General features: G+C 40.3%; 3 protein-coding genes and 1 long non-coding RNA gene across 5 annotated transcripts in view; 2 read left to right on the top strand and 2 right to left on the bottom strand.

Annotated features, from left to right (window-relative positions):
• The window catches only part of ela3l (elastase 3 like), a 3,051-nt gene extending 340 nt beyond the window's left edge, over nucleotides 1-2,711 (bottom strand). Inside the window, exons 1-7 of the mRNA XM_061037992.1 lie at nucleotides 2,559-2,711; nucleotides 2,243-2,331; nucleotides 1,937-2,034; nucleotides 1,444-1,572; nucleotides 965-1,101; nucleotides 459-604; nucleotides 1-103 (exon numbers count right to left, since the gene is read on the bottom strand). The exon at nucleotides 1-103 is cut by the window's left edge and continues 50 nt beyond it. Of these exons, the coding sequence (XP_060893975.1) occupies nucleotides 1-103; nucleotides 459-604; nucleotides 965-1,101; nucleotides 1,444-1,572; nucleotides 1,937-2,034; nucleotides 2,243-2,331; nucleotides 2,559-2,598 (742 nt within the window). The 5' untranslated portion in view covers nucleotides 2,599-2,711. The remainder of the gene's footprint in view (nucleotides 104-458; nucleotides 605-964; nucleotides 1,102-1,443; nucleotides 1,573-1,936; nucleotides 2,035-2,242; nucleotides 2,332-2,558) is intronic.
• Nucleotides 2,712-6,619: 3,908 nt separating this feature from the next.
• bco2l (beta-carotene 15, 15-dioxygenase 2, like) lies at nucleotides 6,620-15,119 on the top strand. Its single transcript, XM_061037991.1, has 12 exons — nucleotides 6,620-6,727; nucleotides 8,718-8,895; nucleotides 9,309-9,520; nucleotides 9,621-9,736; nucleotides 9,881-9,983; nucleotides 10,067-10,210; nucleotides 11,660-11,820; nucleotides 12,233-12,403; nucleotides 12,841-12,978; nucleotides 13,762-13,944; nucleotides 14,118-14,228; nucleotides 14,529-15,119. Exons 1-12 carry the CDS (start codon nucleotides 6,694-6,696, stop codon nucleotides 14,643-14,645), a joined length of 1,668 nt encoding a protein of 555 aa, XP_060893974.1. The 5' UTR covers nucleotides 6,620-6,693; the 3' UTR covers nucleotides 14,646-15,119.
• Nucleotides 15,120-18,668: 3,549 nt separating this feature from the next.
• LOC132974145 (GDNF family receptor alpha-2-like) lies at nucleotides 18,669-63,365 on the top strand. 2 transcript variants are annotated; one of them, XM_061037990.1, is made up of 8 exons: nucleotides 18,669-19,322; nucleotides 20,546-20,902; nucleotides 32,189-32,275; nucleotides 41,930-42,308; nucleotides 53,389-53,501; nucleotides 54,415-54,555; nucleotides 57,482-57,624; nucleotides 62,127-63,365. In XM_061037990.1, the coding sequence occupies exons 1-8, from the start codon at nucleotides 19,271-19,273 to the stop codon at nucleotides 62,262-62,264; spliced, it is 1,410 nt and encodes a 469-aa protein (XP_060893973.1). In that variant the 5' UTR covers nucleotides 18,669-19,270; the 3' UTR covers nucleotides 62,265-63,365. The 2 variants fall into 2 exon arrangements, with proteins under 2 accessions (XP_060893973.1, XP_060893972.1); XM_061037989.1 differs by having other exon boundaries at nucleotides 32,189-32,284.
• On the bottom strand, nucleotides 31,131-32,157 carry LOC132974146 (uncharacterized). The gene is made up of 2 exons (XR_009673099.1): nucleotides 32,049-32,157; nucleotides 31,131-31,458 (listed from the first exon to the last, which is right to left on the bottom strand). It is a non-coding gene; the product is annotated as an uncharacterized LOC132974146 (long non-coding RNA).
• Nucleotides 63,366-72,089: the final 8,724 nt, after the last annotated feature.

The following is a 72,089-nucleotide window of genomic DNA, read 5'->3' as shown; positions in this document are numbered from 1 at the left end:
TTTTCACAAAGTTGCAGCCGAGGCCAGAGACAAAGCTGGCAATGCCATGGACCTCCCAGGCTCCCTCTGTGTTCTTGCAGTTCAGAGGGCCGCCAGAGTCACCCTGGACACAGAGAGAGAGGAGGAGGGATTATTATGTTTTATTCATTTAGTGGAGATACTGGTAGACTGGCAGGGTACAACTTTGAGAATGACAATCAGGATCATTATTTTGCGAAGTATAATGAGCAGCTAAATAACACAGGAGTGTTGGCGTCTGACTCATTGGGCATTTTTATTTGAATGCACCTACTAGATTAAATTTCAAACTTTATCTATTTTTTCTATTCAAATAGTAGGTGCAGACCCATTGTTGCCAAAGCAAGTTGTATAGGATTTACTAAGTATGTAAGTTGTTTTTTTTTTCAGAGAAAACACTTATCTCATCATGTACAAACAAACACAAAGTAGAAACTTACATTGCATCCACCCACGATTCCATCCCCGCCGGCACACACCATGGTGGTCCTGAGAGCGACGCCCCACCAGTCAGGCTTGGAGCAGGTGGCGTGGTCAGCCACAGGCATCAAGGCCTGCTGCAGCTTATCAGCTATGGGGCCTCCGGCTAAAACACACAGGCAGAGTCCATTACCATCACGCGGATACACAAGCAGTCTGTCAAATCTGCTCCACAGATTTCCCTCCAGCGCCAAATTCAAAGTCCAGCTCAAAATTTTCAATTTAGGAGTAATCCTCCCCTTTGAAAAAAGTTTTAGCTGAAATCTCATGCATGAGATTTCATCCCAACTACGGAGGTTCCTCTGGGTTAACCCCAATCACACTCTATCACACACAGCTGGTTCTAACACAACAAACCAGCTGAAAACCCGAAAGGAGAGAATCATGTTGACTTTTCAAAGAAGCCAATCTCAAGGGGGAAAAAAGAAAATAAACACATCCCAGCATTCTACAAAGACTGACTTACTGTAGAGCCTGCCCCAACCGGTGATGTAGCAGGGGTAGAGGTTGGACAGCAGAGTGCCAGCAGCAGGGATACATGCCAGCTGCACCTGGTCACTCAAAGTCACAGGCTCTGACAGCTTGATCATGGCAATATCATTACTGCAAGACAAGCACGAAGAGAGAGAATGAGACTGAAGGGGAGACTGACAAGCAATTTAAAACCTTCTTTCAGAGCCAAAAAGGGGATAGAGTTAGAGCTAGATAATTAGAACAAGTGGAGTCTGTATTTTTGCAATTTTATCTAACTGTATTTTTATTGACTGTGGAGAAATGCAAGATCTATAAAGATACAGAATTAGTGGCAAACGTAAGTGAACAAATAGAAGAATGCATCTTTTAGCTCACCTTTTCACCTTAAACCAGAACAGCTGACATTATGATGATGTACTGTATGTTTCAACTCACACTTCACTTTCTACTGTAAGCTGGAGCTGGTCTTACCCGAAGGCCACAAAGATGGGGTTCCATTTCTCATGCACGATAATCTTCTCAGGCAGGATAGCCTTGGAGCCAGCCTCCTCCTCCACCAGGTTGTGTTTGCCCACAAACACCCTGTAGGAGAGCTTGGAGCTGTGGGGGAGAGTAGATTGATCAGGCCCATATCAAACCAAATAGAAAATTCAGTGCACAGTGAAATGTTTTGATTAGTTCAAATTAAAGTTAAAATGTGACAGAAAGATGGGGTTTTTGAAGTGTGCAGAGGGTCCAAATAACCTTGGGTGTATTTTTTTTTGACTGATTTTTTCTGTTTCATGACTGGACCAATCCTTTTTTTAAAGGTGGTAACGTATTATTTAGTGTCCTAAATTAGACAAATTATTATGGTGTTGCATTAGTACATTCTGCAGTAATACGTGTGTGTGTGACATGTAGATTTTTGCAATGGTGGTTGTGTTTTTCTGTTTATCCATTTATTTTCCTCTGCTGCCCGTACTTGATGCAGTGAGCAGCGGTCATGACCCAATTGGCAGCAATCAGAGATCCCCCACAAGTATGCCTCCATTCACCATCCCTCTCATACTGCAGAGAGATCTGGTCACAAACAAGAGGAGCATAATACAAATAAGATTAAATAAAAGAATGTTCTAGATTTGTAGACGGATTGCGCAGTTTATTAATTTAATTGAAAAGCAACCCTTTAATTACAGAACTGGGGCTAGAATCTAATAGGCAGATGCTAGACACATAAGGTTTGCCAGTTAATATAAAAACATGGACAGATGTGCATATATTAGCATACCTGCCAGGGCCAGCTGTTGGGCGTGGCATCTTCTCCGTTGACCACACGAGAAGTCAGGGGCTCGATGGGTGGGGTGCCGCACCCAAGGGCTGGACAAGTCAGAGATTAAAATGAGATAAAGATTGTTCATGGTGTAGGTGAGCCATGAGGGTACTTTTTCCCCCCAACATCATGCTATGACTGAATCATTTTTTTTCATGCGATGAAGAGTAGCACCTTGCCAGGTCATTGTGTTTTATCATGTATGCACACACAGACTCTCACACAAACTTTCAAACAATTACCCCCAGATTTAGAGAACACCAGATGTTCTTACCGCTAGCAATGAGCACTGAGGCCAGCACAATGGGGATCATGTTGATGGATGCTTCTGCTGAGGGACAGCAGGACACACACTCTCTTTTAAACTTTCCACCACAGGCAACACCCGCTCTAATCCCAGCAACACACTTTCCTATTGGTTTGCCATTTCGACCAGAGGCAAGGACAGACCAATGGAAATGAGGGTCAGTGAAACTGGGTGGCAGACAATTCGCACAGGTGTTCTTTCTGGAACATTTCTCATGACCTTCAGGTAGAGCTACAATGCCTGCAAAGAATTGGTGCGTTTGTAGGAGTTAGGATGTTAACATTTATATATCTTTGTCCTATAGGCGATATTGTAATTCCCTCATCCATATTCCCCCATCTATATTGTAATCCAAATATTGTACACCCACCCCCACTTCCAAAACAAATCTTCTTCTACAAAACCTGATTTTAACACTTGCATAACAGCATGGGAAGCAAACATCTGCATCACGACTGGCCTGTTTTTTTTTTAAAACAAAAAAGCACAAACTCAAGAGGCATTACTTTGACAAATGACAAATAACAAGTACAATGAGAAGCAGATGGCACCACTGGTGCAGAAAATATCGACAGTTACATTACAATCTTCCTGACATCTTACAGGAAACACAGTTGTTCAGTGAATTCTGCAGAGCCAGGAGTGTGTGCCATATTGTATGTCCATATGTATGACATAACCTATCACTCAACATGTTTCTCATTCAAACTTCTTCCCAGTGTTACTCTATGCAATGTGTTTGCTATCAAACCCTGACCCAGTGTAGCATGAGGTTTTTTTAAATTACTTGAATGAATATGTTATGAGGCCTGGAGGACATAGAAACAGCTCCTGAGGTGTGTAAATGCCAGAGTATGCAGGCCTGAGGTGACTCGGCATGCAGACGTTGTAAATCCGTCAGAGACTGCCGTGGTAATAATACCCGGCACAAAAAAAGGTTGAATGTTGCAGTTGAGTAAACAAGTAGAGTCAGGTGAGGAAAAGTCTGTGTATTACTGTAACACAGAATGGTTTCTGTGTAATGACGTTCACAAAAACATGCATCAGACTAGACAGAATCAGGTCATCTAAGACAAATTGGTTTATGCTTTCAGAGGAGCTTTAATAATAAGGAGCTTTATCTATGACCTCTCATTGTGCTTTTTATAAACTATTGTAGAAGTTTTAAAAAAAAAGAGAAAAATCCAACAGACTACTTCAGGAAGAAGACTGAACTCTTTTCTAATGAATCTCAGTTCCCCAGTTCACCACTAGATGGGACAATTTATCTGTTTAGACACCAAGGTGATATTCTTTACAAAAGAGAAACATTCAATGTTATACTTTGAGGCTGTTTGCAGAGAATGGCTACATTCAAGCTTTGTGACAGATTTAGAAAATCAATTATCATTATGGGTTGCAGCTTATTAAAAGCTGGCAAGAAAAGGTTTTACAATAAGACCTTCAACTAATGACAACAATATCAATGGAACATTGTTGTTTTCTTTGCATTGAGATGTTTGGAGCGACCCATCTCTAGTTTATAGCCTGTAGAAAATACTTGAATGAAAAGAGACTTGAAAGGCAACCATGGCAACAAAAAAAAGCTTAGACATGCTGGTGTCTGTATGCATGTGTGTATGTGTGTGTGTGTGTGTGTGTGTGTGTGTGTGTGTGTGTGTGTGTGTGTGTGTGTATGTGCGTGTGCGTGTGTGCGTGTGCGTGTGCGTGTGTGTGTGTGTGTCTAACCTTCATTCTCCAGCTTCTATACACAATTATTTAAAGGTAATTGAAATAAGTCTTCAAATTTGTAAAACATGGTCAAACCTATTACAGGCATGTGTTTCCAAAATAGATGTCTGGCTTTCCAATTTTAAAAACATATTGAACTGACAGGAAGTTTTGACAATTATTCAAAAACTCCAAAAATATGCTGCTCACCACAGAAACATGAATGCAGGCAGATGCAGGCTGTCATGTTGCAGGATGTTTCATGGCCGGAAGAAAAGTAGATTGCATCATCATCTGGAAGCCCTTTCTTGGCTGAATCTCGTAGTTTGTAGGAGTTTCATGTTTTTCTCATTTTGCTCAGCCCATGAACATCCACACTGTTAGATTTGTTTTGAAATATACAGATGTTTTTCTCCAGTTGCTGTCTTATTTGCCACAGGCAGTGTGTTTCAAGCTGCAGGGCTGAAGTAAATCCAAATATCGGCTGTCTGCTGCTGATTTGCTTTTATCGTATTCCTTCCTTCTGATGTTAACAGAGGGCTCTCCCGGCCTTCGCCGTCGCTTTTACATTTTCTGCTGCGTTTGATTCATTTCCTTGTAATGTGTTTGTTTACTTTTGTTTTAATTCAGAGCTTCCCAACATTCCTTTTGGCTCATCATCTCTGAGAAACTCCCAGGTTGGGAACTACTGATGTAATTAAATCTCATAAGTGCATCATGACCCAACTGGTCTTCCGACAGATCGTGTACATACTTGCCAGGTTTTTCCCTCCTTCCATGCTGAGTGGGAGAGGACCGGGGAGCAGTGGGACTGGGTGTGGCCTGTCTCAACACACACAGAACAGAGCTGCAGTGTCTTTAACCGCCTACAATTGAGTGTTTTATTATTTGAGTTGACATTTGTGTTTCGTATGTTTTGTTTGTCTTTTAATTGGATAAGTCTATTGTGCCTTTTTCTGCGACATAAACATTAACTATAAATAAACTATAATAAAAAAGGGATACGCTTTCTTATGTTTTACACTTGTTTTTTTGTGCAGTTTTACTCTGCCTTTAATGCTTTTCACTCAACTCATACATCATTGTTTAGTCTAATTGGTGAACTGTTTTTGTCTAACAATGTACTCAACAGAGTGTTCTTTATTGCTTCAGTTTATATTTATTTATTTTAATCTCTTAATTTCTTAAGTCTTTTTCCTGGGTTCTTGTGACTGTTCTTTTCATTGTTAGGTTACTAATGTTGGTTGGGTATTTTGTTGTATGGGTTCTTTGGCTGTTGTGTTCTTGTCTTGGTTTGTTTGGTGTTGTTTGGGTTCTTAGTGTTTTCTTCGAATGAATGCTTTTGCTTGTATGTCAAAGCACTTTATTAACCTAAAGTTGGTGTATAAATAAAGTTTGTATTGTTATTATAACTCTTCTCAATTTGAGTTTTGTTCTTCAGGATTATCTTGTCATCGGTTGTACACACCTATCAACAGAGTCATTCATAATTACTTGTTTATGGTACCACAACAACTATTTCGTATGTGGGAGGCTTGTTTTCCCTATGTGCAGGGTTTTTTGTAATCTTGGGAAACATGCCAAACTATGTAACAGAATCTTTAGATTTGGACAAACGTATTCACTGTTTTATAAGCATCTAACACTGTGTGGTCTGTGGGAACTAAAACTCACTTCCTGTGTTTGTGTGTGTATACATATAAACACATTTACAGCAGTTAAGTCCATTACAAACTTTCTTTTGATCCCTTGATGTGAACAAAAGATTTCCACACTGCACTGGCCGAAAATATTGTTATATCTGACTCATGGACAATTAATTATTTTATGTATAGAAAAGGTTATGCAAATTCATTCAGCAAGAATGTATAGGATCCATTATCGCAGTGTCACACAGAATCTTAATCTTAAAGAAGATACACAATATACAGTGAGATAAGACAAAAGAAGCAAACGTGCACTGATAACGTGCACTTAGAGGTAATGACAAGGTCATTTACATACATGTAACAATATCATTAAGAGCAAAACATTTAGGCCTAATGATAAAAAAAAAACCCTATTCTTGAATTGGGTCATTTTGTGTATTGGCCTATTGATTGACTTAATTAATTCTCTAATCTAATTCTGGAATCTAAAATGTATATACATTTTAGTTTTGTTTGGTTTCCTGAAGGATTCTACACTATTGACTATGTAGCATTATGTGCAAAACATGACATGTATTATAGCTCTGCCTTTATTTTTTACTTTAATGACACAGTCGACCATGTTTGAACTACTTTTTATTGCCCGATTAGTTGGCCAGCGACCAAAGGTTCAAAGGTTTTTCTCAGTGCTTCTATAAATCCTCCACATTTGTCTGGTGACATCCGCAGAACAACCAGCAGCCATGTCCAAGACCACAGAGCCATCGACACACACCAGTGAGTAGAAACCCCTTTATTACAGAAAATGAATAAAGAAGTAAGACTATGGCTTCATAAAAATCACAAGTAAGGATGTCGTTTTTTGTCTTTAGAAACTAAATCATTTGTGACTAAAATCTTATAAATCATTCCTTTATGACATTATTGTTTACATCGGGGGAAAAACACATCTTTAGTGTCCAATCAATCAGGTTTAGTCATTATGTTATTTCGTTGCATTTCAAACTCTGCTCCTCAGTTCTATTAGAATATGTTGACAACTATTGTTCCTGCTCCAATGTCTCCTGTTGAATCAGAGCTCGAGGAAGAACATGCACAATGTCTCATTAAGAGCTTTTAGTCTTTCACAGCTGATAACTCAAAGAACAAAAAATAACTGTCTGACAGGTCCCTGCACAGGAAAAACAAAAGGAGCAGAAATTAAAAAGATGTGCAGAAATATGACAGTTAATTCCTACAAGGTCATTTACTTGAATACAGTACTGCTGGTGACGTGAAGGAAACACTTCATCAGACAATTGACTGTCACAAAGAATCTTCTGTTGAAATTGTGATCATACCAACAATGAAAGTTTGAAAAAATACCTGAAACAATTAATCACAGCAGCTCTGGGCTTGTGTGTGTTGCTGTTTTTGTTTTCTACAGAATAATTTTGCATCAGTCGCAGCAGTTGAGGGTTTCATGAAGTGACAGCACACATTCAGGGATCATTTGCGATGTTGCAGTAATCACAATCAAAACACAGAAAGTCAACATTGTTGACTGTTAAAGCCCAAAGCGGTTATCTCTCTATTGCACATTCTCACATTCTGGTTTTTATGGGAATGAACCAAATTCTGACCTTTATGATTGGATGTAATAACCATTTACACAGTCAAAACTCTCATATGTAACCTATAAACTCAACATGAGGCAGCATATTGAACTGCTATGTTTTTCTTTTGCTAATCACGTACTCTCTTATATGTTTTGCTATCTCCATTTCGTCTGCAGATATGAGGTAATGAAAGGGAATTGGTTATTGGTTAACAGATAAGACAGCAAATAGAGCAGGTGTCATTCCCAGTGCATGACCCCACACAGTCATAAGCTGTCTCTTTCAGGAGCTGTTACAGTACATGATGTCTTCCACCTTACAGGTGGTAATAAAGATTTCTCACTACATTTTTTTAATCACACCAGATTGTGCCATTTCAGTGCCGTGTTTGTTAAAGCAGCTGCTGAGCTGTGAGAAAGTAGGAAGGATATGTAGAATGTGTGAAAATGTGAAAAAAATAGTCTCCTGACTCAACCTGTTTAAAAAGATAAAGCTTTTGTTAATGATTGTCTTGGAGAAAAGGAGGATTTTCTGGCACAAACTTCACCAACTGACAAGGTGCATGAAGAGTGAAAGGCTTAGAAGAGGTCAAAATGCTCCAGCAACACTTGTAGTAAGATGAACTTTATTCACAATTTAGACCAATTTAGGTCTAAATTGTTAATAAAGTCGTTAATGATTGTCTTGACATTTTAAGATCGGGGTGAATTATTTTGACAAATCCAGGGTCAAATTTATTTTTGTGGTCTCTTACATCACTTCCTCATTCTCACTTGTTCAAAGTCCCAAAGCTGTAAACAGTTCACAGCACCACACCTATTCTTTATGCATATCTGTGATGATATGTGTGTGTGTGTGTGTGTGTGTGTGTGTGTGTTTACGGTGTGAAAAGTGTGGAGCCTATGTTCAGCAGTTTCTCATGTATACTGAGTGCTATAATATGTGTATAATATGTTCCCTCTCTGCTTTATCTCCATAGATTATACAGGGTACTATAATAAAAAAACAGCCACTCACGGATCCTCTCCTCTCCTCTCCTCTCCTCTCCTCTCCTCTCCTCTCCTCTGCTCTCCTCTCCTCTGCTCTCCTCTCCTCTCCTCTCCTCTCCTCTCCTCTCCTCTCCTCTCCCCTCCCCTCCTCTCCTCTCCTCTCCTCTCCTCCTCTCTCAGTATCCAGCAGGCATAGATGTCCGCAGGCCGATGGGCTGGAGAGAGTGGCTCCTCTGGTTAGTTCTATGGAAGAAACACCTGATCCCATCCCCACCTCCATCAAGGGGACTATTCCAGCCTGGATCAATGGGAGCTTCCTGAGAAATGGTCCTGGGAAGTTTGAATTTGGGAAAGACAGGTATTTGAGAAAAAAACATAGAACACATGGTCAACTTTTACAAAATATATGTTACTTCCATACTGTAAATGGAGCTTTACTGGTAGTACAGTTAATTAAACACAGCATTGACACATATAAAGTCATTTAAAGTATACCAAGAACAGTTTCAATACTATATTCTGTTTATAAGAAGCAACTATCAGGAGGCAAATGCATTGGTTGAAAAAAAAAGGTTGTATAAATTGAGACCGTCTCATCTCACATCTCACTGGATTTAATACATTCCTCATTTTCTGTTTATATATAATCCTGGGTAGATAAAGACATGTTTTCTTTGTAAATAATAAATAAAAGATTAAATGGCCAAATGAGAGTTTTTGTGCAGGTATCACTATGTCCTGTGGAAACACCTGTCTTCATTTACCTCTCAGATACACCCACTGGTTTGACGGTATGGCCATGATGCATCGCTTCCACATCAGTGAGGGAAACGTCACCTACAGCAGCCGGTTCCTGCAAAGTGACTCATACGTTCAAAACTCAGAGAAGAACCGCATCGTGGTGTCAGAGTTCGGGACCTTGGCTATGCCTGATCCCTGCAAGAACATCTTTGCACGCTTTTTTTCACGCTTCCAGATCCCCAGTATGTTTGTGTTCTCTGCATAGTGTTATATTTGAGGAACACGTGTCAATGTGTCAATGAAGCACTATATGTAAAACATTTCTGATGTATGTTTGAACAGAGGCTACGGATAACGCCAGTGTTAACTTTGTCAAGTACAAGGGAGACTATTATGTCAGCACTGAAACCAACTATATGAGACGAGTGGATCCTCAGAGCCTGGAGACCAAGGAGAAGGTGAGTCACTGTTACAAATATAAAGACGTCTTTTGAATGCTCATGCTGATAAAGAAGCCAAATTGGTAACAGCTAGGAACTTTGGGTGACTGTTGATAATGGTGACGATGAAGACATCAAAGATTATGACGCTGTGCATTTAAGGTGGACTGGAGTCAATACATTGCTGTGAACTCAGCCACAGCTCACCCACACTATGACCGTGAAGGGGCGACATACAACATGGGCAACTCCTACGGCAAAGCAGGTAACTAATTGTCTGCCTATTCATTCATCTCTGATGTCCTTATGTGCTCCACCAAAACTCATCATGTTTTGGGGCCTCCTCAGGTTTCTTCTACAACATCATCCGTGTGCCTGCGCCTGCAGAGGAAGAGGCAGCAACAGAAGACTCTGCAGACCTGAATGGAGCCAAAGTGATCTGCTCCATCCGTGCAACTGAACCCAGGAAGCCTTCCTATTATCACAGCTTTGGTGAGATACACAAAACAGTTTTACAAACAACTCTGCAAAGTCTGCATGCTGCATGTACTGAAGTCATTTATGAGGATTTTTTTTTTTTTTTTTGCCTGAACTGACAGAGTTTTTGTGCTTTTATTAATTACTCATTTGAATTCTCTCCTCGTGCCTCTTTTCGTCAATCACACGTCCTTTGTCTTTCTGCTCGGCTTTCACTATCTGTCTCAGTTTATAACTGTGCCGCTGACTCACACACTGAGACACATACTTTCTCCTTCACTCAGGGCTTCATAAAAAATATAAAACCCATTAAAAAGACACATAATCAACGTTTTGCCCTAGTTTCATCCCTGCCTTAACTCTGAGAGCATTGTGGAGAGGATACACATTGTTTGTGTAACAGTGCTGATTTTGTTGTTTCAGGCTTCAGTGTTAAGTCTACAGTTCAGTCATTGACACTTGTGTCAAGAACTAACTTCAGACGTCATATCATCATAATCATTTGTAAAAAATAGCAATGCAGTTAGATTTAATGTTGCTTTATGAGGGAGCTCTTAGAGAAACACAGCAGGAACGTAGATTCTGCTGCAGGGAACTTATCACCCTAATAAACAAATACACTAATATAAGATATCAGTAATGTCGATACGGTTTATTTTTGGAAAGCCATGACAGTGGTGACGTTTGTGTATCAGCAGAGTAAAGAAAGAAAAGTCACACCTGTATGAATGTGATTGGTTATTACAAGTCAGCTGATGAAGAAGTCAATGGTAATATTGCAGCACAGATTAAATGTACTGAAACACCATATTGCTTTATTTAGTGTTATATTTATATTTCCTCCAGACCGCCGATGCTCTACCAGACTGTCTGGCACCAAGAAATTTCACATGTGATGAAACACTGCCTGGTTATTCAAATACCACATAATTACCGCTGAACGGTTACAGTAGACATTTGTTTTGTTTGTTTACACCCCATCTCACATGTTTACCTGCTGGAATAATATTTTGTTTCATTCCAACAAGGTTGGTTCTGAAGTGTATTTATTTTGCAAGCTCACCAGCCAAAAGTGGAGAGGCATCAGATGCAGCCTCCTGCAAAAATGCACATGACTTAAATAAAAGAATGCCGTCTTTATTGGAAACCTGTTATTAGTCAAAATCAACAAAGTCGATGTCATTAAGGAAAGATAGAAATATAGTTTACACCTAAGTCATGAAAGAGATAATGCAGAGGGATCATCAGCTTTGACCCATTTTATTAGTGTTCATTAAGTTTTTAAGCATTTTATTGGGGCTTTGCAGTGCTTTGTGGTGAATCGAGAAGCCCTAAAAAGTTACTCTCCCAAGCTCCCAAACACATCTATCTGTATCACAGCAAAACTATTAAAAATATGCATGTATATAAACATGTTTCAGTTTAATGCAAAAATGTCCTCCTGTATGCGCCTTCCCTCTCCAGTCATGTCAGAGAACTACATTGTGTTCATCGAGCAGCCGCTCAAGCTGGACCTGCTGAAATTCATGCTGTACAGAATCCAGGGGAAGAGCTTTCATAAAGTCATGACCTGGGAGCCTCAGTATCAAACTGTCTTCCACCTGGTCAACAGGCACACAGGCAAGGTTGGTTACGATAAGTTATCTGCACTGCAATAGATCTGCTTCAAAAATAAAGTGTGAAATTAAAAAAACAGTCAGAACAAAAAATAGAAAAAAATGCCAGCTAATCTCTTCACGCATGGTGGAGTTTTTCCTTTATTTATTTTGATGGAGTCACACTCTGATGGTGTAGCCGTTTCTCATACACTGTTACTCTCAATTTTCTCATCTCATTACACAGCATACCCATTAAGCATACCAGATCAAACTTTCATAATGTGAAGGTACACTACAATAACAGCAGTGCCTGCCAGAGCTCTTGTCCCCAAACATTAAAACCAAAACACAAAAATCTGCCTTGTTCTTCCAAAAGCCCAACATTTTTTTATTATTTTGACAATGTATTCCTGATGGTTTATTCTGACTGATCCAACAGGAGAGTAAAGTGAAGTATCAAGCAGCACCAATGTTCACGCTGCATCAGATCAATGCTTATGAGGACAATGGGTGCTTGGTGATGGACATGTGTTGTGGGGACGACGGTGAGGTCATTGGAGACTTCACACTGGAGAACCTTCGCAGAGACTCAGGGAAGGAAATGGACAAGGTAACATACGGTGTACACTTGAAATCATATGCAAAAGCACAATCAGAAATGTACAAATTAATAATCAATTAAAGCTCGCTTTCACCGAACTAGCTCAAAAGAAATGGTGTGTATGATGATGGTTTGCATTCTTTTCCTTAAGTCCATTCAACTATCCATCCATTGTAACTTACTTCAACAATGTCCACAAACATTTAAAAAAAAGAGGTTCTTCTGGTCCGATGTATTATGCCCCCCTCCCCCCTTTTTAAAATCAAGGCCGTCTTCAACTGTCTCTCGCTGTTACTATCTATTGAAGTCTGTCTCTCAGGCTCTTGAGCCCTCTGTCTTTTAAATTGTGTCTTATTTTCTCATTTTACTCTACACTTTACACAGTTTGGGTCTTATTGCCAAACTTACATTTTTTTTTTAAATGTCTGTCTGAATCTTTTTGGCAGTTTTACAACTCATTGTGCAGAAACCTCCCACGGAGATACGTCCTGCCCCTGAATGTGGACGAGAAGACTCCTTTGGACCAAAACCTTGTCACTCTGCATTACTGCCAAGCCACAGCGAAGCAGACAAAACCAGGACAGGTAGGATTAAATGGAGTGCAGAATGCTCTCATTCTTAATACAATGTTATATATTAAATGTACATTACACTATAGCTCCAGTTTTCGTGGAATAAAGCACAGAATAAGGCCTATAATTATGATGAATACAGCCAATTCACTCCCACACACTCTGCACAATTATCCAGCGTGGTGACACACTCAAGGTGCTTTCTGCAAGATAGTAATTTCATGACTTACAGCGGATAAATATTACGTCAAAATGAGAGTCCACCATGTGGTGGAACATTTGCCATTTAACAGCTTTTGCATGGAACAGGCACACATACTTACATACACACTGTGCAACAGTTTCTTACAGTAGAAAAAAAGCTGAAATGTTGCGTTGTAATGACAAAGGGTAATGTTTCAGTTGTCATGACTACTGAGTGACACTGTCTTCACTGTAAGTTCTCATTGAGAGCGGTGATTTGTACATGTTACAGTGAAAAAACTGCCATGACTGTGCCGTGGCTACTCAAATCACTGTAGGCAGAAAGAAAAGTGCATAAAAAAGTACATACACAAAAGTAAAATGATATTAAATGTGTCTGTTCTTATCTAGACTTTCAAATGAATGCCAGTGCTCTAATGTAGGTATCCATTTACCTGTTTTAGGGATTAATGCATTATTGATTCCAGCCCTTTAAGCACAGAAGGGTACAGTACATATCTTGGAAATGATACACTAGACACATTTTTTTTTAGATCAATTGTAAAAGTTTCACTCATCCAAAAAATATTTAAACTTCCTCTGACCCTGAAGGTTTACATGACCCATGAGGAACTCCACGACGACGAGCTGCTACAATATGGCGGCCTTGAGTTCCCTCAGATCAACTATGACAAGTACAACGGCAGACCTTACCGCTACTTCTACTCCTGTGGCTTCGGACACGTCTTCAGTGACTCCCTGCTCAAGATGGATGTCCACACCAAGGAGCTTAAGGTCTCTACCTTCTGAGGAAAAAGCCTCATTATTAACAAGGCAGGATATAACCACATCAAAGTTATTTCTTCTGCTCTTTCTCTAGCACTGGGGACAGGGTATGAAGGGATGGTTTTCTGACATGAAAGAGTTCAGAGTACAAAAGGGATGTTTTTGTAATCCCCCCTGCCTAGGTGTGGCGTTATCCCGGGTTGTTCCCGTCGGAGCCGGTCTTTGTTGCGTCTCCCAACGCTGTTGAGGAAGATGACGGAGTGGTGTTGTCTGTCATCATCACACCCAGAGAAGTAAGTCAACCACAACAAAAAGTCCTTCAAAGACAATGTAAAAAAGCAGACAAATAGTCCATTAAAATGACTGTTTTTGACAATGTTGTCTGGTGGCTTTGGCAATCAGGTATCCTCAAGTTATGTTCTCACACACTTTATACTCTATTGTGTATAATTTTATATTTTTCAGAGAAAACAGATGGATGGACAATCATTGCCATGATTGTCCATCCATCTGCAATGTTTTCATTGGCATGATTGTGGGAAATGCAACTTTTTTTCTTATCAAATTTAATCACCATTCATTTTTGTTTCTAGGAGAAGAGCACTTTCCTGCTTGTCCTGGACGCTAAAACTTTTACTGAGCTGGGCAGAGCAGAGGTCCCTGTCAACATCCCATATGGGACCCACGGAGTATTTAACGCGATGGGCTAGATGTGTCAGCGCTCTGTGGAAAATCACAGTTGAACCAGCAACCAGCTACTTTAGTCACAAAATTGAAAAATCTCTGTTGAAGTCAATGTCTGTAAAAAAATCCTAAACTGTAAAAAGAAAGTTAAATAAAATACAGGGGAGAAGGGAAAAACTGCAGATTCATGCTATTTGTATATCCTTCTTTGATCAGAAAAGGTACATTTCGTCCCTGTGTGCTGCATTTACAGTAGATGGCAATCTTTTGGAGACAGACAGCCCAGCAGCAGCACACTGATTATGTTTGTCCTCTGTGTGTTCCTATGTCCTCTTTAAAGGTTTTAATGAAACAGCCTTCAGACAAATACCTGAAGCTATGCAGCTGGTGCTTAGAAGGAGGAAACTGAGAAGGACCCTACTTTACATTTGGGCACAAAAAACACCCAAACAAAACTTGAAAGTCAATACACACTTTAAAATAAAAATCAATTTACCCTTTTTTTTTCTGTAAAGCCACAGTGTTTTAGCACCATCACACCACTGGAAACGCTATACTCCCAGTGAGAACCCAGCAGCACTTAGGATACATAAAAATGCATCAGAGGAAATTCAATTTCTGTCAAAGTAATGTGATAGAAATGGACAACGTCTGAAATGCCTGGAAAACAAATGGATCTAACTGGTCGATAGCCTCCAGAGAGTCTAGCAGAGGTCACATCCCAAACGTAAAACTGTTTTATCCGCTCAAAACATCCCAAAACAAAGTTGACACACACACACACACACACACACACACACACACACACACACACACACACACACACACACACACAGAAACACAGCATGTAGGAGCCTGGTTGTGAAAAGGAGCAGTTTGTCGTTTCATTATATTAAACTGTGGTCTAAAAAGAACAATTCAAAGCAGCCTACGGTTACACTTGTCACTCCAACGTCTCAACTGTTGACTTTCCTGATGTCCGTGTCATTGACTTTTTTCTCACATTGATCCAAACAGATTGATCTAAACTGACTCCAGGCTCTGCACCTAACAGGCATGGCTCTCAAGCTAAAAGGTCTCGATTACGATATGAACCATATATTTCAGCATTTTTAAAAAATTTAATAATTGACTTTTAGCCATGAGTTACAGTGGAGAAGTGGAGAAGTTTTAAATGTATGTTTTGCAACAGCAAGTTCCATTCTTCAATAATTTATGGTTGTACATTACAAACAGGCTTCATCCGTAGCTTCTCGTATTACACTGAAGTGACTAAAACAGGAGGGAATAGAGCTTAGAGAGCTGTTTCTGTTAAATTAGTTCTGGGTATTAACAACACTTGTGTTTTTGTCATGTTCTCTGCTAAACTCAGGCTGTTTCTCTTAATAAGCATGCTGCACAGGTCTCCCAAGATACACATTAATTAGCTCATAATTCCAAATGTAATCAGTCATGCTTAACCCCTGTGTTTGTGTGTGTGCGTGTTTGTGTGTGTGTGTGTGTGTGTGTGTGTGTGTGTGTGTGTGTGTGTGTGTGTGTGTGTGTGTGTGTGTGTGTGTGTACATCTGCATGTGCACGTAAGCTCAGGTTCATTTGTGCTCTCTCCAACGAGCATGACCTGCAAACAGAGATACAACGACCTTTGACATAAGATAAGTCAGCTGCTAAATGATGTGTTTGCATCCTGCAAGGCCAAGCAAACCCTTATCAATGCAACCCAACAGACCTTTCATTTTAAGTATTATTGGATGAGCCATTCAGCATGAGGATCAATAATGAATTCAGCGTGTTATTCTAGATAGTTATCACTTTGATGGCTGGACGAGTTGGGATCACCTGGGTCGAGTTTTAATGATGTCTAAGCACACCATAGCTGCTTCAGTCAGTCTGAAAACTTAAGCACCTGTACACTCTGTGACATCATTAAACTCACACACAGCATTTGTATGCAAGTTTGTGTGTCCGGCTTTCAAGGTGACAATTTCAGACTGTCTACGCTCTCATTTGACCCCTCAGAGTAAGCATGATCTCACTCTAAATCCCCCACCACCAACACCAACACCCCCCCCCCCCCCCCCCGCTGCTGTCTCTCCAAGCACAAGTTACTGCACTGAGTCTTTACTCTGGCTTTTATCTATATCATTATTTTGTATCCTACGAATTCAGAATGACATCATCTACATTCACCACATTAGACACACTTCTCAGATGAAGAAATTTCCCTAAATAGTGACAACAATGTCTTCCAGATCCAGATTTGTCACTTCCCTATCTTCACGGTCTTGTGTGAGCACGCTTATCTGACATACACATTATGTGCATCTGCATGTGAGTGTCTGCAAGCCCTTTCTTCAGTGCACACAAGTATATGCTTATTTATGAAAGCATTTTTAGAGAGCAATGCGCGCGCGCGTGAGTGTATGTGTGTGTATGTGTGGTAGTGCTTCTCTGTGGGCTATCGCTCTAATTGTACATAAAAAACCAGCAGCTTTATGAAGTCAGAACAGAGCAATTAAATACCCACAGAGGGGGTGAATCGTGCACTGTCAACAAGAATAAACTCCCACCATGGACCTGACAGTGTGGCTCAAGAAGAAAATGTGAGGAGAGGATTTATCCATATCATGGATGGAAATAATGCAACGCCTGAATACAAATCCACAATGCAAATGTAGCTGTTTTATTCACTGTGTTTGCAGTTAACGTTTCTTCATGTCTTATTGTATTATTAGAAACATCTTCTTCATCCTGAGCCTCCTGTGTAAGCAACTCTAAACTTTATACTGTTTATGCAACTGCTCTTCAGAGAGAAATTACTTGAATAACTAAATGTCTTCTTTGTTATCCGCTGAAATAAAGGAAGAAAATTGGTTATGGCTTTGGAAACAGTTGCCCCAAAGGACATTCTTTCTTAAAAAAATGCATATCTGCTTAAAAACAATGAGAGAAAAGGCTGTTTCATTCACTGCAGCTCTAATGCAGGACAGAAGCACGATACATTCATGGTGTTGGGTGAGGCTTTTCAGCGCCCTCATAATGACAGAGGCTTCAAATTCTGGGGGGAGATGAGAATAAGCCCAGGCCAATATAGGCAGAATGAGGCATTATAACTTCAAGCTCTTTTCCCTCTTGGATGGCAGCCTGGGCTGACAGTCAAACATCATTATGAGCCAGTGGCCTTGCAGTTTGTCACTGTCACAGCCACTAAATAGAGACTTTGTTTTCAAGATTTACAAAGATTTATGACATTCCAGGCACTATTTAAGCAGTGATGCGCAACAAAGTCATTTTGTTTAATGTGAAGCTACTTTGAAAAATGGCAAGATTCTTCAGGCTGTGGGCTTATTTCCTCTGAGCACACATATAATATGAAGCACTGTGCTCCTTTGTTTTTATCTTTATTTCAATCAGAGGAAACCCAGATGTGAAGTGAAGTATTGGGGTATGGATGAATGAATGAATGGTGGCATTTTCACCATGATTGTTGAGTCACAACCCTTGAACTCTGTCCCAAAAAATCATTTGCAGATTTCAGTGAATTGTTGGAATAAAGGGGCTGATGTCAGCCACACATGAAATGGGCAAGTGGCCTTCCTAAATACTTGGCATAAAAGATTCACTATGTGCTGTATGACCGGATGACCGGAAGAATGCAAATAGGCAACTCTCAATTTCCTCCAAGAATTGCCTTCAGTTGTATTTGGAGCAGGACTCTAGACCACCTATGAAAAAGATTTTAATGGTGCATGACAGATATTGCACATTGACCACAGAAATTAATTCCCATAATGTGTATATGCTTTCACAAGAAGTCATATTGCATTGCTGGAGGAGATCAAATAAATACCTTATAGGCCAGGTAAAGTCACTATAATATATACTGCTGAACTCCGCATGTGTTGTTCTGCTGATTCTTCTATTGGGTAACATTTATTATTGGCCCCTCAATGTGAGCCAGTCCAACGTTTTCCAATGAGGGCACCCACTGCTCACAGCGCCCTCTGCTGGAGCACACAAACTCCTCTTTATAAAGTGCTGTGATGCCTCGACACACACACATGCAGTCAGTGCAAAAGAAGCGTTCACTCCTTCCACAGGAGCGCACAGATTTTGAAGGAGCCAGTGGTGAGAAAAGGGAAAAATCCAGCAAGCAGCGTTTTGAGGCACTTATAGATGACTTCTTCTAGCACGTTACAGACCTTTCTGTAGCCGACAGATCGTTTTCATGCCAGTTTGAGGGATGTTTTAGGAACAAATTATCTCCAAGGGGCATTTGGAGCGCGCAGCCTGAGCCCTATAATGCGGAGAGATCAAGTCTCTGTAGTTTATCGGTATGAACGCAGCACACACGGACCCTGAGAAACTGCTTTCATGGATTGACAGCTTGAGTGATTGATTGGCATTTGATTTTTTTTTTTGTTCTTCGAAATCAGGGGATTTTTCCGGTTCGTGGTTAGTTTATAAATAAAACGTGGATTATTTTAAGGATATTTTCGAACGTGCGACTTTAATGAGGATACAGCTTTTCATTTTTTTTTTTTTTACAGTTAGCCTGCACCTGGGTCAAGGATCGTAAGAGAGGGAATTAACCTTTAATCAGGTGGAAATATTTAGTCTCCTTCTTGGACACTAACTCATCTCTGCAGCCAACATGAAGTCTGTCACTGTTTGGATATGCGTCTACAGCTTCCTTCTGCTCCTAGGTGAGAAGTGAAATATGAAAACAGCATATGCGATGGTGTGTAAATGTGCTAATTCTGACATTTCTAGCTCCCATAGAGAAGTTCTTAAATCCTTAATAATTCGTTGGGGAAATGATCTTGTATTATTTCCACTTTTTCTTGCAGGAGTTGTTTTAGGGCGAACGATTATTCATCTTTTGAAATTATTTGTTGTAAATGATGAAGGGCGTCATGTTGCAGTCGGATGCGTTGATTTAATTATGTTTAAGTGTCACCTAGAGGTGCTTACCGAACTTAGAGTATGCAACTAAATCACTTCTGGATCCATTAACTGTGGATTCTGTTGTGTTACAAAATTAATCCAATTATGCAAAGCTCATAACTGCAGCAGCACAATCCATATTTCATTCGGATTCAAACTTATGCTATGTCAAAATAAATGTCCAGTTACACACTTGTGTAGTTGATTTTGAGGAAATGAATCGTCATCATTATCATCATTATCATCTTCAGCACAATTATCGTAAGAAGTTTCATCACAGGCCACTTCTAAAGTTAAAATCCGCCTGCTAACAGAATATTTGTCTCTGGTTACTTCAGCTGACTCTTCCTCACCCGTTGCTCTCTCCCACCGATGCAGTGTTTCCACCTCTCTGAAATCAATGCTAAATATCACCACAAGGGGTCGCTCTTGTCATTTCTCTGTTTGTACTTTGGTTTGCGTGAAGGTGCGTTTGAATCTTGACTCCTGTCAAACTGCAGCACCTGCGCCTCTGATCTGTGGATCACTGTTAACTCATTTCAAACTCGTTTTCAGCTTATCTGGATGGGACTGAAGCGTAGTTCAGGTCCTGTAGGTGCTTCTTTGATATGAGATAATTAGACAATCTTCAATGATCAAGCCGCCCCTTAATTAGGTTTAATAGTCAACTAAAAGCTGTAGACTAACATGTTTTTTAGGCTTTGGATGATTGTAGGTGATTACAGGACAAGACTCATGTGAACTGTGAAGTATGTGACTATCTTAAATTAAAAAATGCCTCTGCATGTCAGGGCTTGTAATAGCATAAAACCAGTTTATAAGTCCCACATTAAGAGGAAAAAAAACAAGATCAAAATTAAGTGTATGGCATGTGCTTGAACCTGCATTCACACACAAATTTACAAACCCCTCACACCCTTTATTGCAATTCTATCCCCACTTTCTCTTGTTACCCCCAAACTGTCTCCTGGTCCCCACCTAGATGAAGCATCCAGTTCTTGGGGTGGTCCCTCTGCTCTGTCCGCGTCCTTGGCCAACGGTTCTCCAGGATCTCCAGGCACTGGGTCTGGGCCTGTAGCACAGCCAGAGTGGGTGGATTGCATCCAGGCGAGTGACATGTGTAACCAGAACCCGTTCTGCAGCTCCAGGTACCGGGTGATGCGCCAGTGCCTTGTGGGCAAAGAGAAGGAAGCCATGCTGGACAACAACAGGGAGTGCCAGGCCGCTTTGGAGGTACTGCTGGTTAGTCCTCTGTATGACTGCCGCTGTAAGAGGGGCATGAAGAAGGAGCTGCAGTGTCTGCAGAACTACTGGACCATCCACATGGGACTCACTGAAGGTAGGATGCAGGTGGTTTTGTACGTCTGCCTCAAAATTCACATTATATTAAAATGTATGGTAGTTTCAGGAGTTTAAAAGTCATACCACCTATCTAAAACGTGATGTTTCTTTATAAAACAAAACACAAATGTGTTCGTGCTTCTTCTTTCACCTTTCACTTAGGCAGCTTGATCTTGGTTTTCAGTGTAATATGTTCCCTTCTGCATTCCCCCTTTGGCTGTGATTCGCAGATTTACAACATCTTCAGTGTTTTTGTGTAATGCATACAAGTAGATGCATGTGAATTGCTACCGTGAAAATCTCTGTGTCTGTGCCTTTGCTATTCACTTCTATTGATATAAATGTGTATGACTTAGCACATTCTTTGGCAGCATTATTACATTTATTCAAAATGAATCTTCCACTCTCAAGTACAAGTGCACTTTCAGGGCAAACACAAGAAGGATGTGCACCACACCCTTTGTTGATGCCCAATTCCCAGATGCCCCCTTACAGTGATACCCAGAAGCCCTTGATGAAAAATATATGCTTTCCTACTTTCCTCACCCTCTCAAAGGTAATGGATCTATAATGGAATTACATTACGTAGACCTGTTATGGTGGACTTATTGGTTTCCACCTAAAGTGTTCCATATTACTATGTAATTAGGTTGCAGTCTTATAGCTCAGTGGCCCTTATCTGTCCACTTACACTGGACATAAAATAAAAGCACTCTTATTGTAACAGTCAAACCTTTTTGTTTGAACATTTAGAGAGCACCAAGCAGCCTCTTGGACTGACATCACTCTTGGTCCACCCTGAGGGTCAAATGCACACAGTGTCTCATATTAAGACAAGACTGAGTGAATCAGAGCTGCGAGAGATGCCATGCCCTGGGGATCAGGCTTAAGGGAGGCCTTAACCCAAGAGTGACATTTCTCCATGCGAGTACATGTGCTATGTGATGTCAAGAGTCATGCCACGTAAACACGGAGGACATTATGTGGTTGGCTGTTTGACACGTGGGCTAATGGTGGAAAAGTCTCCAAGCTTTGAGCATTCTGGGCTTTTGTGTTGTGATCCATGAAGTGATTCGCTGGGCTGACTACTCATAGCACCAGCTACACTTCATCAGACTGATGGCAGCAGAGGGTCCCTGACATGAGTTCAAGGGAAATGTAATGACATGGATGCTCCCCAGGCCTTCGGTCTCCCTGTCTTTCTCTCCTTTTCTATCTTGCAATGATCTGTCTTATCTCCTACTCCTCCTCTTTCTCATGCTCTTTCTCCTTTCCCAGACAAATATCTGCTTTAGTCAAAGTGTTTGGGTTTCAAAAGATCATGCAGGTTGTCTGATTGTCATGGACAGAGACAGCTTGTGCCTGCCGTATTGCCCTTCACAGAGCTTGTGTTTTATTTTTTCGAATAAATGCCTCTCAGCAGCGTCCCGTTTTGGCCCATGTCACCCTCAGAGATAAAAACCTGCTTTAACACAAACGAAAAGCTCTTACAGTGCAGCTTTAATCTAATCACGATCCATTGTGCAGTCAAGCAGTCTTTTGTTAACTGGAAACAATCTATGTACAACATCCATCTCTGGAAACCAACACGAGGGGCCGAATCCCAACAGACCTGCTGGAAATGGTGCTAAAAGCTCACTTCTGCAGCACTAAAAATCATTTTCTGGATAAAAGGCGTTTGAAGGTTTTGATGTAAGGTGTTGTGTTTGATTATGTAAGTAAGCTTAAAACGTTTGAACTCATTCATGTAAATTTGTTATAATAAAGGATATTGAAGAGTATGAAAGAGAAAAAGACAGCAAACTAGGGATTAAAAGAAGAAGGGTAAAGGAACTGGCAGAAAGAAAAGTCCAACTGATGTGATAAGATTTACATGAAAAGTAGAATGTGTTAGCTTGAGGAGAAACTTATTTAGCCACTTTTGCACATATGGCTACTTTCCTTAAGCCTTAGGCCACCCTAAAGTCTGGAAAGCCGTAGAAATCAGGGTGCAGCTATGAGTTATTGAGAATCTTATAACCAATGCTGATCAGGAGGCAGGAATCCAGCCTGCAAGCTCGAGGGCTAAACCATTGTATCTGTGATGAGCAAACTGATGTCAACCAGGGATGGACATGGAGAGAATAAATGCTCTGCTCCAAGAACAGCTCTGTACACAAACACAACGCAGATGCTCCACTGCCCTGGGCAAGGTTATCATACTTCCTTATTTAGTGCGTGTATAAATATTCTTTATTTCAAATATGGACCCAAGTGAATAAAAAAACTGATTAAATTGAAAATTTGATCTGTGAACATAAAAAACAAACACAGTATACTGGAACGTAATTCCTTTTATTTTAAGATAATAACAATTTGTATGTCCTTTGGGATAGGAAATGATCCAATGGTTCTTGTCAGGCTTTACGAATGACAAATGTAAAAATGTTTGTAGCACTTTACACACTTTAGGGCTTCATATCAACAACCAGTTTCTATTTTATGATGATGATGATGATGATGATGATGTTTTATTGTCAAAAAAGAGCGCATCTTGTGCTTGAGACTTAGTACCCAATAATGTTTTTGATTGTTTCTTCATACAATTGCCTTTTTCAAAATGAGCAGTATAGAGATATTTCACATTGAAATATAATGGTGGTTAGTAGAAGTTAGTATATCAAATCAGGGTTCGAATTACACTGTGGCTTTCAGGGGAGCCCAATTTTTTGGTAAGCACCACGACTTCCCAAGTCACGTGCATGCACATACACGTAAGTGTGCAGCAGCAGGGTGAAAAAGAACAACGCATTACTTTAAGAAAAAACCCAAGCATTATTTAGCTACAAAAATTGTAACCACACCCAAATAAAACAGCTGTCTGCAGCTCGCAGCTCCCTCTCCCTCCGGCTATAGTTCATTCAAATACTGCGCCCACTGGATGTATGAGTTCAGGTGGCTACAGTAATCTAGTAATTCAAGGGCAGTGCTTCCACACATGGATGGACACAGCAGGAAGAGACACAGAATTGTGTTATAAGTGGAGACAGAGGCCGAAAAATGTTTTGAGTAAATAAACGTACAATACCAATATTTATACTAGTCTTTCTTTTCAGGAACTTTCATGTGCAGAACATAATATAACCTAAAATTGGACAATTTCCGAGAGCCCCCTCCCAAACGTCTCAGAGGAGGCTTTCAACGCAGCTCATGTCCTTTTCAGGGGAGCCTAGCACCCCTTAGGTCCCCCGGAATTCAAACCAGGTGTAAAAAAAATAAAGTAAGGATCAAAGTTTAAGCAACAAAAGGTCAAGCCTGCTTTTTTTTTTGGTTCTATACGAAATGTGCACACTACCAAGAAGTGCTTTATTTTCTTGATCAAAGGGAAACTGCCAACTCAAAGACCACAAGTGCTCACCATGTGAATGAGTTCAGGGGCTGTACCTTAAGTGATTCAGAGTATCATTCATTCAAAGGTTCAAAACAACCTTGGACTTCTTTACTTTGCTGCTTAATTTTAGTCTTCACTGAGATTTATGTCATTTAGCTGCAAAATGGTTTCATCAGCTGCCAATGAGATAAAGCAACAGCAACAAAATGAAAACAAACTTTATCTTTGTTTGTTTTTTACATTAGATCAATATTTCTGTATTTATAATGTGTCATTTGCTGGCGTCTGCAGCCAGAAGTAGACAATTAAATAGAAAGGTATAGACATTACTTACATTGTAACCCATCTAACCCATCTAACTTCTCCTTCCTGTGAGAGTCCACTGTTCCATCAGTCTGACATAAGTAAGTAAAATGTTGTATGTAGGCTGCTTGAAGCAGACCAAAGAGTCTACCCCGAGACTCAAAAGTTAAGCATTCAATCTTCAGCCAAGTCAAACTCCATGAAATCCCTAGTGGGTCAGCTCTCTGCAGGCTACAGGGTGTCCTGTGTCTGTAAGAAGTGAAGAGACACATCATTTGTGTGGAACATGGTCCGGGCACTTTAAGGATCTGGTCTCTCCACTCCAATCTTCTTGACAATTTGTTTGAAGAAACTCAGAAAACACTTAACAACACAAGTTGCCTCTGTACGACATCAACATGACTCAATGTCATCATCATGTGTTGCTTCTTGAAATGCCAGCAGAAAGCATTTTTGACAAATTTGAGCAGGTGGTGGCTGCTACCTTTCTACAGCATTATGAATTTAGGAAGACAATATTTACTGATGTGGATCTGTTGGATCCTGCAGGTATGATAAAGTGTCAGATTTCTTCTCTGCCCTGTTTAGCCTAAAATCCCCAGCTCAAGAGCTTTCTAATGCTGGTCTTTGAGCCGTCAGTAATGGTGCTAATGGTGACCTGTTAATTGTCCTTTCTAAAGGCAAATGGCAGCTAAATTCAATGTGTCAATGCAGCCTGCCCTGATGGATAATGGGTGGTTTCTGCTCTGAATTGGCGTGAGTTGGTGCGAGGCAATGAGGTCTAGCAGTTTGAATCTATAAAAGAAGTAATTACTAAGAAAGAAACATTGGCTGCTACACAGAAGGGATATTGTATAGGTGGCTGCGGTTCTCTTTCAATTCTGCCCTGGGCCTCGTGGATAGAGCCTTGTAGGTGTGGAGTAGAACCAGTCATTTAAACGATAAGTTTCCCAACCTACAACATACATTATTTCATAGCCTCAGCTATGAAACCACAGCATTGGTCTAAAGAAGGAATCGAAGATCTTCTTTTTAAAGGACCTTTCATGGTACTTAAATTAGCAGAGAAAAATTCCCGTCTCCAGTCTCCACACCAGTCTGCTCCATTTCACTGTGAGAGGAGACTATTTTTTGCCTGAAATGACCAGAATACCCTTCATTTTTTTGGAATGATTTATTCCCCCCATTTTCATGAATGTCAGTGCTGCAAAGGTCACCCTCTGAATATGTCACAACATCATGCTAATATCACAAGTTGGCCCCTAATGCTGCGGGATGTTACATGAAACAGGAATAAATGCAGAGCACATCATGATGGATTTAGGAGGGAAGGAAGAGAAATGGCGAGGGCAAGGGAGAGGACAGAAGGTGATGGCGGTGTGAAGATGGGGCCGTGGACAGATGATGAAGTGGGAGAAAATTTAAGAGAAAACCAAAGTGGGAAGGAGTGAGAGGAAGAAAGAGAAGGTAGACATGGGAAACCATACAGGGGGAGGAGGAGGTGGGGGTCCAAAGGTACACAGTATTCCTGTGTGAAACCATCATTACTATGAGCAATGGTAGCAGTCAACGGCCATTACCTTAGCCATCCACTGTCATAAGCAGAACATTTTTCCTTGCTACCCCACGTGTCAGGGGAAAGGGGAAGCAGGCCCCTGCATGCTGAATATACCCTCTTCCCTCTCTCCCTCTCTCCCTGCATGTGCAGGAAACCCAGTCAGTACACGCTAGGTGGCTACTTCATCATCAGAGGAAGGGACCTGTCGATAGCTCCTGGATGTGATCAATAAGGTCTTTTAAAGCTTTCCCCTCTTTGTCCTTTCTATACCTCCGTCTCTGCTTTCATCTTTCATCCCAAAATGTGAAAAGGATCATTGAAATATGATGACAAAACAGGTGCTGTTTGTCCTCATAAATCAGTGTAATGATTTTCCACTGTAAGGTGAACTGCCTGAGATGACTCCCATTCACTATAAGGCGGGTACAGAGTGTGACAGTTTGGCTGAAATGAGGGGCAGGTAGTAGAGTTTAGATTGGTCTTTTATTGCAGAGTGAGTTCTCAAGCTCTCTATCAGGGGGGAGAGTGAGTGACGGGTCATTCTGTTCAGTGAATACTGTCATGATGTGGGTATTAAGACTCACTCCTGGCAGAAAGGTTCACAGCACCGCACAATGAATGTGCAGCACGGAAGTCAACTAGCAGCCCTGGCGGCTGTCATCACAGCATGGTTATTTCTCTCTCTCTCTCTATCTCTGTCACTCTGCTTCACTCTACGCATCATTAATTGAAATAGCTGCTTGTTGAAACAAGACCGCCAAGTTTCCTTTTTGCAGATGGAGAAACTCCAAGCACAACTGAGTCAAACACAATTTATAAAGTCAGCTTAAGCATTTGGGGCGTCATCACTAAGTTACCAGTGAAGCAGCACTAATCCTGTTTACAGTCAATATTTAAGTGGCTTAATATCAGCTATTAAGACTTTAATTTATAAAACTATTGGTTTCCTTTGAGTATTTTATGCAAAACCATGAGAAGAGGATGATATATTTGGCTCCACAGCTTTTAATTTCCTCCCCAATATGATGCCATAAAGATGATAGTCGTTTTTACTTACATTTTTGCAGGATTTACACCACATTCAACATTAAGCACCTGACACCAGGTACTAAAACGCTGATTTAGGTTAGTGAGTGTGTAACTATTCATATTAACATTACAGTCGCATAGCCGCAGGCAAGGGGGGAAATTTCAGCACTCATTTCCTCAGCTGTGTTTGCCCACCATGCCACGCTGGATTGGAATTGTGACTTGAATTATTATAGCGAGCTAATCCAATATTCTATTTGTAAGGTTTTAAATTGAGTTTAAAATGTCAATATTTCTTCAAAAGAAGAGCCGTTAACTGGATTTATGCCGCGACTTGTGTTCTCGCCTAAACAATTTGACGAAAGATCCAACTGTGCTATCTCTTTACTTTATCTTTTCTGTGTTTGGGACAAGCACATTATGGGAGGAAGTGAAGAGGAAAGATAAGATCTATTTTTAATCAAATCAAATGTGATTCCAGCATTTTCTCTGATACATTTCTTTGAAATACAAGTGTGTTTTTAGTCGTATTTAGAAAGGGAAAGTGTTCTGGCCAACCTTATCTCTACTGACAGCTCATTTGTAAAACTTTTGGAGCTCTGACGGTCACATATTGTTACAGCCGAGTTCGTGCAACAAGCAGCAGGGCTTTGCAGAAGACCTCCGGCTGTGCTCCAGGCTGCTCAGTCTGTGCTAAGCTTTCTATGTGTTGTGATTAATATAAGAGCATGAAGCAATGTTGCAATATATTGTTATCATATGAATGAGAAGAAAATAAGCTGGAGGTGAGTCTTCTGTCAGCATTGCCTGCAGCGAAAACAGGTAGCAATATAAAATCAATATTAAACAGGATCGCAATCAGTATAGGGCACCTTTAAAAAACAAAACAAGGTGAATGACAGTTATTCAAATTGACTTTGCTTCCAGCCATAAATAGTTTGCCAAGGATGTCACAAAAAAATCCATAGGACAGTTTCCATCACCTCAGGAGTTTAGTTTCATCGATAATGCATATGAAAAGGATGAGTGATGGTGCCTAACGGCTTCATAAAACCCCGAAGAGGACTGAATCCACTTAACAGCAGCATTCCTCTCATGCTTGAGCTGTGGGAAGGCCTTATAGTCTGTAGGAGCTGTGCCGGTCATGCTCCCTAGTATCAGAGCAAATGAAGTCAAACGAAGCCTTAATTACAGCAATAAGTTGTTGCCCTGTGGCTAAAAACATCTTATCACTAAACAGCTGGGAAGAATTTCCATTATAAATGCATAATTGGGTCCATGGTTTTGTTTTTACAACAAGTACAACAAGGCCCCCTGTGGTGTTTTTTTCTTTACTTCCTAAGGGTGTGTGTTATTATAACAGGCTTTGCAATTTTATTTCCACAGCACTTGTAACATCCATGTAAATAAGATTTTTAAATTCATTAACCACAGCTGAGGTTTGGCTTGAGCATTATTGTTGCATCGGAACACCGCAGCACACACTGTACATTTCTTCTTAGGACATTTAGTGTGGATAACACTGTTTGATTCCTGGCTGATTGTGCAGTGAAGCTTCCCTTCTCTGTGAGAAGCTGCCTGAACAAAACGGTTAGAAACCTCATTACAAGATGTTTTGATTTTGGCAAAAGAAAGGGGCATCCTTAGTCCATGTTTCTCTGCACAGCACAAAACGTTCTTAGTGCACAACAGCCTTGCACTTTTCATGTGGAAATGTTTTTTTTTACCTTGTTCTTTGAAATACAAAATAACTTTTCCCAGTGCTAACATGGAAGGGGGTTTAAGGTGGATGTTGGAGGAGTTAAGTGGATGTCTTGAAGTCCCCATATGCTTCTAAAGTACTGTAGCTTTAGAAGATAATTGTTGTAATTACAGAGATCTCGAGTCCACCATCCTTTCACTAGACATAAATATAGAGAAGTAGAACATAAGTTTAAATATGATTGATACAAAGACATCTGGAAAAAATAGAGACAGATACAATTTCAAATAAATGTGCATGTATATCTTTCAATACAAAAGAGAAAGTCAAACCAAATGCACTTAGAACTTTGAGGACTTACGTAATTATCTCTAAGTCTCCCTCTCGCCCCATTTGTGTTTCTCCTCTAATTTTCTCTCTCTTTTCTTTTCTCTCCTTTGTGTCTGTGGTCCCACTCCCCTCTGCTCCTTTTCTCTCACTGAAACAGGCTTACAATCCTCAACTGTGCCATATGTCAATAAGCTATATGTGCTCAGAGAATGGCCAGCTGAGCTGCTAGATCTTGTTTTGATTATCAATATTGATGGAGAGGAGATGCGGAGTGAAAGCTAAAGCACAGACTCTAAACATTCACAGAGGTTGCTTTTTCTTTACTATGTGGACAAATTATGATAGAAATCCGTCATTTCCTTGTCTATTACATTTGTAATTGTAACCATTCCATTTTACCGTGTGCCAGAATACATGCATATACATTTACTACAATGTAGAAATTCAAATAGAAAAACTTTTATTTCAGTAGTGAAGTATGAACACATAGCAGATGTTATCACAGTGTTTATTTCCAACTCTTATTTGAAGATTAAGTTCACTAGAGACATAAGACACACTGTACTGTTTGGGATGGTAAATACACACACACACACACACACACACACACACACACACACACACACACACACACACACACACACACACACACACAGTTACACTTCCCACAATTGCCTTCCTTACCTGTTATCAGTAGACTACATATTATCAGCTAGCATCCTCTTTATGAAAGCATTTGGGAAGGATAAACATAATGTTCTCTATCTATTGATTGAATCCGCTGATGGGTTGTTTAGGTCGCGTAGTCGTGTACCAACAGGTTTCATATTTTCTCAATTGTTGCAGACGGGACCTCACAGCCCTCCTCAAAACACCCTCACCGTGTTTCTGTTGGGATCAGAATGCAAAGCTATTACACACTGGAGGGTTTGTCTCAATCACACCGAATGGCTATGAATTTTAAATGAGGGATTAGGGCCTACAGAGAAGCAGGCACATGGGAGAGACTCAGTCAGTTAAGTGCTAATTTGATTTTTAAAAAAATGTTATGTTTTACAAACAGCTTGGGCTACACATTGTTAGCAGGGAAAATGTATATTGTTTGGGCTGTAGTCCCTCAGCTGCTCAAACCACAGCAGAAAATAGTTTCTCAAAAAAGAAATGATTTGTCCAAGATGAACAGGCAGTTTTCCTGGACAAAATAACTGACTGCTCATACTTGCCTCGGTACATGGTCAGCCAATTTGATACTGGGAAATGACATCATTAATGTCTCATTTAAATCCAAAACATGCATTCAGTCCGTCACAGGGAAAATTGAAAAAGGCTTTACTGACGCATTTCCATAAAATGTGCTTTTTCAATCCAAAACACAAATCACAGACTGAATTTCCTTTATGTTTTTAGCGTTTCTCATGTTATTGAAGATGTTATTGGAGATAATTCTAAACAAGCTTTCCACGTGATTATTTATAGTGTAGTGTTTAAAATCAAATTATCTGCTGGAAAGGTAAATTGTAGAGCAGGTCATCCATGTGAGTGGTAATTACAGTTTTTCTCAGTCGCTTTGGTACATTTCTCGAATCATCCTCGACATTTGCAAAACAGTTAGTGCATTTCTCAAAACAATTCGTACAAATAGCAAAACACCGTGGATTACCTGCAAAAGCCAGTCTCTTGCTCAAAATCCTTAGTTCATCTCTCAAAAGTAAATATCTGTGTCAATGAACATGTCAGTGCCATCAGAATGACAAGTCCTTGTGTCATTGTGTACGGATAAGACAGCCAAATTGCTTAGTCATGTTGTCAATATAACTGTACTCTGGAGGGGTGTTCTGATATCAACTATGGCTAAAGGTCTGATGATAATTATTGTAAATTATAAGTTACACCTTAGTGTATGTGGGAGATTGATTGCAAGAGACTGGACAAGATTCACATTTACGCTTTAACTGTTTGTACTGTAATTTGTTGACAGACCATGTCATTGCGATACAGAAAGGAAAAGACAGCACTGCATAGCACAAAGAAAAAAACAAAAAAACAAAAGTAGAAATGTGAACATAGGACAATCTCCTTAGGGAAAACTGTACATGCAGTGCTGTAGGAATTACAGTGCAGTCTTCCTACACCTCCTGACGTTGACGCTGGCGATCATATACTTTCCAGTATTTCCAGTTGTTCTCCCAACATTTGGCTGCACCCTTCGACCAGCCTCGGCCATTGTAAGCTCATGATTGAGAACGTGGTCTACAAGTGTGGCTCTTATCTCATCAGGAACGCGCACATGTCCTCGGCCTCTTCTGCCTCTTCCTCTGTTTTGCCTCCCAGCTCCTCCGCCACGCAGCCTCACTCCTCTTCCTCTGGCTGTTGACCCCGTCCAATTCCTTGTCCTCCCATTGTCTGACATTGTAACATTGTGTTGTGCTCCGGCTAGATATATATACTTGCCAGTTGATGGTTCATGAGATGCACCTTTGAGCTATTTCAGAAAACTGGTTGATCATTGGTTGATCTAATGCTTCACACATTTCCCTTTGTTAGAGAAAGTCAAGATTCACCTGGGAGCTATTTACCAATTCAGGACAGATTTAGAAAAAAAGTCTAATGGAAATGTATAGAAATATGCTTGACATATTATGACAACTTGTTCAACCATTTTGCAAGACTTATGCGATGAACTAATGCCTCAATGTTGTGGGGGGTGAGACTATTCAACAGAGACCCATTATAATACATTTTGAGCAACATGACATAAGCAATTGATAATGTAGGAAACAGCAGAGAATTGTACATAATCATTTGAATGGATATACCAAAGCATTTGCAACTTGTTCAAAGAAATGAGAAACTGCTTTTTTGATGTGCACAAGTGACACAATGATGTGAAGATTGAACAAGTAGTTTTGAGAATTTCAATTCTGATCTGAGAAATGTACCAAAGCGACTGAGAAAAACTGTAATCTTTCTCATCTTTTTTCTGTTGTTTCAGGTGGAGACATGGACGACTCCTCTCCGTATGAGCCTGTTGCTCCAAATCGGCAGCCTGACGTGTTCCGCTTGGCCTCCATCTCTTCAGGTATCACAGGTTTGATCTCAAGTGAACACTTGGTGATTTATCATTTGATGGAAATGGAAATATTGTTCTAGCAAAGGAGGAATGCATTTTCATTTGGTTTAGATTACAATCAAATGGTGGTGTTTTTCTTATCTGGCATTCCACCAGTCACTGTCCTTGGCCTCTGAATAATTGGGTGCTAGCTTGTCGTTTGGTCGGTCTCATGACATACGACGGCTGTTGTGTGCTTGTGAGGTAACCATATACTGTCAGTGTAATACCCCACATTTTCGCCTGCTATTGATTTGGTTTCAGTTTGATTTCCTCTTTGGTCTTCTAATTAAACAGCCAAGCACTCAGCAGGGGAGCTATAGCCTGCTATTTAATTTACGGGTTATTACCTTCATGGTAACACTAATCAATGCAGATCTTATTATAAGTCACGGCTGCAGTTTTTTAAAAATGCAGAGCAGAGAGGCGAGTTGTACAATAGGTGTGACTGGACACAAGGGCGACGCCTGTCCATTGCCAGAGCTGCAGGCAACAGTCTCCTGATAATTCAATAGTTTTCTTTCATTCACATCTGACAGAAATTTCCGGAGGATGTTCTTTTCAAATCTTTTTTTGCCTTTTCTTGCCAAAAGCAATTTACAAACACTGAATACAGAAAAATGTCCATTTGATGCAGCTGATGTATCAGCTTTGTTTTGTAACTAGGAGATACAAGACATGCTTTTTGCATAATCTCCTTAGCTTGAAATCATCAGTATATCACTTATTTTTGAAAATGTGCTTGTTTGTTATTTGTAAGAAGAAGAGAGAGCAGAATAAATCTGAAAAAGTGCTTTGATTACTTTTTGGTTTGGAAATTATGGCAAACTGCCTTCCTTGATTTAAGTGCATATTCATTTAGAAAGCATTCGGAAAGCGCATAACTCTGCCAAGGCTGCAAGATCCTCAAAACTTGTTCTTTCAGTGTTTGGAAATGCCCAGATTTTTACAGTCATAAACAACTACATTGATTTAATATTCATGTATCAGGATTTAGTACCAGGATAAACTTTGAAGTGAGCAGGATGTGTCACAACTTGTGAGTTATGGCCTTTCAATGTATCCTGATTATGCAGCCCCACATGTAGGTGACATTCTATCAAATACTGTATACTATGTGAAAATAACTAAACAAATGTCCTTTCTAATATGCCATGAACCTAATAAAAGGCAATATGGTGTTTGGGAAAAAAGGTTAGTAAAAAGTACAGACTTTGAAGTTTTACAGTATCTGCACAAGTTTAAACATGGATAGAATCTAGTTCATGACCAAAAAAGTGACACTAGCTGCATCAACAACAGTTGGGCAAATGACCACAATTCCCAAAGTTCATTGACTTATGAAGAGTAGTTCTAAGATGCCCTGATACTAAACCATCAGGCAGAATAATAAAAAATAACAGATGTTTTTCAGCCCACAGGCATATGATTATAGGAGCTGTGATCAAACAAGGAGTGGAGTACAGTACATAGACTTATTAAGATACAACTGGGGACTTATTACCATATCTAGTTTGCTTCAGCTGTTTCGTCAATTCTCTCTGAGGTGAAATATTGGATTTGCTCTATGAAACCTGTTTAGCCTCAAGCTTTCCTCATTATTTATCATTTCTGAGGACAGAGTAATTGATTGTGGCGCTGAGAGAAAACCACAGGCAAACAGATAAGTAATTACACACTTGTTTTATGGCAATACTTCTCACTTCGATTACTTAACCACACAAAAAGATTCATAATCACGTCTATAAATGTTAAACTGCACAGAGACCCAGGGAGTGTTTGATATCAGGTTGGTTGATGAGGACAGGGGAATGTATACTCTCCAAGAGGAAATTGAAAAATAATCTCTGCTATTTTAAAAGTTTTTTTTGTCTGGGAGGAAGATAAGGGGCAGGAGTTGTAATAGAAATGAAATTCTATACTACTGTACGCACTCACACTCTGAGCGAAAAATTAAACAGAACATATGGAGACTGTTTCTGTACTGCCCCGGGTGATACCTACAAAACTATTTCACACTGGCTTCTCCTACTAATGGGACCATGTAGTTTTTTTCACATCTAGGAACAGGACATTTGCATGCACTGAATGAACACAGGCAAAAAGACAATGAGCACATTTAACCCTGTGGCGTCTATCCCTCAAATAAACATTGGATGTACAGCACTGAACCCAGCTCCTCCTGCCCTGGCTAACTTTGTGCACCTGCATCATCAGTGTTTCCAGTACAGTGGCATCCAGAGCAAGAGTGTCCTCATCCACACTCGTAGTCCTTTTCCTGCTGATCTCTTTGCTGTGTTGGCAGTGAGGCACAGGATAGATCATCTGCCTGCCAGGCCTCTCACTCCTGGAGAGGGTGGAAGCAGGTGTAATTTGTTTTGTGACATAGTGGACTGGCCTTAATGTCACAAAAGAATCTTATACCTGTTGTCAATGGGCAACAAGCAATGACAGTTTGCTATCTTTGTGACGCTCTTGGAAGTACTTGTGTGAATATGCCAGCAAGGTTAACAGGTTGCTTGAAAAATGTAATGTTTCTCTGGTTCACATACAGAACATCCATATTTTAGGTTAGATTAGAATTAATTGTCTTTGTTGTGCACCTTAGAAATATGTCATTAGCTTTACTTAGTCAAGCAAAGGTATACAATGATTATAACAAAACACAATGAAAAAGATTTAACTTGCAGTACAGTTTGTTATATATATCACAAGGTTGGATGGATGAGGGGAGCTCTAACAGTGGGCCCTCGCAGGGCGGGAAAAAAAATTGATGTTCTGAGCAGTGTCATATAGATTTTGTAACATTTGACCCCCCCCCCCCCGTCTTGAGGTGTGACATTGCACACCTGCTCACCAGGCTGGTTATTGCTGTTGTTCACGCCTGTGACCTGTGACACTTAACATGTCGCTACATCATGCTGTCAGTGTGAGGTCAGAGGGTATGGTCATCTCATGAGGGAGATGATAGTTAGTAGTAAATATGTGTAGGGGACAAAACCGTCTGCTGCCTGAAGGAGGACGTGACACCCTGTTACAGGCAAGTGGGAATGCAGTTAAAATTGTTGTTGTTCTCTCTCTCCTTCGGGAGTGTTCTTGACAACTTAAGGGCCCACAATATTGTCAGAGCCCACAACCAAAAACAATAAGCGCCTCTCTGAAATTGATGATGGACACATGTTTTGAATCTCTTTTTTTTCTACAATTGCAGGGCTTTGAAACTAGTCACTCTCTTGAAAACTTAAAGCTACAAAAACCCACTATGACCCCAATAATGTGCTGAACACACAGTGCTCACACTTTACTGTCATTTAAGCGTATATGTCATATACAACTGTTTCATACTGAGTGAAACATGGAGAAAAAGATGCTTATTTTGACACCGCTGCTTTGCAAAAACACAGACGTCACTACAATCGACAATACAGCAGAAATGTAGTAATTTGATAACATTTGAGAATTGCTGAGCATATGATCACAAACAATAGAAGATGCTTTTGGTCCTTGTTATCAGAGTCTTACCTGTGGTACTTCACACTGACAGAAGCGAATAACAATGCAGCAATTTAAAGAATGCTTGAAATGCATTTCACAGATGTACAGTATCTGTGCAGCAGGAAATTATTGCATGAATCTAAAGCATCTCAGCCCAGTAATATTAACTATCAAACCTAACTGGCATGCAACATGTCCAATCCAATACATAATGATGCAATAAAGCAATCATATTTAGCATTCAGGAACAAACTGCATACATTTAGCTAAACATGGCAAATACTGAAATTTCGCTTACAACACCATCTCTACAGAAAGTGTTTACTCCAAGGGAAAGCTAAGGAGACATTCAGCCCTGAAAATGCTTATGTAACTTCTTTTGTCACTGTTAATTTAAAAAAAAAAAAGACTAAGGTGCTGTGTGATACTTTCCCTGAGGAAATCTATTGATAATCTGTGCTCTGCCCCAAACCTCTTTAGTTGAAGGAATTGATCATAGTGAGTAATATTGATGTATAATTTTGACCTGTTTCAATCGACTTGGACTAAACACCAGTAGGAATCCAACAACATCACTAAAGTGATGAAGCGTGGAGATGCTATAGGAGAGCACATATGTCATAGCCTGCTAATGGAAGAAAATCACCTCACTTGTTTACATGATGAAAACACAAAGAAAACACAAGTTTAGGATGCATGGCCGGCAACTTTTTGTTAATCAAATGATAAATTAATTGTTTTAAATCCGTTAATTTGAGAAAATAGTAAAAATAAGTATAGTGAAATATTTAAATTGTTTCTTTCTGTCAGATGTACAAGCCAAAATGCTGAGATAGTTATGTCAGTATTTAACAAAATATTCAGAAAAAGCTGCACATTTTCACACACTAAAGCTAGCACCAGGACATGATTGGCTTTTCACTTTCATGCAGAACTCCTCTGGAAGACTCTGGCTGTACAGTTACAACACATTTTCTGTTTTTTTCCTGGCTTATAAGGCACAGTTGGTGTATGAAACAATAACCCCTCCACTTGAATTAATAGGACATCATGTACCAAGGATGTTGCAGAGAGTCCTCCCTCCACAATGCAGCAAGAGCCTTATCAAAGCCAGAATGGATGCCATGTTACGCACAGCAGGCAAAGATATCATTTCTTGCGTTTGTTTGTTAATGTGCTCCATATGAAATGTACTCTGTCCTCTTGACCCAGCACTGAGCTAATTAACTTATTAGGAGCAGAGGGCAGCACCAATTGTGCATCCGCACCAGGAATTAAGTTTAACATCCTTTAGTTTAGACCTGCTAACTCAGAGCAGTAAGCCTCTCACCTCTACACTCAGTGTGCCCACCATCCAATTAAATCCAGAACGCTGTTTCTGCTGCCAGGGGGGGCTGGGGGGGGGGGGGGGGGGGGACCGGTGCAACAGCCGTGCTCAGCATGCTTTTGAAATGTTTGACATTTTCCACATTGTCCACTAAACAATAACTATTGCTTAAGCAAACACTAAGATCTTTTTTCCGCAGGGGTCTAAGTGTATCTGAGCAAATGTTTGTCGTGGCTTTTCTTTTGATTTTGCCTGTGTGTGTGTGTGTGTGCGTGTGTGCGTGCGTGCGTGCGTGTGTGCGTGTGCGTGTTCATTTTACTTTGTTTATATGCTTCATAAATTCTTTGTTCTAATCAGTTTACCCATAGCCCAGCATTAGCATGTCTCTCTGTGGGTCAGTAATGAGAGCTGTTGCACGAAGCTCGCTTATCAGAGACCCCTTAGAGTAGTCAGTGTTGTTCTGTCAAGTTTGGCTTTAACAACAGTTTAGTTATTCCCTACTTGCATATGTTATAGAAAAATGAAGCAGATTATTGACACGATATTGTGTAGCTTTGCCTGAACAACACATCTCGTCAAATTATTTGAATACATTTAGCGTTATTTCCCGTGATGGTTAAGCGAACTAAACAACATGCATATTAAGACTGAGGGGGCCTCTGAGGACGCTCAGGCTTTGAATTTCACCAGAGGAACTCGAAGGCAGATTCTCATAAACAGCTCAAGTATTTAAAAGTGTGTTTACAATGATTTAAAATTCCTTTGGACATGCATTTCCCACCTACACACACACACACACACACACACAAACACACACACATTTATCCTCACAAATATTTAGTCTTCTTCTCGCATCATTTCCATCTCCCCTCGCTCCCTCTCTCTCATCTGCACGCTGTTTCTCTATTCAGCGATAATTTCTTGCTCAGAGGTAAAAATTTGGTTGATCCCTGAGAACAGACGATTTCATGAACTCTTCAGCTCTCTGTCTTTCTCTCACTCTGATGACGTCTTTGCTTCTAAGTTGCTCAGCAAGGCTTAGGGAGATGATGTTGTAGATCCAGTGCTCCCCTCTTTCTACCCTCTGGAGACCCTGCTGCAAACACAGAGTACGGAGCTAATGACTGAGGAGGCCTTTGACACGGAGATGCTTGACATGCTCCTCGGGTTCTGGACTAAAGACTTCCCTAACAAGCTCTCACACGCTCACCCAGGGTCGTATTAAATCCAAACTTTGGCACCTTTCCTAATTACTGAGAACAAACCCAGAGCCAAGAGCCTCTTCCTAACCTGGACTGAACTCCCCTCTGCAGCGCAGTGTCCCCTGAGTATGGGATGATATATGAAATGCAGAATTCAAATTAGGCTGACGGAGAGCAATTACTGTGGAAAGAAGATCCCTTACACTTTGGGAAAAAAGCATACAAATCCAGATACAGGGTAGACGTGAATGTTTTATCTGCGCCTTCTCATTCATATGCACCCTGGCCACCTCCCACACCTAACTATTCTTTTCTTTATTATCCTCTGTTTTTTATTTCTCACTGGAGCATAGGTCTAAGGTAATTTTCTGTTTCTCTCCATCTGTCTCCTTATAGGTGTCCCCTATCTCACATCTTACCTCTCTGCTTTCTTACACCTTCCCGTTTTCCCGGCTCTCTGTGTGCTGTACTGCATGTGAGGAAAGAATGGATTGTTATTTCCACCACATTACCATCAGTGGAGTCTAATTTATGGTGCCCATAGAGTGGAGTGTGCCCTATTAAAAGCCTATTTACAGTCAAACGGCAAGGATCACTGAAAGCAATGACGGTGCTTTAACTGTAGTTGACTTCAAATAAACATTAGGAGGCTAAGGAACACCAAGCAACAATGAGTAAGCAGCAAAAGACAAATGTAAACACCTCAATTATTTTTATACGTTTAGAACTTCTCTGCATTCATATCCTGCAGCCAAAAGCTACCAAGATATAATGCAAAAAAACATTACTTAAGCAGTGTTTCCCCTAGGTTTACGCCGACACAAACACTTGAAGGAATCTTGGTGTTCATGCGTTACTTTTAATGACAGCTGTCCTGTTCTATCGGAAAGGTATCCTTACATGACTTCTTTCCCTGATTTCCAACTCTATCCACTATCCTGTCTCTCTGTCATGATCAGCTGCTGTAATCAACCTCCAGTCTTCTCTCCCCTCCTTAAGCTTTTTCCATTTTTATACGTCATGTGTCATTATCTTATCATCCCCTTTCTCCTCTCATTATAGCACAGTATGTTTGCTCAAAACCTTCATTGTAATGCACTTAGAAAATCAATTATAACTCTGTAACACAATACTGCACATTTCCACTCCCAGCTCCTCTTCTTAACTTCCTGCCTCCTCCTCCTCCTCCTCCTCCCTGCTCTTATAGTATCATCCTGTTTGTGTGTAAGCATCAGATGAACTTTGTTTCTTATGTTCGCCCCAGGACATCTTTTTGGGGTTGAGCAGCAGATCCAATCTCAGCTTCCCAATCAGAGGTAGTAAAATCTCGTCAATCGCTGCAGCCTCAGAAGCGGATTCAGCCTTGCTTGGTCAGATAAATCTTAGTAGCTCTTTCTTCCCCTATTCTCTTTTCATCCCGGACCCCCTCAGTGGCCCACATTAGACCTGCAGATGGCCAGGGGAGATTTAGGAGCTGCAATCCATCAATGTGATGCTTCCTGAACCGCTGGACAGCCTGCTCCGCTAACTTCTCCTTCCAGCTGGACCGCACCACCCTCCTTTAGGCTCGCCTCAGCTAAGCTTGGCCCACTTAAGTAAAACTTTGGCCCTGCTTTGGCCCCTTCCTGCCCAGTGCAAAAAGTCATCTCTCTTTGGATTCCCGTTGTAATCGCAGATCAACCAAGCTGCACTAGCTCAGCTAATTATCTCCCTTTCTGTCTGTAAGTCTATAGCTTTTACATAAGTAAATGATTTGAGCACAAATCTGTCTGCCTCTTTAGTCTCCTACACTAACAAGTTTTTGATGCAGCCAGACATCTGCTGTGGACTTTTTATCCTCTCCCCTCAGAGAGAGCAAGAATAAACACACTGCATTTGATGCTATAATGAAGTCTTATTTTAATAAGTGTCATAAAAGTTAATGGTCTTATCATTCAAACAAAGAGGGAAAGGTACCCTTGGCCCTGTGACAAACGCTAAAGAAGAGAGCACTATTTCCAACACCTATCTGTTGAACGTCTCTTAACACCGGGCATGTTTATCAAAGCGCCTGAAATATTTAACCTTAACTTGAAACATCTAAATGAAAGCCCGGGTTAAAGCTAGTTTAAGAGTGCTTTCTTCTTCCTGTGATGATTTCTGTTTCTTTTCAGTGGCAGTGTTATCTAAAACCACCAGATCATTAATTTGCTCATTTTTTCACCTTTTTTTAATTTGTTGTGTTCCATATCATCCCATATCTAAGATTGATAACATGCAATGCACGGATTGGAAATAATACAGCACCTCCACAAACCACCCTTCTTAAATAAAAGCTCTTCTTCCTGCTCCGGGCTGTCTGATAGACACAGAGTGAGATTGGTTCTGTTGAATAAGAGATGAATCTCTCTGGGTGTCACCATGCCGCTACGACCTCTGAAATATCATTATCTACAGGGGAGGGAGGTTAAAGTCTCTAATATAGCCTGAATACAAGAGAGGGGTGCCACAACTGAACACCATCCGGCTTTATTAATGCTATATGTCAGGAACAGTCGTGTTTTTGTGCAACGACTGTGGTATATGCATTATCTTAGAATATCTAATCTGTTTCCCACAAACATGATGTACAGCCTGAGGGATAATTGCAATGTTTCTGCATTTGATCACCCTGAGAAAAGATAACTTTATCTTGTACTTGAACAATCCAACATAGCATGTAAGTGTTGTAGTTTCTGCCAAGTCCTTGAGCATCGCATGTTTTAGGCCACTATAACAGTATTTAGGGTTGTTACCCGATTAGAATTCAAATGAATAAGCCTATTGTCAACATGTTCCAAGGATTCTTGTTTCTTTTTATTATATTCATAAAACTTCTTAAATATATGAATTACAAGACGAATAAAAAATACTTTCATTTGTGTTAAATCAACTACATTTCGTATTGTGATGATAGCTATAGGCCTACCTGAAAATTAATAATGTATTAACATCCAATTTGGAATCATAGCATAATTCATTCATATTTCACTCAAGGTTTGAAACAGACTGAATCAATAATTCAGTTAGAGTGGAGGTGTGCTACAGGCATCCCTCCAGTGGTTTACTGTTGGTTTGTACAAACTTAGAAGTGTAAATTATCATCATAGATTTTTCTTTATGAGGCCATGAACTGTCTTCTCCAGTGACTCCTATAACTTTCAGTAGCTGCAACCTACAGTCACCTTCCTCAAACTTCCTCTGTCTTTGGTTAAAGTGCGCAATGTTTTTGCTTCCTCATCTTGTTCTGAGCTTCAGAGTGGCCAAACACTCTTAGTCTTTTCATGTTTGTTTTGCTTTGACGAATCTGTAAGCTTTCAAATCTAATGTGTGCAATAAACTACCCAACTTTCAGATGTTTAGGGATTATTGATTTATTAACTGATCATAACTGAGTCTTATGCGAACTGTCGACAATGTGTCTAATGTAAAGTCAGAGGATCTATAGAGCAGTTTTGATCCATTTCCTGCAAATGTACAGAAAACACAAGAATACTAAAAAAGGTTCCAAACATGAACTCTTTTCCCCTTAAGCACCACTAAAGTCACTAAATGTTCTCTCTTCTTTGTTTCCTATGTCAGGGATGCTCACTGTGGCCCCAAAAGGTTTCCACTGTCTCGACACAGAGAAATACTGCAACCCCTGTCTTGATGCAGCCAAAGCCTGCAACCTCAATGGCAGCTGCAAGAGGCAACGCTCAACCTACATTGCTACCTGCAGCAAGGAGGACACCAACAAGGGCGAGACCTGCAGTAAGAAGCGCTGCCACAAAGCGCTGAGGTTGTTCCTGGACCGTGTGCCCACCGAGTTCAGCCACCGGCTGCTTTTCTGCCCCTGCCAGAGTGAGGGCTGCGCAGAGCGTCGCAGGCAGACGATCGTTCCTGATTGCTCGTATAAAGATAAGGAAAAACCCAACTGTCTGGAACTACGGAGGGTCTGCCGCCAGGACTCTCTGTGCAGGTAGACGCAAGGGATATGGTAGTGCTGGTGGTGGGTGTGTGTGTGTGTGTGTGTGTGTGTGTGTGTGTGTATGTGTGTGTGTGTGTGTGTGTGTGTATGTGTGTGTGTGTGTGTGTGTGTGTGCGTGCGTGCGTGCGTGTGTGTGTGTGTGTGTGTGTGTTTGTGTTTGTGTTTGTGTGTGTGGGGGGGGGGATACAGGAAAAGGAAAAAGCTTTCTTTAGTGTATTTGTGTAGTATTTATAGGGCAAATATTCTTTGCGTATATGCATGTGCATTTCTGTTTTCTTCTGTGGATGGAATGTTGAAAGTGTGTCTGTGAGGAGTTATCATCATCTTATATTCATGTTAAATATGAAAAAAGAAAATTGAATCCGTGCAAAAGAGGGAGCTCATGTTTGACAGCCTGTCCTGCCACATCCCTGTGACATCCTGATGTTGTATATTTCCATTCTGTGAGTTTGCCAGCAAAGTAATTAGACTTCCAGGGAAGCTGCAGCTATTAGGTACAGGATGAAGATGTGAGTCTAAGTTGAAGGGACAACGCTCAATTAAGCTGAACAAAACATTAGTGGATCACGTTGCCAGTATGGGGCCGCTATTGGATTCATGCGGCCGGATACAATTCACACCTACCCAGCCGTGACATGTTTCCCTGTGTTAGTGCCGCTGCTGAGAGCAGGTGAAACACAGCGGTTGTTTTTTAGCCCAATCAGCTGTCAAGATCTTTTAAACCACAATGAACTGTTACATCTGGCTAACACAAGAATGTATGCTGTGAGTTCATTAGTCTGTAGCCTAAGAAATGTGGGTCATTGGAATAATGTGAAGCATTTAAAAGCCCATTTATGAGCGTAATGGAGTTTGACCAAAGTAGTTTCGCTCCTAAAATTAATACTCTAATATGATAGGAGTTATCAGACAGGGAAACTTTTTCAAGTCCCACAGTGACAGATTATTAGGCAATTGTGACAATTCAGTAACAAACAGTGTCTTGTCTTGAATGAGTTTATGGATTCAAGCAAGAGGCTGTCAAAATTTGATCGTCGAGGATCACGAAAGCATCTTAACAGTTTTTTTTAAACTTGCAGTTAATTGCAAGGAAATGAGACAGAGGCTGCCTCTCCAGAAAACCACTTTAAGTTATTGTCAGCTATTGCTTTAATAGGGCAGGTTTGGAATGCATTTGATACATTTTGGCTGTGACCACAACAACAGACATTAGAGAAAATTGCTTGAAGCATATTCTATCCCCCAAAAAAATGTAATATTTTGCACAGGAAAAATAAATAACAATGAAAGAAGTACTGATAAAAGTGTGAAAAACGTCATGCCACCTCTGCGTTGATTTTGTCTTTCGTCTCTTTTGGATAACCTGTCTGAATCAATTGTTGCTGTAAGAAATTAAAAGGATTTACAGTCCCATGGAATTCTATTTAGTCTTTCTAACCATGCACACCATTTCCTTCTTTGAAGTTTATCGATGGTACGTCACATTTATCCTCTTTCCATAGAGCCTCGGAGGCTGAACGTTAATGGCGAAAACCCAATTCCTCTCCTCTGACACTAAATCCAATGGCCATACCGTTAAGTAGAGAAACCCTATCACCTCCTCTCCGATTTATGATTGTCTTAATAATTACCTGCTCGCCTGCATTGTGTAATCTGTTTTCAGGCTGAGTTGCTTTCTTTGACCTTTGGGCCTGCAGGTGTCTGCTGTGCACCTCCTTATTGAGAAAGATGAAATAGAACGTTAAAGCTCATTATCTGTGGCTGCGTTGTGCCCCGCTGAGGTCAACAGCTCGATGAGCACACACACACACACATTATGGACACATGCTGGCCTCCACCGACAACCATTCAGCAGTCATACACACACATTCAGACACAATCACTTTGAGCTTGAACGTGACTCAGTGTTTGGGTGCTGCTTTCTCCTGCAGTGACTAAGTGCTGCCATGCAAGAGAATTTCTAAACGATTCAATTAAACTGAGAAGTCGTTGGTCAGTGTCGGGCTGACAATGGTCTCTGATTGGTGATTTTATCATGCCTTAAGGTGTCCACAGTCACCACCATCTTGTGAGAGACACTCCATGCGTCCTCTATCTGTCTCAATGTCCTTCATCTGTGAATCCCTGAAAGTCCTAGATCCTGGAAGACCTTGAAAATATTCAGGCAAAATGTCCTTCATTTGTTCTGGATTTCCACTACTTTTTATGAGCAAATTTAATTTAGGACCTTTTTGTTATGCTGATGGTGACTTAGTCCACAGATCTCTGGTAAAATAGGCAACTTAACAGCACTAGAAAAGGCATTCCCAAAACTTTGAATTCATAGAAATTCCAGCACCCTCAATACACCAACAGAATAACTTTCCATGGTCCTGTTCTCTCCTCTAAGAGATTTGTTGATAAAAGCAAGAGACACTCCTTGGACAACAGGCCCTGTCTTCCCTGGGGACACCCTGTCCAGGTCCAAACGGAGGGAAAGCACAAGTATTCCAAGCCTTTTTCATTTAACACGGGGGATTGAGAGGGGAGAATACAATGGGAGGAGGAAGAGATTTGAGAGGGAGGAAAGGGAGCAAGGGAGGGTTGCAGAATCGATGTGGGCTGTTAAGCTACTGCAGTGGGTTGGAGGTCAGTGGTTTGGTCACACAGCTATGGATCTTTGCAGCAGACCCTGCAGGCCATTGCTAACATAAGCTTAACACCCCACAACCCACTGTGACGAAAAAAAAAAGGTCATAGAGCAAAAAAAAAATCCAAGTCCAATAGGTTTAAAAAAGTATACCTGTCTATTTTGTTATTTATTTTAAGCTTGGCGAGGCCAGCAGGTCCTTGCTTTACAGTATGGAAAAAAGCCTGCCAGATTGCACCTTTGGAGACGGTTCAGATTGTTCCAGGTGGAGCCTGAGGCTCAATCAAACAAAAAATAATCATTTGAAAGGCTTTCAAATGTACAATTTTGGCTTGGGCTTTTGTGCCATATTGCACGGAAAGATTTCATTTTCCTCCTGGTCTCTGTGGAGAAAATTGTTGACATACTCTGGAGATGTTGGGACTGTAGATGGACAGAGAACAAGCACTTAATGGAGCAGCTCTTATTTCTTACGCCTGGTTGTTCTTTTGCTGCAGTTATTACGTTATTTCCTTCCATATTTCTGCACTGACTGACACAAACGGACGCTCCCGTGTTTGTTGCTGCTCCTTCTTTCCTCTCAGTTTCTCCACCTTGTGTTCTCACCATTCTTCCAATGGCTCCAGCGTCTATTCATATGGGAACTGTGAGTCCACAGCCAAATAGGATACAATTGGCTGTGCTGTTTTGGGTTGTAGTAGTGTTAGCGTGTGGATGTGTGTGTGCATGCATGTATGCAGGCAGAAACACCCCCTATCCATTTCCATGTCAGTCCACACAATACAGGTCCAATGAAGAATATAACCCAGAGAGCATTGAGTCGTATTTGTGTACAATATTGATTGTCTTTAAGGATCAATGCAACACTTCAATCTTTGATTTATATCCCCTGGTCTCCGAGCTCTCTGGGTGCCCTTTGACTGAGTTCTTTGGCCACTGGTTATCAAAGTGGAAAGCTGAGAGACAGTCGATCACTGTACAGGTAACCTGACCCACTTTTGGAGATATAGGCCTACTTTACCAGGCCTCCTTTGCTTGCAGAAAACTCAGAGTGTACTGCATTTTCTCTACAGAAACACACACATGCATGCACACACTGGCCTAAATCAGTAGTCCACTCTGCTGTATCTGACAACTCAAGTCTCCACTGAGGGGAAACTGTGTTGGGAGAATCACTGGCCCAGATGGCATTACCGTGTAGCATCGGAGATAGAGCCCGAAGAAATCTGGATGTTTTGGCACTTTTATCATCACCTTCTCTCACTTTCTGTCTCTCACATATATAAACGCAAAAATACACTTTTGGCTCTTGTACTACTGAGGATGTGCAATGTATTTCCTGTCCACTAACCATTCGTTACCTCTAACTTTTAAATGCTCCTATGTGTTCACAGCTGGTTGCTAACTTTTGCCAGGTACCATGAATGCACATTTTAGTAGAATTCTGTAGAGTTTAGTAGAATAAAATGGAAGCAAAAATCCTTTGAAGAAAAATATGCTTCAGGTTGTGTTTAAGGACACAGTACATATGAACATCAAGCTGTGTCTTGGCTTGTATAGACATCTGTATTGAGTGAAATTGAAGCATATTCATTTAGATGGACACACGAGATTGACAATAAAGAAATGCTACTGAAATGCCTGCCATGTGGAAATGCTTATGTCTACATGCATACATTTTGTGATCTACTGTAAATAAAAGAATACTGACTGATAAAGGCAGGTTTAAAACAACATTTATTTTCATCTTTGATGATCTATATATATATATATATATGATCTAAATAAAAACCTTAACTCTCAAAGAACCCTGTTGACGAATCGAGAACTGAACAAAACTGTCCACATTCCTGCAGATCGCCCTCACTATACAGGGTGTTCACAAGGATAGCAGTGTGAAAGCACAAACGCAGATTTCTCCTTACTTTACTTTAGTCTGTTCTCACAGTAATATCTGCATTGTCTCTTCCCCTTGCTTTCTATACACGCAAAAAAGGAGAAATGTCTTTTCTGATATTGTAAAGCTCTGGTTTTGCAAGCAAAGCATGTGTCAATTGGTGACCTTTTCCTCATACATAGTACAGTTTGCTGCATCCTGCAGCTTTAATCAGACCTCAGCTAAGGCGGAGACGTGCTCAGCTTTCCAGCTACACATAAGAGCGGAAAAACAGGGCGAGAGGAAAGTAAAAAAGAGAGAGAGGAAGAGAGGTAATGAAAGGGATGGGGCAGGAGCTGGAAAGAAAGAGTTGTGCATTTAATTCCGATACATGGATTAGTATATGCCCATTTACTTTCCTAACCCTAATCTCTAAGGGAACATGGTATAGTGGAAAACTGCAGTCATTACTGACTATAGGCCTCATCCTCCCGTCACATCGCTTCCTCTAACCGCACAGTATCTATTATTAATGCAAACATTATCAATGAGACTTCAAACTTATCTACAAAATGGTCTATGTGTGGTTTTCAATGTGTCAATTAGGGCCTGCGCTTTCACTTTTATCACTCTAACTTTGAACTGCTCTCTGTACTTAAGGAGTCTCTCTGATCGCTGTAGCATGTGTGTTTCTTTTACCGCATAACAGTTTGATACAACTGATAAATATCGAATTACTGGAAATATCTGTTCTGTAGCTTACTGCTAATACTGTCACTTTTCAAGGGCAGTTCACCCATTTGTTTGGTGTGTACACTCTGTCTGTGGGATGGCTGTTTGCCTTGTGCGGAGAGAGTATTTAGGGAGTTCAGATAACCTTGAATAATCTACTCACCCCGCATCAAATAGACAGTTCTGGGTTTTGTGTGTGGCACGCTTGATTTAGCATTCATCCCAATGACATAACATTCGGTAGAGGGTTGTAAGACATCTGCAGAGGGTGCTAGAACGATCAGAGATTAAAAACTGAAGGGGGAAAAAAGGTTCACTCGATCACAAAACTATTTTCTGATCACCAAATGAGGAATAATGCAATCACGCAAAAGTAAGAGTTTCAAAATTGAAAAAAAGTTGGGTAATGAAATTAAAATGCAAGCTCACATCTTACACTCTTTTTTTTCTTTTTTACTTTTCTGCTTGTTCATGCAGAGGAGATGACACCAGACAGTTTTTGCCTGTTTCACGTCTCTGCTGAGTAAGAGGGCGAAAGGTTGTGTCATGTGACAGCTAAGCTAAACTGCCTTGTGTTTTGACTGAATGCCATCTGTCCACATTGCCCTTTTAGAGTATTGACCAGGAATCCCAATGAGTACAGTGCTGGCAGAAAAAAGGCAGGCCTCTGTCAAGGCACATTTAAGGGAAAATAGTGAAAATGTCTGTGGCTGAAACGTACAATCACCTCTGACCAGAGCAGCAAGGACACAGTTTTAGGTTTATTGGCAGAGATTTAGGGGGGAATACAGGAGAAGACTTCCTGCCACTGTAGCAAACCAAACCCTAAGACACTGTTCTTTTAGTGGAAAGAAAAGAACAACTTTGATGGACGTCATGCCCTCTTAATGAAAATATATTCACAGCACTCAACCTACAAGGTCAGTGTTCTTTTCTTCAGCTTTTATAATAATTCATTTGACGTAATGAGCTCTGCTGCACCATGCAGAAAACTTTCTAAAAAGCGTAAAGTCAAATATTAGTTTGGCCATGTTTTTTTTTTTGCTATTCCGCATTTTGCATAAAGTGACAAAAAGGACACAGCACTGTGGAGTCCTATTGATTGAACCAGGGTCAAGTTACCTTGCTGGGAGTTTGCACACAAGCAGTGGAGGCTGCCGTGACAATCAGCTCATACGACAGTGACAACACAACTTTAATGAGAGAGGAGAAGAGTGGAGAGATAAGGTCAGTGGAGCACAAAAGAAAGGAGGAGAAAAAGGAGACAATGTTGAGAGAAACATCTTTTGTTTCTTTCATTTGCTTCTTGTAATTTCCATTTTGTTGGCAGCTATTGTGTCATGGTTATTGTTGCTTTCTGAGATATGGTTTCTAAAGCCTCTCCAGGCTGAAGACTGGGGGAATGATAAGTGATAAGAGTGAAGAGCGGTAATTTCACATTTAACAGAAATTATCAGCCATAGAAGAACTCATATTTGCAGAAGGAGCGGGGAGGGGATAGCTCTAAACCAGATAGGACTCTCAATAGACTGTTGTTTTTTAATGTAGAGAAGAAGCTATATTAGAGGACTCTGCAGTCTGATAGCTGTTTTTCTTCCCAGCCCTCCTCCTTCATGAGGAAATGGTTTCCAAGACTGACACTCATCTGATTTGAGTCACATTGTTTGTCACGGGCATCAAGTGATAGATATAAGAATCCATATAAAAAACCATTAGTTTTCTATTACTGCCAAGCTGGATGGACAGGCACTCAGCGCTCAGCCGAATAACTGTGTTTAAAGTGTCAGGTTGGTTGAAAGAAGTCTACCTCAGTGGGGGCTCCCCTGCCACTTCCCTGGGGGCTGAGTGGCTGAAATGACCATAAAACTCTGTTGAGCTAGACAGCCTGTAATTTCAGCAGCGAGTGGCGCTTTGCTGAGGTATAATGGAAAGCCGTGGAAGCCATGAAATTTGCAGCATCCCGGTGTTGGAACACCATTGTCTGAACACTCAGGACACCTCTCTAAACTTTAAATTACTGTTTTTAAGCCGTCATTGTCTGAAAGAGCTCTGCATCTCAAAGAAACACACTGCTTGTACGCTTTCTTTAATCTTTAGGGCTCTTTGCCTTCCCTACAGAAATCTGACATCCACAGTCTTTGTTAGCAAAAGAACCTTTGCTCATGAAAATAGAAAAATGAAAAATGCGGGTCCACAGGTTGCTCTATACCGGCAGAATAGAGTTGTTCTCTCTCCCCACTGTTTGTTGTGTCTTTTTTTATCATGCGTGCTGTGATTGTGGGTACAAGTGGCTTCTTTGAGGGAACAGGAATGGATGAGAGAAGGCTTTGAGTGAGGAGGACAGGTGCAGAAAGGGATGGATTTGTGTACGTGTTGTTATTTCTTCTGAGATTTAACTTTTTGTAATGTGTATCGTCATTTCTGATTTTGTGTGTGTGTGTGTATGTGTGTGTGTGTGTGTGTGTGTGCATGCGTGTGTGTGTGTATGTGGGTGCGTGTTTGTGTGTGTCAGTGTGTGTGTGTGCATCCACATGAGTCTTTCCATGTGCAGAAATTGCTAGAGCACCCATACGTCCAGTTTTCTGAAGCGTGGCTGTAGATGTGATGTTAGCAGCATGTCACATCAAGAGGCTCTCCGGGTGATTTGATAGGAGGGCGGATGGAGATAGAGTAATGAAGTGAGTCTGAGTAGGGTTAGCTGCTGGAGGCCTGAGCCCATCACACAACACTGACTGCATCTATGCTGTGGTGAAAGACATGCACACGCGCACACACACACACACACACACACACACACACACACACACACACACACACACACACACACACACACACACACACACACACACACACACACACACACACACACACACACACACATATAGACAGGCAGGCAGACAGAGGGATTGTAACCTCATCACCCCATATTCCCCCTTCAGCTAAATCTGCTTGTCTGCGCCCTTCTTATTCTCAGAGTTGAGATGGAGCATAACAGTAAGCACAACTCACTGCAACAAAATAAGGACTCTGTTTCTTGCACATTGTGTTATGGTTGCCTGAACCCCTCACTCATAGTTTCCTGGATGCAAGTGTCCCTCCCGCTGAAAACAACATATTCACTGTTTGCAGATAAGCATGCAGGTAGAGCCTCTGTTTCATTACAATGCATCTCATCGAATCCAATTACTCCAGAATGTCATGAAAAAGGCCCAAAATGATGAATAAGTGATCAAGTGTCACCACTGTAGAATGTATGATAAGTGATATAGCTGCCATGCATATTTAAAGAAGAGGCAGTATGTAAATGTGTGTGACATTAATATTCTACCTGTTTAGGCTGCTGTTGCATGCAGCGGTGTGCAGCATCAGCACTTTGTTGTTTTTTTAATATGAATCTCTTCATCAATGCATCAGTGCATCAATGCTGTAGATGCATTTGTCAGAGTTTCTCATTAACTATAATATAATTCAGCAGGTATATAAATAAGCAATGAGTTAACAAATCCCTTCCATGTTTAATTCTAAGTGATATGTGAATCTGAAATGACACAATGAAATTGTTAATTGAAACTGTTATTTGGTTGAAAAAAAGGAGCAACTGTGATTATAATTGCATCATTGTATCACATTTGGTCACATTTCCTTAAACTTGTTTACTCAGGGTTTACAGCAAAAGAATGAGCATAAACTGAGCAGACAACACAAGTATGGTAATTTAATAACCTGGATAGCAAATACTGCTATACTGACCTTTGTGTAGCTACAGTATGTTGTTACACTTGCATCCATACCCAGTGCTGGACTGGGAAGAATATTTGGTCCTGGCATTTTTGGCTCATACTAGCCCCTTACAACTGGTCATACACGACATGACATTAGTCCCCCTAACCATTACCAAGCTGAGAAGTTAGTGCCAAAGACACATATAGCAATGTGTTTTCACTCTGTTTTCACTGACTCCCTTGTGGTCAGAGGTGACTTTGGAGAACACAAGATTTCTCAAGTAGAAGTTCATACAAAGTAAGCAATTACAAAAAAAGTACAAATGACATGCATTTGTTAATAAATTAACTTTTCAATGGGCTACAGTAAATTTACTGCAACAATGGAGATAATGAAAATGTTACATTTAATGATATCAGAAATAGCAAGTCCTATTTTTAGATTTGGTGGTATTTATATTTGTACTCCAGTGCATCTCAGAGGTACTGTACTTTTTAGGATTAGCTTATTTCTTTTAATTCAGGAACACATGCAAACCCTTAAATATCTAGAGCCAAAATATGCATTACACATATTGCAGCTTTGATATAAGCATAGTAAAATATACTCACAGAAAACATGTCAAACAACTTTTGCAACCATCCCGTTGCATGTGTTGTAGAAAGAAGAGCAACAGATTTAACCTCAAACAGCTTTTTCATACTTGAAGAGAACCTTCAGCCTAATAATGTTTGTTATATTATGATAGAACTTACTCACTGCTGGTTAGATGAATGTTAGCTTGCTCACACGGTTTGTTGATATGGCCTCACTCCCCTCTTATTCACATGTAGCCTATACCTCTGTTTTCCTGTCACACACCTGCTGCTCCTGTTTTCTCTCTGGCAGTGCCACACACCTCTCTTACTCCTCCACTTAGTTTGAATCAAAGCTAAGAACACAGACTAAAAACAGCCAGCCTGAGACTGACCAACTGTGAAAAAGAAAACCTGTGTTTTTAGCACACACACATTTACACATCATATATGGGAGCAAGGCAAGTTGTTTCACAATGTTTTCTTTTTGTAACCTTTTCAGGATAATGAAAAAGTGTATTTTGACAACCTTTTAGCAAATTCCTTACTGTGACAGTGATTAACAGTGGAGGCTATCCGAGCAGTTAATTGTTGTTTATCAGGCATTAAGTGGCCCAAGTATTAGCAACCAACTACAGACCAGCCAAAAACAGATCCAGTTAACCGCCTTAACTAGAACTGTCTCTATGTTTGTGTTTGTAAGTGTGTGTGTGTGTGTGTGTGTGTGTGTGTGTGTGTGTGTGTGTGTGTGTGTGTGTGTGTGTGTGTGTGTGTGTGTGTGTGTGTGTGTTTTTGTGTTTGTGTGTGGGACTAAACACTAAACAGCCTGAGGGACATAACAGTACCTTTGAACTTAAGGCTGCAAAAAGTGGTCACACTAGGTCAGAGTAAATGAGTCATGGCTGGCAGAGAAAGAGAGAGAGAGAGAGAGGGAGAAATATGCAGTGGATTGTGATTCACTTAGTGGGCAGTTGTGATGTGAACAGTACAGACAGAGCAACTTTGCACACGCTACTCCCAATAAACCTACTTAAGTGGATTAGCAATGCCACCCTGGGGCCCTCCACTGACTTAAAGCTCTTATCACAAACACACACCGAAACCAAACCTACTATTTTTATAAGTTCTCCTTGGTTTGTGGGGAAAGCGACTTTGGGAGACAAAATAGATGTCCAGTTTAAATATGGAATTAACAGCCAAAAGAGTCATATCATATCTTTCTCATCCTAACACAAATGCACGGCCGCTGGCTCCCTGTTGCATGCTGTAAATGTAGTAAATAGCTTGTTGGCTCAAAGGGACTAGTGAGACCAGCTTGCTATTCCTGCCACCTGTTGTAATGGCCGGGAAACAGATGTTGAATATACTTTCCCAGTTTGATGTTGGTCACAATTGGCAGCTTCTGTAGGGGAGCAATGGTGTCAAAAATTTGTCCATGTGCTTTGAATTTGTGAATGTGTATATACGGTCATCTGTCATATGCCTGTGACTAACTCTCTCCCTCTTTTTGTACTGTGCTTCATGTTTGCTGTGCAGGTCGAGGCTGGCTGACTACATGGTGAACTGCTGGATGACTCCACACACAGTGAGCACCTGTCCCAACCAAGACAATCACCAGGCCTGCCTGGCCTCCTACGCAAGGCTCATAGGTCAGTACAGCACAGGGCTGGTGTAGTTGAGAGAAAAAGGTCTGCATTTAGCTCCAAATTCCACAAAAATGTTCTCATTTTCCAGCTTCATGGTGAGATAAAGACTGATAGTTATAGACAGTGTGATGTCAGCCTACTCTACCGTACAATTTATCAGTTGGAGCTGGCAGAGGAGTGAGACTTTTTCCCTCCTGGCCTCAAATCTCCCTGAGCACACTGGACATCAGTTCACTACTAGAAGTAATTAGGGAGTTGTGAGCAGGGTCGCTTACTTAATTAAAACACATCTGTTTGCTCATGGTAAATGTTGTTTAAACAAGTTGTTTGAACTAGCAGTGGAATATTTTTCAATCCAAGAGCTTCACAGAATGTCAACTGAAATGCAAATTTTCACGAAATAACCTTTTTTTTTTCCAGTATAGTGGTTACTGAAGTGTCCATATTTCAGTATCAGTCACTGCTTCCTCACCGTGTGTCATAAATCGAGCAGTATGAAGTGATAATATGCCACGGTGCTTCCGGGATTTCTCTGGAAAATGCTGCACAAAGTGCATCTAACGCCTCTGACTCCAGCTGAAAGCATTGCCACACAGAGACATTTGAAAAGTAAAATGTTTTTGTAGAGCAGTGCTATATTCACACAGCACACACACTTCATAAAGCACCTACTTTGCAAAATATTCATAACATAATGGCCTCTTTACATCGAAAATAAAGCATTACAGAACGCTTCACCTTGCCATAAACTCAAATAGTGCAAACCCATTCCCATGACTAACATCTTTGTTGTCCGTTTTATATACTATTCTATAAATGTGGTCCATTATTGTCCATTAGTGACCCATAACCGTTTGTCCTAATGTGTGTATGCTTATGCTTATGCTTGTGCCTGTGTTCGTGTATGTCCTCACAGGGACAGAAATGACTCCTAACTACGTGGACAGCAGCTTCTCTAACTGGACCATCTCCCCGTGGTGCACCTGTAAGGGCAGTGGAAACCAAGAGGAGGAGTGTTTGAACTTCCTGCACCTCTTCACCGACAACACTTGCCTAAGTGAGCAATCCTGACACACAAGGATACTCTGCATGCTTCCGTAACAGATAGGGCTCCAACAGTCATGTAATATTAATAAGGGCTCAGGCGTGTGATGTGGTAGTTACTCTTACTACTGCCATGTAAGAGCAGAGTGAGCCATGAACTTCGACTGAATGCAACTTTAATGATTTCGTGTCAGTTTCTGTTTTCCAATGTCCTAGAGCTCCCCAGTGAGATGACTATGTATGTGTTGTTGTTGAGAAGAGGATGATAGTGGTCAACAAGGCTGAAAGATTTTTTTTCGGGGAATGGACTTCAGAAATAAGGCCAGAAGAATAAGGTGAAAATATAGAATAATGGATGGATGTATAACAAATGAATACATGCATAAACATTCATAATATCCAAATGAAAACTTGGCTGCTACATAGTTTGATACAACTTATCCATGTACACTCTTTCGCCTGCTGATTTAGCCTGAATTAAATTGTCTTAGTGTCTCAGAAACTAGTCATTTCTTATCACTTCTCATCCCTCCTTTGGGCGAGATCTGCCCAGACTTTAATACAAAAGAAACCATTTGCATGTCATTTCCACATTCAATCTGAAAAAGTTAAAGGGCTTATCCCTTGTGGGAGAAAAATGTCATGAAGGAACAGATCTAACCCAAATGAAATAATAAGAGAAACCATAATACACATCATCTACACATCTCATGCATAACACACAAGGTGCAGCATGACAGAGTGGTTACCTCAAACATCCTCTGGATTTTTCCCACTGAAGAGCAAAATACAGCGAGAGCCTTCCTTGCTGTGGCAGAGCGAGCAGTGTCATCAGTGCTACAAGACACCATTGCCTTTAACATGTTCCATTGTGTGCGTAATGCTTTCAGACCATTTCAATAGATTGCTGGGGTACCATTTTAGCTGAGTGTGCAGGATGAGGGATGAAGCTGGGAGCTGAGGAGGCGTCTTGAAAAATAACGCAAAATGCAGCATCTCCACTCTGCAGTCAAAGGGAACAAGCGATAAACTTCCTCACACTAAAGCAAAGGATATACACAAATACACACCCACCATACAGAACAATGCATACATATATTTCTAAACAAATTATCTTACAGCTCCCATATGACCCCCATAAATCCCCCAATCTCACCCTTATCGTTCTCTTTTTATTGTTTTTGTTTCTGCAAAGTAAATGTTTTTTTCATTTATTGACAAACCAAAACTGTTTATTTTCAACTGAAAACTAGTCAAACATCTATTACCCAAACTCTACTAACAAGAACGAAGAGAAGAATCTTTTCAAAACCCTGATTCCTTTTCTCCCTCTGCTCCTCTTGTTCTCTCCTCCTGTATCTCTACTCCATCTGTCCCTGCAGGTAAGCTATGACTAGGGGTTATAGGAAAACGTATCCAGAGTCATTAAAAAATTGAATTGCTATTGGCAATGAGCTTAATCACTCAGTGGAACATTTGGGCGCAGTAAAACATCCAGCGTGGAGGCCTTCAAGCCAACTGCTTTGATTTATGACTATTCCCCGATCTTACAGCATCTGCTGGGGCAGAGCTAGCGATAGCCGACCCCGACAAACAGATGCGTAACATTACATGTCTCAGCAGTACTTCAGTAGCTCTTCACTGCTAGCATTAGAGTTGTTAGGCTTCACTGGAGAGCTCTTTTCCTCTCTGTGCTTTTATTTTCCAGCAGCAGCCCAAATTACCGGTGTTTAAGAGCATGAGGAACATGAAGGCTGCTTTTGTGCGTGTAAAGTGTGCAGGTGTATGTGTGCCTGCTGTACAGTATGTGTACTTTGCGTGGGTGTGTGCAGCACTGTTTAGGACGACTGAGGATGTGACAGACAAATCTATGGGGCCATGCATCAGAAGGGCTAAAGACCATGTATGTGTGTCCATACAATTATGCATGTGTGCAACACAAGTGTCCAATTTATCTTTTGTGTGGTTGGGGGGGGGAATGCTATTTATCTTTTCTTTGGGAATGTTTTGAATTTGATCAGTCACACAAATCTATTCAAAGTCATCCCTGCGTTGTGACCTTATAATGGAGGTGGTTGCCAAGCAATTACATGCCTTGCCTTCTCTCTGGCTGAACAAAGAGAAACAAGCCCAGTGTTTTAAATGGATGAGCGGTGAAAAGGTACTCAGCCCCGATTTTACCATATCTGGCTGGAAAGCTGACTGAACAAGGATTTATCACATTTTTGCAGACTCGCGCATGCACTCAGACACAGACATTACCCACGTTTACTGGGAATGTGCAGGCGGCTACACAAGCATTCGCATGCATGCACAGACTGTCTTCTGTTAGAGCTGATTGATTTGCTTCTTTTAAAAGATTCCATTTCTTGAGTGTGGAACTGCCGGAAAACAACTTGGCGTTCATCAACTCGAGTGAAGACATTATGCCACTATTTGGTCAGCTCTGTGCAACTGGAGAGCATCTGTTGCAACTGAAAAGAGTTTTTATAATGAGCTGAGGACATGAACCCAAGTTGTTTGTGTTTGATAAATGTGTTCATTTTGTCTCAGCTGGATTCCTTATTGGAAGATAATTACTGGACACAAAAAAAACATGTCAGGCATTTAAAAGTAAGTCAGAGATGTTGTATTAAACATACGGCAGTTTTGGTGTTTTGTAAGATTTTTGTAAAATCCACCCCGTGAAAGTCAAACCTCCGATTGCTGTCTTTGATTAATTTGACGAACAACTCTCAAGCTTACTGACGAAGCAAAGAGACTGGCTCTCTGTGCTCCTTTTACTCCTTCCTTCCTTCCCTCCGCCCTCCCTTTCTCCCTCGGTTGCCAAAGATTGGGCAGGGGACCAAGAAGTTGACTTAGAGCTGTCTGTCTGCTAGCTGGCTTCTTGCTGGGATCGCAGTAAAAAAACAAATGGCTTTATATTTCTGTCCCTGCAGGAAATGCCATCCAGGTCTTCGGTTATGGGATAGACAACATGCAGAACAAAAATGTGTCTGTCCTGGGGTCCTCAGTGGCGACGAAGACTGAGTCGGATTGGTCAGCAGGCACCTCAGAACCTCCCTTTGTCACCATCCCAAAGGTAATGAGTTTGCATTGATTGTTTCATACCTTGTGTGCAAAATGAAATGCAGACTCATTATTTGCAGTCTGCTTGTTAATCACTTTGGTTTAATGAATCATAGGTATTAATCCTGGAGTTTATTATATCATAGGTCACACCATTGTGATACATGTATGCAGAAAGGCTTTTTCACATTGATTCAGCCCAAATATATCCATAAATATTCAGCAGGTTCCAGCAACTTCTTTGCATATATTATTTAAAATGGACCTATTACAAGAAGAGCGCACAAAACCACTTCCCCACTATGCTTCAGTGAAAGGAGGATTTTGTACAGAGGCGAAATAACGAAGCCAAACACGCTGCACCATTCACAGTCACATCATATTCAATCTTTATGCTTGTTAAAGCAATTGGCACATCAGAACAGACGCTTTATGATAAGACCCATGCTACACCCAAGATGATGACATTTGGTTGAAATATTATATTTCTCTCCCCTACAATGAAATAGTGAAATAAATGGGAGGTGGGGGTTTTAATCTGGATTAGAGGTCCTAAAATACTGGCCCAGGGCCTGTTCTCTGCTGAATGCAGTCTACTCTGAAGACTGCAGTCGACTAGGCTCCAACCTAGTTCACTGTCTGTAACAGTAAAACATACAACTCTGCTATGCTGCAAAAATGCATGTGCTTTTTTATTTTAAAAATAGGAATGTTTATTTTCTCCTCCAATGAAATGTGAAAACGACTAAAAGCAGTTAAACACTCCCCATCTCTCTGCCTCTTTTGAACATGTCTGAAATATTTCACTGCACTTTGGGCCAGAACGAGTGGGGTTTTTTTCTATTCTTTTTTTTATCTAGCTGTTGAGTTTGATTACTTTTCACTATGAAATATTGTTGTGCTTTAGATGTATTTTAGATGTGCATTGCAGCCTTTGGTGTACGACTAATGATGTTTTTCACCTCTGAAGGAGACCTAGTTACCAAGCTTTGCTGTATTAAATTGTACTTTGTTAAAACCTTCTGCCCACCAATACTGCCTCTGTCGATGTTAGTATTTATGACATTTTTCTGTGACAGGTATATACAAAATCCAAGTAGCATGCAGTGTTTATGAATGCAAATTTGCATGCTGAATGAATGGCTTCCATTAAGATGTCTACTTTTGAGTAATTCCAGGGGCTTTCACGGCCATTTAATGGCCACACTGCAGCCGAAACATGCAGCATTGTCCTTTTATGCAGAACCCCTCATTGTTGTGATGACAGCAAATTAAAACCTTAAAAAATGTGGCAACAAGGAGAATTAATGGACAAGAAGCACTGATAACAATAACAGTGTGTATGTTTTGGAAAGGTGTTGGAGAGAACGAGCGAGAGAGCGAGGGAATGGATCATGGAATCTCTTCTGTGTGTGGACGTCAGTATTGATGCACTGCTCTGCGCCTGTCTCGCTGCAGCGTGGTGTTTAATTTATTGTAAAAATGGTAATTAGGAAACAATAAGACGTGTGATTACTCAAGCAGGAAGTTTATAATTAGAGAGGGAGCTGGTAGGGACATTTTGGGTGGCCCTGCGTTCTCAGACAACTACGGCTGGCAATTAAAACTTGTCAAACTTCCATGGCAGATAAATTGGGGGAGTGTTGTTTTGGTATGAGTCCTCTTGGCAACAGATTGACTGTCCAAGCTGTAAATCTCATGATGGTCAGTTTGGGCCCTGCAGAATCACACCAACACGTGCATGCACATATGTTGACAGATTGTCTACGAAGGATGATGGGTGACCATGACCCCTTAGTATAATAACCTGATATGAAGAACAGTTAAAGAACAGTTGTGTCTTAACCAGCTCTCATCAGTTAAACAGCTTTTGTGTACTGTATAGACATATTCAGCTCATTTAGATGCTTAATTATTCTAAATGTCATTGCCAGTGGTTGTGGGTTTTATTCTATACTCAGTGTGTAAACATGTGGGCTGAAGCTTAGTCCTCTGAGCCCTGTAGTCAGACTGGTAGCCATCAGAAGTCAGGCTCTTTTTACATGGAGAATTTTCCTATAATAAAAATGTTCTATAGGAATTGATGTAGACAATTTTAATTCCAAAGTAGGGCTGCAGCAATCGATAACTTCATTAATCAAGTATTTTCATAACTAAGTATTATAAGGATTATTCCAATGGTTTATTGAGGAATCACTTCAAATTTCTGTGTATTTATTTATATTCTAAACTGTTAATAGTGTGCTGTTCTGGTCTCCCCCATTAAACATATTTAAATTTCAATGAACCCCTGGTTAAACAAATGTTAAAAAAATATTAATTCTTAACTTCTAATGAATAAGCCTCAGTGTAAAACTTTAAGTTGCATCTATTCACTATATCAAAGGGTTGCTGACTCAGACAGCTGCAGTCAAGCTTTACCAAATATACTTAGTCGTTTGATGTATTGGTTTGTTTTAGGCTCACTTGTTTTTTGGGGTCTGACAATGGTAATCCTGGTTTCCTTTTTAATTACGTCACTCAAAAGGTTCTTGTGCAAAGGATTCTTAAAGTTCAACAGTTTATTTTGTAGCATATCGAGTTTCATTTCCATTGTTATATAAAACAAACACTGTGTGAGACCTCTTTCCTCAATCAGCATAATCATTGGGAAACTAGTGTTGCCTGTGTTCCCATGTAACACTGTTGTGTGTTGATTTTCAGCTCAACTGGATGCAATTGATTATGGACAGAAACTACGTAACTCAGGGTTAATCAATAACTATAGCCTTGGGAAAGTCATCCCTACTGCACTGTAAATTTGACAATAACCTGATTGATAATGAAAATATTTGACATGCTCTGTATTCCGTCAGGCTACATGCGAGTGTGTGTCTGTCTCATGTGTCTATGTCTGTTTGAGTGTGTGTGTGTGTGTGTGTGTGTGTGTGTGTGTGTGTGTGTGTGTGTGTGTGTGTGTGTGTGTGTGTGTGTGTGTGTGTGTGTGTGTGTGTGAGAGAGAGAGAGAGAGAGTATGTGTACCTTCTCACAAGTCTGTATGTGTGGATATTGGCTGCAACCAGAGATCTGGACTCATGTCAACAGGCTGCTACCACACATCACTGCCCTTGCTAATTAATTGGCTTTTAGTTGCGGGTGTGTTTGGTGCATTGTCAAGCTACCCATTGCTTTCCCCCTCATTTTTTTGGCATCTGTCATTTAACCATTTCCTTGTACCATTTAGAGCATAAATGCTCACATCCAGGTACTGATATAACTGCAGCCATTTGGTTCCTTCCTTTCTCTACCACGCTCTTGTGTCCCTCCCTTTCCAAGAAAAAATATTCCTCTCCTGTGTAATTTACACCATTTTCTTGTTTCATTATATATTTTTATCTTTCTCGGTTATATGTTTACTTGTTCTGTTGGAAGATGTGGTGCTGGTAGATAACATCTTAGTAGGTGTTTTTTTTCTGTGTACAGGGAAATGGACCAAAGTGCAATCTCTGCAAAGGTTAGATTGGTAAAGATGAGTTGAGGGGATGGTGGAGGGGGAGGTGGGAGAGGAGGAGGGGAGAGTGTTTCATGTTTCTTATGATGTTCTTATGTATTGCTGTGCAGGACTGAAAATGGTGCCTCTGCAAATTGAGCGAGACTACTTTAACTTGGAGGCAAATGGTTCTGCTTTGTGTTACAAGAATCAGAGGAAATTGAAAAAGTATTCAAAATGCTAACAATTTTATGGGAAAGCATATAATAAGGCCATTGTGGTTGGATATGACAGAGGAAGTCTGGAGGCCAAAGAGTTTAATATCTGGACTGATGTGTTCCCATTGATGTATGCCGTATTGGGAACATTAAGGAAAACTGTGTGTATTTACTGTTGAATATCATACATACATATGATTCTTTCTGTTCTTCATAAGCATACACATTGTAATGTGTTAAAAAGCACAGTCAAACTTACTACAAGAGGTCTTGGGAGTGTTTTGTTCTCCTTCACTTGCTTTAATTTATGCCTTATGAAATATTGAGAGAAAACCACAGCTGCTGCTGGCTTCTGTAGTGTGCATTTGGCTTGGTAGCATGTTTTTCTTGTAAATAAAGTCTGTAATGATAGCTTTAAAAACTGTTTAGAGACTTGCTGGCACAACCTTAAAGGGTTGCAGAAAAAAGAAAAAGTCATCACAAGAAGCTTTCCTTTGTTGCCAACTTGTTTAAGAAGCAGAGAGCATACAGAGCAGCAGGGGCTTGAATTATACTTCACATATCAAAACATTTGGTGGATCAAACACTTAATGTTAGTGCCAAAGTGTCTCTGCCATGGATACATGCAATTTTTTTCACTCTTGTTCTGACTTTTTGACTCCTGATTTCTCTTGTTCTCCTCAAGCTCTGATCCTGTCTTGCCTCATCTCCCTCCTTTACTCATCAAATGCCAGCAGAAGAAAGCAGCACGAGTGAATGAGTCATGTCTAACCTTTACACATCTCTCTCTCTCTCTCTCGCCCACTGTGTGTCCCTCTCTCTGTCCAGTATCCTGAACCGAGAGACGGTGGCCTGGGCGAGACCCAGGGCCTGCCAGAGGATCACTCCGCTTGTCTGTGTGCCAGCGTCTGGGCTCTGCTTCTCGGCCTGACTTTGGCTCTGGTCCTGGCCCAGCATGCCTTATAGAAGCGCCAGGAGAAGAAAAAAAGAGGTCATCCACCCACAAGCCGATCCCAAAAGCAGAAGGTGTTATGTCTGAGACAGATATTAAGAAGACTGACTCTCTGGGCAGTTGACATTAAAGGCATTTGCAAAAGAGAGAAAAAAATAAAACAAAGGAAAAGGAAAAAGGTGGAAAAATACTTGTGAAATGTGAATTTGTTGTTCATTTTGTGTAAGTTAGGGCGGACCACAACTGTGATGAATCACAGCTTTGAAAAAGGACCCTTGCTTTGAGAGGCCATGAGGACCACATTTTGGACCACAACTTCACCTCTGATTGAGAACCAAACAATATGGAGGACTGAAGCTGTTCATGTCAGGGACTTCAGCACTTTTCTCACCGACGGAGGGAGAGAGAGAATGAACAACGTAATTAAATGAAGACAGCGTTGACAGGATTGAAATTGTTGCAGAGAGAACAGGACTGAGGGAAAGGTAAATGTGGTAGAGAGAAAGTGAAAAGAGACATATTTCTGCTATCACTCACACTTTTTTTTTTGTCTTGAATATTTTCTCGACTCAATCTTCTCTTGGATGAATTTACAGCACATTTAGGGGTCCGAGATGGGGGGGGGGAGGGGGGGGGGTGATGGTTATGTTCTTTCTGTTCAACCCAAGTGTAAACTCTAAACTGTAAAGCCTACTCAGTGTTCTAAGTGTTGGTATAGTATCCGTGACCATAATCAATCTACCGTACAGCTCTTTCATTTGGGTACTATAGTAAGCTCCTGTTAGCAGGTGGAGAAAAGAACTAAAGAAATTACAAGTTCATGGTTCTTTGGTCATTTGAGATGTTGTTGTTGACATCTGTGGATCAACGTCCACCTGCACATGTGTATATTTCTGTCTGTATGTACTGTATATAACTCTGTTTTCTTTCATTTAAACCAAAAGATATCATCAGTACCTTTAATGGACTTTACTGTACACTAAGATGGCTCTGTACTGGTACTAATGGAAGGCCTTCATTATCTGCGTTTATATTATTTGTCTATAAAGGTTTGATCACAAAGAATGTATACAGGGATGAGATTAAACAAGCTCAAACTGCTTGGAAAGCCATAACCTTTCTCTGTGTGTGTGTGTGTGTGTGTGTGTGTGGGGTGTGTGTGTGTGTGTGTGTGTGTGTGTGTGTGTGTGGGGTGTGTGTGTGTGTGTGTGTGTGTGTGTGTGTGTGTGTGTGTGTGTGTGTGTGTGTGTGTGTGTGTGTGTGTGTGTGTCAATCATACTGTGTCTGGTCAGTTATTACAATGTTCGTGAGTCTGTGTTTACATGCAGGATAAAAAATAGCTAATAAGGAGAATCTTAAATTGTGAGAGCGGGAGTTGCTTGTGTCCCCTTGGAGAGCACGGGTTATGATGCATAGTGTAATTAACTGCAAGGCTTTTACAGAGGGCTTGTTGTGACCCAGACTTTAAGCACTACTGTTCCTCTTTTCATTGAATATTTCAAAGGACCAAAACTTTAGGAGTGCACAAATGTTCTTCATTCACATATAAATATTACGATTTCTATTTTCCAGAAACTATATTGGACAAATATGAGACAGGACTAACTTGTCCTGTAAGAAGTCAGATTTTGTCCAATGTTTGCAAAAAAGCAACCTTTAAGTATATTTATTAAATAGTTACTGGAAAATTTACATCATGCTATTTCCAGCGTCTTATGAAGCTGGCTTGGGATGAAGACTGGAAAAAGAGGAGAACAGCTTGCATGTCTCCATCTAAAAGTAACTTGAAATAACCTCAAAGCACCTGAAAATCTCACTAATGAACATCTAGTATCTTTGTTAATTTTTTGTATTTTGACCAAGAGGAAATATAAACATTAAACATTGTGATTTCAGGAGGGGCAGAGTGCAGGCATAACTTTTGGTCAGAGCTCGTGCTTCAGAAAGCAGCTGCAGGCTTCATATTTAGCGTACACAAGAGTGGTATTAATAATCCATCTACTTCTCAAATAGAAAGCAGCCAATTTATGCCTACTTTGGACTAAAATACACTTCTTTAGGATCAGATTTGATGTTGGACTTTTAAAAATCTAAAGCCTAGTATGAATATTGATAAATATATTTGCCCTAATCCTTCTTCTTGTCCACACTTACCATCTTGTTTTCCCTTTCTAAGGTCTTTGTAAGAAATGAGGGGGAAACATTTCCTTTGTCAATTCCAAAATAAACAGGAACCTAAAGAGTACAAGTTAGTCCACTTAGTTATCTTTAAGACTTATTCCCCCTTCATGTAACGCTTCCCTCCTCTGCACCTCAGCTAGTAAAAGAAATCAAAACATAAAGACACAAAGAGGGAGTTTCATCTTATATTGGGAAATGTTGAAGGTTACCGAACATATTTCTGCACAGAAACATGGACTGTGGATTTTGTCATCTATGTTTTTGTAATGGTTGAAGAATTCTCTTCATAGACAGCAACAGAAAACAAATAGAGCAAATATGAGAGTTTAAGATTCAAATTTTTGACTTATCTTTTAAAAAACCTTTCCCTCTGGCTGGGAATCATTTCACACAGGCGAATAGGTTGAAACATTCAAAGAAAAAAGAGGAAAGCTTCCAGCAGGAAACGTTCTCTATTTTATCAATCTAAGACTGATTTCCACTTTTATACATACACGTTTCAAATATTATATAATATATATTGTATAATATATTATACCGGAAAGCAAGAGCAGAATGGAAACCTTGACATTATATTACTAAATCTATACAATATAAACAATACTTTCCCCAAATTAATTGGTTTTCTTCTCAAACATATATCATCTAAAAAAGAGGGGGCATGTTTGAAAATGAAAGATGTAATTTGGTATGGTTATGCACACAGATTTTTTTCTCCCTAACAGTGAAATAGTGTTTCCACCTAAATGTTTATGTCTTCAGGCAGAAGATGAAATAAAAGTGTTGTGCTACATAACTGCTTGCTACTGAACCAAACAGCCTTATGTTACAGTTGAAATGGGAAAGATTTACAGCCTGTCACAGCAGCAGATGTCAAATTAATCTCTGCTCAGCTTGTTCTTGTTAACTGTGGATGGTGGTCAGGTCTGGTAGAAATTACAGGAGTTTCTAAACTGGTGAGTTTACAGCTCTGGGCCTCTGAGGATAAACAATCTTTAAAACCTGCATTATGTATAACATTTGATGTGAGCCCCGAGGTCGAACAGTGACACAGGATTTGATGTTTTGACTCAGTTTTGTTATCATTTTGTAGGTCGAAAGATATAGTGACTTTATGAGGTAAATAGTACCAACCGTTATCGTTTGGGGAAAAATTCCAACAGTCTCCGAACAAATTATCATACATTTGTAACATCAGTCATCATTTCAAAACACCAAAGTATTTTAAAAGATAAAAGGATTCCGTGCTTGCTGTCTTGAACACACACACACACACACACACACACACACACACACACACACACACACACACACACACACACACACACACACACACACACACACACACTCACTCACAAACATCCCTTGCATCTCTCTTTTATTATCAGATATGTTTCCTGGCATTTCTGCAATCCTTTTGAATATCACTGCAACAAACTTTACAAAGCGCTCTTAATTCATCTGAAAGTAAAGAATACATAGTTTACAGATTAAGTTGGCTCAGTATGGAAATAAAACTTCCATCTATCAGTAAAACTATCTGACGTCATGTCTTTGACATGAACAGTAAAAGTCAGACTTTGTGTTTGAGATTTAAACAGCAACTCACGTCAACATTAAACAATTTCAGGGGCAAAAATAAATCAGAGATGAAGCAGAGCTGCCAATTCTAAGGCAAAAACAGGCTCAGCGGTCCATAATGCAATAGAGCAATAATAGAGTGCAGACCCATCTCAGACACAAACCAGAGCCCGAGTCTCCAACACAGACTTGGTTACCCTTTTGAAGCATATGACCCCTATTACTTATATGCTTTTATTTTCATATGTAATAAATAAGAAAACACTGTATTTAAGCTTATATTGCAATATGTTGGTCCACTTTAACACTCAGGCTCTCTTTTACCTGCAGTTACTAACACCTTTATGTATTTTACATTGTGCCTGAATAATTTAGAGCTCAGTAGAGTCTGCAGCAGGATTATTACTGGGAGAAGGTAAAATGCAAACTGACTGCAGCATTTGTGCCTGGATGATAACAAGAAATTGGTGATGTTTCTGGGTTATGTACTCAGAGAAGTCAAAAGCTGGCACTTCATGTTCGACCCTTTTGACAATTTAGAATGTTTTTTCATGTTTTTTGGTGTTCACTCTTTGTCTGGAAGAAAAGAGAGTTCTTCGTGACTCTGCAGCGTGCCATAAATCCAGACGTTTACCTGTTAGCAGCCTATTCAGTTCCATAAATGCAACAATAAAGTGAACTTCTGCCCTGTTGAGTTTATTTTACAATCTGCTTAATGAGAAAATGTACAGCTTATGGCTCTCTGGGGTTCCTGTTTGTGCAACTGTCAACAGAACAATGCATTCTATACCACCCTGCCTATTAGTCAAGATTTGATTTGGTCAGTTTGTTGCTTACTATACAGAAAAATTGATGACGCACCCTGAGTGATTATATAGTCAGCTTCCCATAAAGGCGATCAAAACTGGCAGATAAATTAAGGGTTTTGACAAGTAGGAAATGCAAATAAACTCATCAAAATTCAAACCTCCTCTTTCCTTCAGTTTACCCTCCCCGGTGTAGATCCTCTGAGTTTTTGGGAGAAAAGCTCAGCAGTTCTTACACTTACCATACGACTGGAGCTGAAGTAAACGTTTGAGCGGGAGATCTATAAACAAACACAACACAAATCGGAAATGTTTTAGGGATTTTATGGTTGATATTACTGGTGCAGAAATATGGCACAGCTTGTGAAGAGGCAGAATATAGCAGGAAAGTGAACAGTGACAGCTGGGTTTAGATGTTTGATGCAAAGTCAAAATGACACAGTGATCTGTGTGCCTGATCATAATTCAAGCCACAGAGACCAAAAGGCATTAGTGTTGTGACTTGGGTGTTAAACAAAGTGTTCAGCTGGTCAACTTAAGGCAATGTGGGTAGTCTGTTTCGCTTTTTTTGCCCCTGTGTCCTCACCTTCCTTCTTTTTTTTAACTGACTTTGTTTCCACGCTTGTCTCTTTCTGTGATTGAATGCCTGTGTACACAAGGCTGTGTGCATGTGGATTTGATTAGAAAGGAGTAAAAGAAAATCTTGAAACAGAAAATTTGCTACGAGAGCATTTTTATTTTCAAAAGGAATCCTAGTGGAGTCCAGTTTGTTTTCCTCTCTGCACAGACGGGTAGGAGAGGAAAAGCAGTTTTTTGGGGTACAGGGAATAAGAAAGCGGCAGGTAGCTGTACATTTCACAGTTGATTAATGAGTCAGTGGGATGATGTCTCTTATCAACACTCTGCACATGGCAGAGAGAGAAGAAAGGTTTACTGGGGCTAGGAATGCTCCAATCACAGACGGCTCCTGTTGCCGTCCCATCATTCCTTTCTGTGCTCACCCACCTGTTTTTGTGCAGGGGGCTCTCTTCTTCTCTTTCCCGCAGCAGTTTGAAGCTGATGCAATATCAACTCTTTACCCTGTACAAAGTTAGGTGCCAATGAGTTTTGTCTGAGATACATCTGCTACTGCCAGGTTCACAGTGCGTATCATGGTCTTTGTTATAAGATTACCACAAGGCAGTGATGTAAACCCTTGTAATGAGTTGTTAAAGTGGCTTCATGCAAAATAAAAGCATAGCAAGCTGCTGCTGACAGCCCAAGAAGATCCCCAAGTAAAGCATCTTGTAATAGTTACAGATGTGTTTGAAAATATATCACTTTCACGCTTGACAGAGCTGGATGTTTGATATAAACTCCTGTTTATCAAGTTAGATACGCAGCCTGGATGTGATGATTCTTGATAAATATGTATGGCATCCACTAATGGCTCTCAAAACCTCAGCGATATGAGCTGAGAATGATAGTTCTGTCAATGCTGGGGCAGAAAAATCCCAGCCACAGCATGTTTCCTCAGCACTGTAATACACTGTGAAGATAAATCACAGAGGAAAAAAGATGAGAGAAGCAAGAGCAGCAGACAAAAACATTCAAAGAAATGTATTACTCATATTGGTGCGTGTAGTACATATCCTTGAGTGCAGTAAGCCAGATGGTTTTCTTTGTGTTTTCATTTGTTTGACTTAAGGTGTTAATGTGTTTTATTGTTGGAAATCCTCCTGGTTGATCGGTTTGCAATAAGATAATATTGACTTAAAAGTGGTGGGAGAGAGGCAGACGATATAGCAGTGAGCACAGCTTTCTCTGCATTTTGTTGCATTGCGTAGTTGTTGTTGTAGTTGTAGTTGTTGTTGTTTAGGAGAAGTTTTGATAAATCAGAGGAGACAAAGATGGAAGCAGAACAATCCAGGTGAAAGAAGCTTTTGTAGTCTGAAACATTACAGTTACATGCCTGATTAATGACTCTAGTGTTTTTTCTCTTTAGTTTGCATTAAAAAGTGCTTAAATTGATGAGAGGAATAATAATGACGCCTAAAATTTTGTAAAACACACACTAACATGTGTTTAATGTGTGTTCCTATCCTGTCAACAAACCCCGATTATGAGAAATGTCCTCTCCGTCTTTTGCTCACTCCACTTTTCAAAAAATGTATGCTCAAACAGGCTGTTTGGAGATTTTCCCTTTATGACATCACATAGGGCAGTAACACTTACCCTGAGGGGATGACACTCCAACAATTAGTTTGTTTGTTCTGCCTTCTGAGTCTGCCCTCTCTAAGCAGAGTGGTCAGACACAGCTCACTTGCATTTAAAGCTACAGACACAGAAACAGCCTCTGAGCAGGGCTGAAATAGAGGGGTTTATTAGCCATGCACAAATACAGGATCAGAGTGGATTTTTGGCAAGAAGACATGTTTTGTTGACCTCTGAGACTTATATAAATGTGTTGAAAGGAGGATAATATGTGACCTTTAAGGAATAACACTGACATTGAACATTAAAAAGAACAAATCCACAGAGTCTGAATCATGCCTCATCCGATATTGCTGTATTTTTTTTAATGACAAAATCTGGCCTACAGTATTAAACACACATTATATAAAATCCGCCGCCAGGAGGCTCTCAATCAAAACAATCACAAAATATGGCGTTGAGGCTAGCGGGGAATCATGGGAGTTCTCACTGCTTTCTCTGGCTTTGATAAATGATGGAAATATTTGAGGTAATGTAAGTACTCAACAAAACATTATATATAACATAGGCTTATTCAATTTGTATTAACATTTTATTAATTTAGATATTTGAATGTAAATATTGTCATGCAATTCTACATATTATACCTTTAAACATTTGGGTTGTGTTTTGGACCTCCTAGCATGTGCTTCGATTGAAGTATACTTTTGCAGATCCACATTGAACAAAACAAAGTTTAGCCATAGCAGTGCCCAAGTGGTGGCAGTTCCACATGGCAGAGAGGGGTAATTGAAAAAGGTGAACTTCAATCCTTGCATTCATGCGACTCAAATGATGGCTGTGCACAAATATTTCTGCCTCTACAGTGGACTTCTGGCAAGATTGGAAGAAAAAGGCACATTTGGCATTTTCTGTTCCTCTGGTGGATATATCGTATATCATCAGATCGTATTGTGTTGTGTCTTAGTTGTTTTGTTTCTTATCATATTTGATTGTTCTGTGTATCATATCAGGTTTTACCCGATCCGGTTTTGGTCCGATCGGACACACAGGTGCTGCCACGCAGTGCACAGAGGCAAAGCACAGGTTTAGATTTATTCTTTTTGTTAAAGATATCATCAACACAATGCTAAACATCATCATCATCATCATCATCATCATCATCATCATCATCGTCATCATCATCATCTTCATCTTCAATATCATTATCATCATCATCATTATATTATATTGTAAATCATATTGTTTATTATGTTGTATATTGCACCATAGTTTACCCTATAACATTCATTGTTATGTTTTGATTATATGATGTATCATAAAATATGATATTACATGATATCTTATCATTTTTGTATTTGCAGCATCTCATATGGCATCTTAGCAACCTCAGGTGTTGAAAATATAGCCAATGTGGAAGTGCAGAAAATTCAGTTCCTAGAGTCTCCACTTCAGGCTCCGAAAGCCAAACAAAAATACCGTCTATGGGCTTCCTGTTAGTAAAGCTAAAAAAGCTAAAAGAAAGAAGATTTTCCTTTAGATTGAATTAATATTTACACAGTCCCTGACATTCCACAGGGCCAGATCACACTGAGAGATGGTCTGGGAGTGTGACCACCACATGTCACACCTACCCATTCACACACTGATGGCAGAGGTTACTATGTAAAGTGACCATCAGAAGTAACTAATCCCATACAGATGCATACGCCGGCGACGAAGCAGCGAGCGTAATTCAGGGTTAAGTGTCTTGCCCAAGGACACATCGGACATGTTGTTGCAGGAGCTGGGGATCGAACCCTATTACAGTGGCAACGTTCATTATTCATACAGTCTATGGTCACATCGTATGGCATCACATGATATGGTATCATAACGTTTCTTTGATAAATAAGTCAACAGGTTTCTCTTAACATCAGTCCGTGCCATGACAGAGAAACATTCATTCAGTCTAACAAATTAAGGCAATTTATGATAATGAAAGTAACGATAATAAATGCATCCCTTACATACGTGTGAGAAGTTCTAAAGGAGTGCGACTTTCTCCACAGAAAATGCTTTATTGCCAACAGACCGTTTTAGAAAGAAAAGGTTAGAATCCTTTGGATATTTTTGTCTGACAAAAAAGAAAATGTCTGAGGCTTTAAAAAAAAGTTAAATGGTTTGAAAAATTGTAAGAGGTCTACAGACATTTCTATTACTTTATCTGACTTATGAAAGAAGAACTTTCTAAAGGGATGACAGCTCAGCCAGACACTGCTGTCCTCACGGTCTATTCAGGGTCCAGTGAAGTTAGTTTGACCTTCATAAGACCTTGGAGCACTTGAGCTCAAGCATCTCCAGATGAAGCCGGTGTTATAGTATGCTTGCAAAATAATAATAATAAAAACAATTAATTTGTTTGCCAGTGAATGTCAGCCTGTAATAAAATTGTAAGAGATTCTTCTTTTTGAAGCAAAGACTGGCAAAAATCTATGTGATTGGAAAAGAGCCAATTAGGGTGGTGTCTCCTTTTATGTATCTATCTGAAAGGAACAAGAAAAACTTTCTTTATCCTCTGTAATGATGCTTTTCTTTCAATTTAATTGTTTTACTGACTGTTATTGCCAAGGAAATGGTGTTACTTATGACATCCCTTTTGACAAGTGAAAATTGTTTCAGGGAGGAAGAGAGAGACACAGACAGAGAGGGAGGCTGTAATTGGAAATCAAAACAAGGGCCATATATCTTTTTAAGCAAACATCTTCGTTGTCTGGCAAGAGAAGTGGACGGCAGTATTGAACCAGACCACTTGAGATGTAATTCCTTGCTCCATTGAAGAAGGACTGGACATTGCTATTGTCAAGACAAAAAAAAAGTGAAGGTGAAAGCAAGAGAGGGGGACAGAGGGAATAAAAGAGAGACGCGAGCGAGAAGAAAGAGGTGTCAGAGAAAAAGCAGTAAGGAGGGAAAGGGGGGAATCAAGCTTGTGGAACTGTGAAACAATCTGATATGGATTCTGCCATGGCTGTACGACTTTGACTGCGTCATGCTCATCCCTCTGCCTCTCACATGTGGGGTTGTTATTGATGGAGCCGT

Source organism: Labrus mixtus, chromosome 5 (assembly GCF_963584025.1).
Source record: "Labrus mixtus chromosome 5, fLabMix1.1, whole genome shotgun sequence".
Lineage (NCBI taxonomy): Eukaryota > Metazoa > Chordata > Actinopteri > Labriformes > Labridae > Labrus > Labrus mixtus.
This window is presented reverse-complemented; position numbering and strand designations above follow the sequence as displayed.

Coding starts and splice junctions, on each gene's coding strand:
- bco2l (XM_061037991.1), top strand. CDS start 6,694: ATGTCCAAGACCACAGAGCCATCGACACACACCA. Junction 9,521..9,620: donor TTCACGCTTCCAGATCCCCA/GTATGTTTGTGT, acceptor ATGTTTGAACAG/AGGCTACGGATAACGCCAGT. Junction 9,984..10,066: donor CAACTCCTACGGCAAAGCAG/GTAACTAATTGT, acceptor GGGCCTCCTCAG/GTTTCTTCTACAACATCATC.
- LOC132974145 (XM_061037989.1), top strand. CDS start 19,271: ATGAAGTCTGTCACTGTTTGGATATGCGTCTACAGCTTCCTTCTGCTC. Junction 20,903..32,188: donor CCACATGGGACTCACTGAAG/GTAGGATGCAGG, acceptor CTGTTGTTTCAG/GTGGAGACATGGACGACTCC. Junction 54,556..57,481: donor CACCGACAACACTTGCCTAA/GTGAGCAATCCT, acceptor CTGTCCCTGCAG/GAAATGCCATCCAGGTCTTC.